The sequence below is a fragment of the Akebia trifoliata genome, chromosome 8, assembly GCF_017979445.1.
Source record: "Akebia trifoliata isolate Shusen 1 chromosome 8, ASM1797944v1, whole genome shotgun sequence".
In the NCBI taxonomy this organism is placed as follows: domain Eukaryota; kingdom Viridiplantae; phylum Streptophyta; class Magnoliopsida; order Ranunculales; family Lardizabalaceae; genus Akebia; species Akebia trifoliata.
Window position 1 is genome coordinate 24243817 of NC_141382.1, and position 72089 is coordinate 24315905.

At 38.2% G+C, this 72089-nt stretch overlaps 1 protein-coding gene across 4 annotated transcripts; it reads right to left on the reverse strand.

The window, feature by feature from the left end:
• Nucleotides 1-1480: 1480 nt before the first annotated feature.
• LOC147396405 (protein BREAST CANCER SUSCEPTIBILITY 2 homolog B-like) lies at nucleotides 1481-23136 on the reverse strand. Of its 4 annotated transcripts, XR_015180526.1 has the most exons (22): nucleotides 22696-23136; nucleotides 22459-22608; nucleotides 21252-22146; nucleotides 21132-21175; nucleotides 20918-21042; nucleotides 20669-20823; nucleotides 20083-20205; nucleotides 19771-20001; nucleotides 19605-19686; nucleotides 19456-19506; nucleotides 19289-19364; nucleotides 19064-19175; nucleotides 18907-18978; nucleotides 8176-8374; nucleotides 7916-8098; nucleotides 7478-7626; nucleotides 7346-7408; nucleotides 7041-7257; nucleotides 4827-4994; nucleotides 4651-4746; nucleotides 3495-3678; nucleotides 1481-3188 (listed from the first exon to the last, which is right to left on the reverse strand). XR_015180526.1 is itself a non-coding variant. In XM_086450512.1 (21 exons), exons 1-20 carry the CDS (start codon nucleotides 22868-22870, stop codon nucleotides 4690-4692), a joined length of 3327 nt encoding a protein of 1108 aa, XP_086306638.1. In that variant the 5' UTR covers nucleotides 22871-23136; the 3' UTR covers nucleotides 1482-3188; nucleotides 4651-4689. The 4 variants fall into 4 exon arrangements, 3 of the variants coding, with proteins under 3 accessions (XP_086306638.1, XP_086306637.1, XP_086306639.1); XM_086450512.1 differs by lacking the exon at nucleotides 3495-3678 and having other exon boundaries at nucleotides 1482-3188; XM_086450511.1 differs by lacking the exon at nucleotides 1481-3188 and having other exon boundaries at nucleotides 3266-3678.
• Nucleotides 23137-72089: the final 48953 nt, after the last annotated feature.

A 72089-nucleotide genomic window follows, 5' to 3' on the forward strand; every position in this document is an offset into this window, starting at 1 on the left:
CTTGCAGATCTGTGTGAGATCTGCTGCGAGAGAGAGAGCTTTGCGAAGATCTGTGCGAGTTGGAGATCCAACAGCTGTGCGCAGCTGTGTTAGACGATTGAAGACCAAGATGAAACAGAGAAAGAGGTGTCCGAGAGCGAGAGAGAGGTTTGAGAAGGCTGCTGTGTGTGCGAGAAAGAGGTTGAACAGAGGTTCAATAGCGCTTCTATCGTCGTGCTGTGAAGGCTGATATTGTGCGAGAAAGAGATTGAAAGAGCTTCAGTCGTCGTGGTTGAACAGAGCTTCAACAGAGCTTCTGTCTTCGTCTATTCGATGGAGAAGCTTCTGTCTTCGTCTATTCGATGGAGAAAATAGGGAGGGGTAGAAACGTCTTTTAGATGAACCGTTTATTCGGTATCTCAAACTCCCGCAAACGCAAAATAAAAAAGCTCCCTCAAACCGCTTCTCTCATTTGCGTTCCAAACCGCAAAAATTTAACGCAATTTCAAAACGCAGCGGCTGGATGCGTTTGATTCAGCTTCGAAACGCGACATTTTGACGCAAACGCCGGTAAATTTGCGTTTAAAAGCGCAATCAATCGCCACCTAAATCTTTAAAAAAAAATTTGAGGGGGAGGGGGACCAACTGCCCCCTCACTCACTCCCCTCTGGCTCCGCCCTTGCCTAAAATAGATCTTTAACACATTTCAAAGAAAAGTGAGTGAGTTTATGGTCGAACCATAGAGATTTGGTTAAGGGGATTCAATTGAGAAGATTAAGGAAGGTGCTAACCACGTTGGTGGGGTTAGCTAGTGAATTTTGATACCTTTTTAAGAATGGAGTATAGTATTGATCATCAAGGCCAATGAATGTCCTAACTCAAGATCATTTCCAACGTTTGATCTATGTCTTAGATTAGTCCCATTAGTATGGGATCGGAACATTTAAAAAAGTATATTTTAGGGTTAATATTAATCATATAAATGATTAAGAATAATTCAACAATAGAAAGCTTCGAAAAAATCGGGAAAACATCAGATAAATTTTAAAAAAAAAAAAAAAATTTAATTATATTTATAGGGAGAGATCAAGAGACATATGTAAAAACAATGGTTTTTCAAAATATGGGTTAAAAGTTTCGGATTTAGCTGATTTTTTGTAAAGATGGTCTCTATGATGAAAAGATCATCATCACAAAAAATCATCTCAATCTAAAACTTCTAAATCCATCAAAATTAGTTTATTAGTAAAAACTCAACAATCCACATTCTAAATCACTTTTAATGGGGTAAAAAATTTCAAATTTGACTGATTTTTTTTAAGATGATCTTCTCGTCATAAAGATCATCCTCACAAAAAATCAACTCAATCTGAAACTTCCAACCCATATTTTAAAATTTATTGTTATTATTATTATTATTATATGGGGAGTGTTCAAGGTATATAAGTAAAAAACATATGTAAAAACAATCATTTTTCAAAATATGGGTTACACGTTTCGGATTAAACTGATTTTTTGTAAAGATGATCTCTATGATGAAAAGATCATCCTCCCAAAAAATCAGCCCAATCTGAACCTTCTAACCCCATCAAAAGTGATTTAGAATGTAGATCATCATTTTTTTACCAATAATTTGTAAACCACTTTTAATATATTTAGAAATTTTAGATTATATTGATTTTCTGTAAAGATAATCTTCTCCGCATTAAGATCATTCTCACAAAAAAATCAGCTCAATCTAAAACTTTTAACTCATATTTTGAAAATTGATTGTTTTTACTTATTAGAATCCAAATCTTCAATCCGTACCATAAGTAATCAGAACCAATTTCGTACATGATCCAATTCATTGATAGCCCACCCTTTGTTGCATTTCCTTATTGTATACATTAAGTAATGTTTGGTATTGAACAGAACCTACTATGAGCTGATAATTTGAAAAGGCAATACTCATAACAGATGGTTTTGGTATTTAGCAATCCATGCGCCCCTTGTACTATGTGATGTGAACAGTATTTCAATCCCATTTTTTTCAAACTTCTCGCCAATGAGATACTATCTAAAGTACATTGATGCAATTTAACAGTTTTGCATTCATTAAGAGTTTTTATGAATCAACTATTATTATTTTATTTTATTTTATTTTACATACTCTCTTGTTTGGGGAACCTTCAAATTTTCCTTAAGATCAGGGAGCATTTAGAAATAAAAATTGGAATCCCTACATCTGTATCCATTGGGTTATTAAGTTAAAAACTGATTTTCCCAAAAGAAAATTATATCACCAAAGAAACCAGAGATTAGAAATAATTGGGAACACTACTACCAACTACAAGACAATTTTATGAATGTATAGCTGCTAAGAAAAGAAAATGATCCATTGACAAGAATCACCATCAAAGCTGTATCACAGATTTTAGTCAATTAAGCAAATCTTAATCCGCAATTCAATCTATTTAAAGTCAGTACGATCATATCCAATTTCATGATCTCAATCCACATTCTTCTAGGTCTTCCCTTTGCTCTTGTATAATCCTTCAAACTTAGACTAGTTTTTTCTTGTCATGCTTAAGTGCTTCTTACCACCCAACATTCAACTCCATAAAGCATAATTAGTTCATTAATAAAAATGTTCAAGGTCATAATTGCTGGCAAAAATATGGTCACAATGTCGAAGGCAAGCCCCCATACCATGTGTCTTTCCCTTTAATTTCAAAAAGGAATTATTAGATGATATGTAAAACTCTAGCTCAACGGTAGAAGATCTATGATACATTCAAAGGAGTCAGCTAGATCCACAAGAAGAAGATTACAACTCCGATTTCATGAACAAAATCAAACAATCGGATAGAAATGCCATATGCAACATTATATTACACTTTCACAAAAAACAAGACTAACTTGAACAACTAAACCAAGAATTGGTATCAAAGACTATCGCCAATAATTCATTTTCAGCAGTCCTAAAGGAAAAAAAAATTAACAAATATTATCTCCACCCATCCTGTATCATCCGCAATGCTATTAACAATAAAAAAGCATTACCAGTGTTTGATGGTTCAAAATCATTCATTCAGTTTGGTAATAATGGCTCAAATCAATGCTTTACGTTGAATAATAATAATAATCATTGAATGTCATGTGAAATAAGTTTCCTTAGTGGACAACATCTCATGAACTAACACTTTCACACCAGTTTTTCACTTCACCTGAAAATATAAAAAGTAAATCGGTGGGGTATCTTACAACTACTATTTATTAAGGCTATTATGCTCATGGGTTACTGATTGTTAAAAGGGCCGCATACATAATTCTGCAACATAACCACTTTAAAAAAAAAAAAAAAAAAGAGCAGGTGCTATTGATCAATGAAATGTAAATTGAGGATTATATACAACTGACTCCTATCAAAAAACGCAAAACAAAATATTTCCTGCCAAGCAATTTTTTCGTTTCTTACATGTGATCATCTACACATGAATATTTGAATAAGAATGCTTAAGTAAGAACAATACCTGCTTAGAGGAGATTGGGAGGCAAACTATTGTTAGAAACTAGTCTTTTATCAGCAAGTGTATGAGATAATCTGTATGTAGGGCCATTGAGAATGATAATGATCCTAAGTCCTGATAACCCATAATGTTGCCTCGGCCCACAAAGAAAATGAGTTTGGATCATGGCACTCTATGTACAGCAATTCTGGCAACAAGAATGGTGAAAGACTATAGTAATTTTGTGTAAAGAGAATGGTGAAAAAGTTAAACATTTCTACTTCATTGCCCCAAAGCAAGCTTTATTTGATCTCATTTTATATTCATGTTTAACATGCGTTGGACCATGCCATCTTCAATGTCGGACCTTTTTCCTTGTTGATTCATAAAATCTTATAGACCATGCTTCTTTGCTATTGTTGGTGTATATGGAAAGAAAGGAATGCCAATCTTCAAAAGTAAAGAAAAATACTTGATGGTGATCGGATGTTAAAGCAACATGGTTAGTAAAAAATTTACAAGGAATTTAAGACGGTATTTTACTTTTTTTCTTTTTTCGATAAATTCATGTTTAGATGGAGCACTGCCCTAATAGTATGAGGTTGTGGGGTCGAGCATCCCCTTCTTTGTGTATCTTCATTTTGGTTTTCGATTATGCTATGTTTGGATTGAGAGAAATGGAGAGAAGAGAAGAGAAAACAAATGAGTTTCTCCCATTTCTCTTGTTTGGATTATTAAGTGGGGAGAGAAGGGAAAAGAATTGGAGAAGAGGAGAGAAATGGAGAGAAACCCTTATAAAATATTTTACAATTCCAACTCTGCTCCTAGATCTCTTTTGTGATATTTTAAAATTCCAAAGCTGTCCCAAGTTCTCTTCTGTCAATCCAAACATGGTGGAGAGAAATTGAGCTTCCCTTCTCTTCTTCTCTTAATGAGTTTCTCTTCTCTTAATGAAATCTTTTATTTATCCCAAGACAGGCATATTTCTTAAAACACAAGTTTTCCTAGTTTTCTGTTCATTTTGTTCTTAAACTAAAAATCTTTGGCTCTGACTATTTCACCTGCTCAAGAACTGAAAGAGTAAGTCGCTTGGTTCTATAAAACTAGACTCTACAAGAAGCACTTGTATAGAAAAAAGAAAAAAAAAATTACAAAACAAGAAACAATTTTAGAGGCTTACATTTCGATTTGCATATATGAGTTCCTGCTATGCAACTCCCTATCTTTCATGATCACCAACAATAAATAAAACCCTCTCTCTAAGCTTTTGAATGGCCTGCATATATAAGAAATATAAAAGTCAAGGTAGGTATAGAGAATTAGAAATAACCATATCACAATCATCTCAAATTTTACCAAGGAAGAGATCTTTGTCCATTTCTGAGCACAATCAGCAGCTTCTTTGAGATGAAAACACCAGGGAAGGTCATAACAAAAAGAATAAGTAGAATTATCTGTTGCCTCTGCTACCCAAATATGATTAATTTGGTCCCTTGCTCGCTTGACCAGATTGAAGAAGCCAACCTACAGATGAGGCATTTAAAAATTGTTGTTAATGCAACAAATTACTGTGCATGTGAATAAAAGGGAGGCTTTTGCATTATTTTCACTATTTTTCCTATGACATCACACAAAAGATGATCTACTTTCGAGATGATCATGAAGTTCAATATTATCACGAAGACCCAACTTCTAGTAGATGTAAACACAACACGTTTAAAAGCAATCCGCACTTTGATTGACATGCTACATGAGGAGAGAACAGCATGAGGCAAGGACTTCATTTGTTTTTTCTCTCCTCATTTTTTCAGTTCTAACTAGTGGAAAAAGGTTCTCTTAATTCACTCCCTTGAGATATAATGATTGCATCAGTAATCACTATTACATTGAAAACCTCTTTTTTTTTATAAGTATGAATTTTATTAAGAAGGGAAAGGCAAATACAACAGCCAGTCAAGATGACCAATGAGTGGAAAACAATCCTCTTATACCCCTTGCCAAAAATCCTCCTCGAAGTCAGGTCTTGAAAATACAATGAGTGGAAAAAAAATAACTGAGCAATTACGAGATTTCGTTATACTACTTAGACAAAATATTAAGAGAAATAACATTATCCTATTTCTAAAATGCTAGCTTGAACCTTATTTCAAGACCACTACTAGCTACTTCTTAACAGAAATAACATTTGGGATGTATATGTACCAAGGAGATATGCCAAATTTTGTGTGACTCCAAGTAGATGGTACACTTATCAAAAGGGGATAACACATCTCAAACTTGGAAGAACTATATTTTGAGGTAAGCTAGTACATATTCCTAGGTAAGTGTTGCGCATACCAACGCTAAATTACATACCTTCAAAGATGAATTTTCAAAGAGCTATAATATGTATAAAAAAAATTTAAGAACACATTAATTGTCCAAAAACTATCATGAGTACATGAACGTACTATGATGAGGATCCTAAACAACCTTTGAAGACCTATTCTAGGAGGAATAAGGCTAATCAACAAGTCATAATGTGGCGTGAAGATGGATCTTGTGATGTTTTGAGTTTTAATGATTTTTTTTTAGTCTACAGTAGTCGAGGTATTTTGGTCTTATTACATTTTAGTTGTGGGGAACGACAATTATATTATGTTCTTAAAGGTATTTTATGTTCCTTTAAAGTTTCAAAGTGTTTGGTCAAGTCGTTAGGGAGTTAAGAATCTTTTTTGATCATTTTTAATCACTTTAGGAGTCGAGGGGAAATCTGCAATTTTTCCATTAGGTTTGGACGCCCCACCTATAGAAGCATATAAGTGTTCTCTTTTGCTTTCCTTTTGAAGGCTAATGAATAAAATCCCAATAGTGGCTGCCACAGCAACCTTGGAAAGTGGTTCTCAAAACATAGAAATGGTTTCTAGGGACCCTAGAGAAATTCTACGATTTTTCTCTCTTTTCCCTTTATGTACAAGTTTTACACTACTATTTTGAGCTACCATTACTGCGTTATTTACCTTGTGATGCTTAAAGATTGATTGGAGACTTGTTTGGATTGATTTGAAACATAAATCTAGTACTATTAGAATTTTGTTTCTCCCCAGTTTTCTTTTCTTTCACCATAAGGTTACCAATATAATAAACCCTAATTCCCATTCTAGTCTATAAACTTTGAACTAGTCCCATAAACCCTAATTTCCTATTCCAAACTCATTAGTTTCATTTTCTAATTGAACCCAACCATTTTCCCTTGCATCCTTAAACCTGAGTTACCAAAATATTTTAGGTTAACCAATTTCCCTAATCGGTCCTACATCACACTAAATGGGTACCAAATGTCCAACCTTGGTCTTGTGCTTCACATGGTCCTTTTACTTGTTTAAATAGGAAACAAGTTAAGTCATAATGATTCAAAAATTGAAATCTATCTAACATGCTTGAAATGTAATAGCAGGCTCTGGAGTGAAATTCAATAAAATCAATTCACTTTGAGAATATTAAGTTTTGTTCACTGTTGCTCTCTTTATATAAAGAGAAAATGCGGTAATGCTGTATTTGATATGTAATACATAACCATCATATACTCACAATGGATCCTGCAAGGGTATTATTGATTGGTGCAAATGAATCGTTATCTATGACAGGTGAGCAGAAGCTAATAGCAAGCAAACAATCGGAAAATCCTTCCAACTGTAACTCAGATGCTGATATAGAACCATCTGTTACAAACACCCACTGTTTCTTTTGGTGACCAGATATATAAACCTTTCCGACATGCACAACTACAGCAGCAATATCAAATTCACTGCATCAACCCAGACAACAAATATAAGCAAAGGAAGGATTCAAGCCCACTCAAAAAACAGAAGCAAAAGGAGAGTTGCAAGGATCACCTGGCCAGAGGAACTTCGCCCAAATTCGACAATAAGACTGATTTACGAGGAGAGAAAAATGGTCTGCAGAAAAGAAGTATTACGTAGGATTCAAACTTACAAGCTTAAAACATTAAAGAAATGAAGACTTACTCAAAATTCGCAATTGTCAATGGAGATAAGGATTGCCAAGTTGTAGTAGATCCTCTTGCTTGTAAGTAAATGGTATCTGAATCATAATAGTTCAATGGTGTGAGCCCCGAAACAGTATATGCTTGACCCTCCACCAGCTCAAGTTTCTGCTGCACCAAAAGGTAAACCATTTATAAATACTCTTCCATAGGATTGAAAGGGATCACCACAACATGATTTTGTTTATTTAGGATTGTTGGTTTTTTGGCATAAGGTGGATAATGCTTTCAAAGGAGTCTTCTTGAGGATTTTTTAAATAAATAGGAGACCCTTTGTGCCTTGTAAGTTTTTTTTTTATTTGCTAGCTTGGATTTGTAATTGTGGTCGGTCATCTCAACCACCTTCTTTAATATATTTCTGGTTTACTTATTAAAAACAAGGAAAAAGAGTTTGCATCACCTGTTTCTCGGTAGGATTCCAGATTGTTATCAAGCCTTCTTTGGGGCAACCCTTTTTTTTAGAGTATTTACTAGTTAAGCCAACAACCCTCAACCTCATAAATGGGGTGACTTCCCTCTCACCAAGACCAGCATCCTCCAGGGCTTTCTCAATCTTCTTCTGAATATCCAATTGCCTCATTGCCTAAGATTACACAGCACAATTAAATAATGTCTTTCTAGCTCTAAGTCAACCTGCCAACCAAGTTTCTCATAACCCACCTCTTGTTTTGCTCGGTAAGTAGCAAAAGAAGTTAGTTGCTCGGTACTCATGTCTGCCATTAAAACTTCTGGCTCGGCAGATGTCTCAAGGATTGCAAAGATTTTTTCCCCTTCTTCACTGTCCATCACATTCTTACTATGGGAACTTGAGACATCTTTTTGAAACTCGGACACAATACCCTCAGCTACAGTTGAACGCCTGCAATCAGATGGAAAATCGATCATTACACGTAAAAAGGTATATATAGCAAAGAACTTATGGAAATATATATATATAGGGTCAGGTTCAAACGACAACCATTTCAACACACATATAGACAACGCGTTTTGTCTTATATGGGCAAAAATGTTTGGAATGGGCTGATTTTTTGTGAGGATGATCTCTGTGGTGAGGAGATCATCCTTGCCAAAAATCAGCTCATTATGAAACTTCTAGACCGTCCAATTTTTGTTGAAAAATTTTAGACCGTCCAATTTTTGTAAATCAATTTTGATGGGGTTAGAAGTTTTGGAATGGGATGATTTTTTGCCAGGATGATCCCCTCATCACAGAGATCATCCTCACAAAAAATCAGCCAATTCCAAACATTTTTGCCCATATAAGACAAACACGTTGTCTATATGTGTGTCGCAATGTGTGTTGCAGGAACCCGACCCATATATATATATATATATATATATATATATATATATATATATGGGAGCGGTTCAGCGGCCCTAAACTTAAACAAGTTTTGTGCCAAGTTTTTATGGTCGTGCGATCATAACAGATCCAACGGTTCGGCGGCTGTTTTACGGTTTTAAAAGAAAAATCCGTTTAATTAAAACCGGCTCCCTCAAATTTCAGTTTTTTTTGTTTTAAATCCCTAAACATTAAACAAACCCCTCTTCTCTTCTTCTCTTCAAAGGCTGCTGCTCTCTCTCTTTCTCTCTCTCTCTCTCTACAGCTCGAAAGACCTCTCTCTCTCTCTCTCTCTCAAGATCTGGTTTGAACGAGTTCCTTGTGGAGAGCCAAGTCGTCGTCGCCGTCGCCAATCAATCTCTCTCAACCCTCTCTCGCCATCGCCGTCGCAAATCTTTCTCAAGTTCGATTGAAGATAGTTCCTTGTGGCGTGATGACTCTTATATGGCGTGATGAGTTTTTGAGTCAAATTTGTAAATCCAAAAGAAAAAATAAGACCCATTGAAGCTCTCTCTCTCTCTCAAACTGTTAGATATAATACATGTAAATTAATTAAGAATCAAATAAGGCGTGATGAGTTTCAGAGTCACAATTGTTTGATCCAAAAGAAAAAATAAGATTAACATTAAAGTTCCCTCACTGATCCAAAGGAAAAAATATATATATGAAACATAATAAACTTAACACATTGACAGAAACAGAAAGTTAGAAACTAAATAAAAATTAAAAACATACACTTTTAATACTAAATTAAAAATTAAAAACATACACTTTTCAATGAAGAAACAGACACCCCTCATCTCTTAATGTCTCTAAATCCAACCTCTCTAAAGCTTTTTAGAACAATAAAAAAAAAAATTCCATTTTTTGGTGAAGAAACAGAGACCCTTTGCCCCTCTCACAACTTAAATCAGATCTCATCTACTGTCTTCAATCGAACTTGAGAAAGATTTGCGACGGCGACGGTGACTTGGCTCTCCACAAGGAACTCGTTCAAACCAGATCTTAAGAGAGAGAGAGGAGAGAGGTCTTTCGAGCTGTAGAGAGAGAGAGAGCAGCAGCAGCCTTCGAAGAGAAGAAGAGAAGAGGGGTTTGTTTAATGTTTAGGGATTTAAAACAAAAAAAACTGAAATTTGAGGGAGCCGGTTTTAATTAAACGGATTTTTCTTTTAAAACCGTAAAACAGCCGCCGAACCGTTGAATCTGTTATGATCACACGACCATAAAAACTTGGCCCAAAACTTGTTTAAGTTTAGGGCCGCTGAACCGCTCCCTATATATATATATATAGATATATATACAGAAATAGTGAGTACTATGGAAGTTCGAAGTTGAACCAATGAAAACCAGCATCATGCAATTAGTGAGTCACTAGGATGATATGAAGTCAGCATGAAATTTTCAGACAGAGAGCAAGTAGAAGCTCTAGAGATCTGCGTTTGAGTGCCAATAGAAGCTGTGCAACATGAAAAGGTTAAGAGTGTCAGATTGAAATTGCTGCAGGGAAGTTGCATTAAATAGCCTAGGAAAAATTGCCAGAATGAGAAGATTCCAACTTTGGGTAAGATTGTAAGAATCTGTGGTGTTAAAATTTTCCTCTCTAGGATACAACACAGCTTGAAGGAAAATACTTAAAAGGCCAATGCAAAGAAATTTGCTGGTTTCAAGAAACACAGCACAAATAAACACAACAAAGAACAGACATAGTAGGTATAGATACACGAAAGCCTTTATTATGGTGCCACAATGGAGAGAATGGACAACCCATGCCTGATCCCAAGACTTCAAACCATGGAATGACCTCCAAGGTCATTAGCATAAAACACCTCCCAATCAAGATACTAGTTGTAAAAGGTGATATCGGTGTTTTTCCAGCTAATACTGGACAAATCATCACAAATGCTGACATTGGCATCGGCGGCTGGCCCTAGTCGAACTATCTAGGAAGGCACCTTGCACAACCTAACGCTTGGGGACTCACTACACGAGGCCCTTACCTTATTGGGGGTGATGACAAGGGTATCAATGAGGAGTTAAGTCATGCTAAAGGTTTGGCAGTCAAAAGAGAACAGCTTACCAAGCCCAAGGCACTCCCCTTCACCCCTAAGGGAACCCTTCAATTTACGAAGGAGGGGCCTAGTGAGGATTCTTGAAACAAGTGAATACCTATGAGGTAGGTAAGATATCTGACACAAGAACAGGTGGTCTTGTGAAGCACAATGTTTTCCCTGCCACGAACAAGTGTTAACATTGTAACAGCACTCATGGTATTAAAGATCTTAAGCCTCAGGGTGTGAAGTATACGCCTCAAGGCAAGGTGCAACCACGATGCCTCGAGGGTTAAGCATGGTATTGAAGTTAATGGGCCAAATACCAGTTCGGGGAAGTTGTACATTTTTGTAAAATGTGTGTATTGTTCTAAGAAAGTAAAGAGAGAGGTAAAGGTTAAAAAAGCAAATTGCTGCTACTAGAAAAAATGTTGTTTCATGTCCACATGTACCCAAGATGTTAAAAGGAAATGAAAGAGTATACGTTGAAGGAACAAAAAAACAGAGTATTAGTTAAAAACATTTTGGAAAGTTTAGCAAATGAAAAGGCGTGGTATGGTGGCACTATGGAAAATGTAGGCCCCACGCTAGGTATGGTAGCTAGTGGTGGGAGGAATCATTCAGAATTTGGAATTGTTTCTTCAAAGAGAGTAAAAGGACCCATGGATAGGTATGCTGTAGACGTAGATGGAGATGGGAGAAATTCATTGCCCCAACAAAATGCACCTCATCCTACAATTAAAAATCAAACAGAATTAAGAAACCAAAATATGCTTGGACATTGGAAGATTTTTTAATAAAAATGCTCTCTTTCAATCCATGTAATAGTCTTTTATTTATTAACATAATACGTTCGATTGGTTCTAACTTCTTATGGGAGGGACCCGACTGGTCTGACTTCACCAACTCCACATATGAAATACGTATATGGATTTTGAAGAAGAGGTGAAAATTATAGATAAAATGATGGAGGAATACAAGAAGACATGGGCACAATCTGGAGTTAATATTATGACAAATGGTTAGAAGGACATCCGTGTAGACAATTGATTAACTTTCTTGTTAATAATCCAGAAGGGAATGTATTTTTGAGATATATAGATACATCTTATGCAATTAAAGATGCTAATTTGATGTTTCAAATGTCAAACAATGTATCCTACATGAGGATTGTTGGGTCTATGTCAATGGAAAGTAGAATTTATATTGGATTCGTTGTGCAACGAATTGCATTGACTTGAAGTCTGAGCAAATGGGTCAACTAGAAATCCTATTGCAACGAAGAATGCAAAAAAAGGTGGTAAATTTTATATATGCTATTGATGCAGGATCACTATGAAAATTGGTTAATCTGATTTATTTAGCAACAAATCAGCCAATAATAAGTCTCATCAATAATAGAGAAAGGGAAAATAGAGAAAAAGGCCCTAGAAGAACTCTAGGTTTCCTAGAAATCACTTCCATGATTTGGGAATCACTCACCCAGGTAGCTTAAGCAACCACAAATCAGATTTTATTCATTAACCTCCAAAAAGAAATAAAAGAGATTATTTATAAGGACTTATAATTAGGGCAACTATACTTTAAAGGCAAAATTAGAGATTTACCATTAACTCCTAAAATGACCAAAAAAATACCTATAAGGCCATAACTCCCAAACAACTTGATCAAATGCCTTGAAACTTTAAAAGAACATAAAATAAGATTCAAAAAACATAAAATAATTGTTGGACCCTCACAATTAAAATGTAAAAAGACCAAAATACCCTTGACTACTATAGAAGACCAAACTCATAAAACTATATATCGCAAACTCCATTTTCATGCCACATTAATGTTTGTTTACCAGCCTTCTTCCTTTTATAATAGGTCTTCTAAGGTTCTTGAGGATTCTCATCATCTCTCCTTGACTTAAAAGAACTCGGCCCTATAGAGTTAAAGGCATGATATTATTCATACATATCCGGATTTAGTCGCTGAAATTCTTTAGTTGTAATCCAAGTACATTCTGACAATAGACAACCTTTGCACTTCACTAGGAACTTCTGATATCCACCACTTGTAGTAAAAATCACCTTCTCATCCAAAGCATCTTTTACAACATCAGAAGTTATAAGAATAGGAGACAAATTAGGAGCAGACATTAAAGTACTATCATGAGAGCCATGGTAAGTAATAAGGTCCTCCACATCAAAGATAGGGTTGATACTCATGTCTTCTGGAAACTCTAAAACATAGCATTAGAATTAATCTTCTTAAGAATTTTGAAAGGGCCAACACTCTTGGAATGGAGTTTTTTGTGGGTTTCCTTGGGAAATCCTTCAGGCCTAATACGCACCACAACCATGTCACCCTCCTGAAAATCAACCAAATGGCAATGCAAATCTGCCTTAGCCTCGTATGCATTGTTGCTAAGGGCGATCGTCCTACAAACATCATGTGCCTAGTAAACCTTTTTGCCTCAATGTTAACTCGAGCATCTGACGATAAAGGAATGAGATCAATAAGTCGTCTAGGTTGCATACTTGTAACCACTTCAAATGGGCTTCTAACCAAGATTAAATCCCACCTAGAAACATGATTACTAACCAAGCATCTTAGTAGATCACCCAAGCTCTTGTTAACCACCTCAATTTGTTCGTCTGTCTAAAGATGGAATGAAGAAGAGTATGTCAACTTGGCATTTAATAATTTTCATAAAGTCTTCCAAAAGTATCTCATGAACTTCGCATCTCTGTCAGAAACTATAGTCAATGGAAGTCCATGTAATCGTACTATCTCGCTGAAGAAAAAAGTGGCCACATGTGAAGAATCAAAAGTCTTACTGCATGGAATAAAGTGCGCCATCTTAGAAAATCGATCCACTACTACATAAATAGAATCATGGCCTCAAACAATCTTACACAAACCAAGTAACAAGTCCATGGAGAGTTCTTGCCAAGGTTCATGCAGGATGGGTAGTGGAGTGTAGAGTCAGGCATTTTACGTTCGCCCCTTTACAAGTTGATATATACAGCATTGTTTGATAATCCTGGTGACATTTTCCTTAAGGCTAGACCAATAAAATCTATCTACCACCATAACAATAGATTTGTCACGTCCAAAATGACCTATTGCACCACCTGCATGTAACTCCCAAACTACATGATATCTCAAAGAAGTATCTGGAAGACAAAGATATGTATCTCTGAAAAGATAGTCCTCGTGTAATGAAAATGAAAGATAATCAACTAGTTGCCCAGCCACTAAAATAACATAAATAACTCAAAAATCCTTGCACGAAGAATAATTTTGCTTCAACTTATTGAACTCAATCACCTGTATTCTCATAGAATGCAAATATAAACAACTCAACTAAACACATATGTTGTCTTGTTCTCAACACCAACCTTATGCTTGAGAACAAATATTTATTCTTGAAGGAATGTTACTCACTTCCCATGACAATGGCTTAGTTTCTTCTGTGAATTCAGATATCGAAGTGTTTAATGATCTGAATACAAAACAAACTCCCTAGACACCAAATAATGTCTTCAATGACAGACCTAAACAACTGCATAAAGTTCTTTACCATAAGTAGAAAAAAATTGCTTTGCCATATTCAACTTTTCACTGTGATAAGCAATAGGATGACCATCTTGCATAAGTACACGTCCAATCCCGACATTAGAAGCATCGCAAGCCACTTAAAAAACCTTGGAGAAGTCTGGTAATTGCAAAATCAGCATTTCTGTCATCTTCTTTTTAATAAGTTCGAAAGCTCTAGTCGTTGCCCCTGACCAATTAAAATGTCATTTCCTCATTGAATCAGTGATAGAAGCCATGACACTGCTGAAATTTCTTATAAACCTCCTGTAGAAAGTAACTACAACATGGAAACTGTGTACTTCATAGAGGTTAGTAGGAATTAACCATTTTTAATAGCTTTTACCTTTTCAGGATCAGCTTTTACGCCCTTGGATGATACAACAAACCCAAGAAATATAACACTGGGTGTCATGAAAGCACACTTCTTTAAGTTTATGAAGAGTTTTTCATCGCGTAGAACTCTCATAACTTGGAGAAGTTGAGTGATGTGCTCATCATGGGACTGGCTATATATAAGTATATCATCAAAATAAACAAGGAATTGCCCAAATGAAAGGTCGAAATACCTGAGTCATCACTCTCATGAAAGTACCAAGGACATTAGTGAGGCCAAAAGGCATGACAAGCCACTCATATAGACCATCCTTCGTCTTGAAAGAGGTCTTCCATTCTTTTCCTGGTTTGACACGAGTCTAATGGTAAGTGCTTTTGAGATCAATTTTGGAGAAAATAGAAGAACCTACCATCATATAAAGCATGTCATCCAATCTTGGAATGGAAAAAACGATACTTGATCGGGATCTTGTTGATGGACCTACTGTCAACATACATTCCCTAGGTTCCATCATTCTTTGGGGTTAGTAAAACAAGTATTGAACAAGAACTCCTGCTTTCCCTGAATCCCTCTTTTAAGTAGTTCATCAATCTAACACTTCAACTCGGTATGCTCTATTGGGTTCATACGATAAGCTAGTAAATTTGGCAACTGAGAACCCAGAATAAGATCAACAGCATGTTGAACATCCTACATAAGGTCAAAACCCACCAGGCTTGGATGTGTTTGCATTAGGCAATACTGGCCTAAATGGATTTTCCCCATCAAAAGTCTTCCGAGTTAATGGTTCTCCGTTTTGATTTCCAAACCGCCTTGTCACAGACTGTCTTAGGTTCTTCTCAACCCCGTAACACCATTTGGAATACATCTTCCAAGTCATAAACCCTTAAAGTAGCCAATTTTTTTCTAATTTCAACACTCAACCCATTTTCAAAACGAGAAAGTTTTATCCTTCATCTTCGGTAGTCTTGCAACGAATAGCTAACTCATCAAAGCGCCGCATGTACTCCACTACAAATAAGTTGTCTTGGTAAAGTGAGATCATTTCCTCATAGAGATCATCTTGAAAATCAGCTAATAAATATTTCTCTTTTAGACAGGCTTTCATCTCTTCCCAATTAATAATAAGAAAACATCCCTTATTATGGTGCCTCTTCTCAAAATTTCTTCACCACTTTAGCATGACCTACCAACTTCATATTTACAAATCAAACTCTTTTATCATCTGCCATATCATACCAATCAAAATATTTTTATAGGGTTGCAAGCCAATGTAAAAAGGCTTGAGGATCAATGTCACCTTTGAAATCGGATATTTTAACTTTAATTTTCTTCGGTATGTCATCTTGTTGATCATAATGTCCAAATTTGGACTGTTCAAGAATATCTTGCAACACATCATTTAAAGTGCCCTGCAGAGTAACATTCATCGCATGGGTGGCCTCATAGGTGCTCTAGTTGCCATGTTAACTCGTTGTCCAGCAACATTTTTGACTGATATGTCAATCTCGACTCTTTATGTGAGCCTCCAACACCACTTTCTCCATCATTAGTTTTTTCTTTAGGGATAGGACCATTGGATGGCTTCACATCTCTCTAACCTAGAATTCAAGTTCATTTACCCTCTCAACTAGCTTGAAGAGAAACTCTTCTCATTGAGCATCAGTCAAACTCCCTCTAAAAATCCTCCCATTATGTGTTGTCATAGTGCCAACCTTAGCTCTGATACTAATTGATGCAAAACCAACTATGAAAATTGGTTAATCTGATTTATTTAGCAACAAATCAATCAACCATAAGTCTCTTACCAATAGTAGAGAAAAGGAAAATAGAGAGAAAAAAAGCCCTAGAATCACTCTAGGGTTTCAAGAAATCACTTCTAGGATTTGAGAATCACTTACCAAGGTTGCTTAGGCAGCCACAAATCAGATTTTACTCATTAGCCTACAAAAAGAGAACAAAAGAGATTATTTATAAGGACTTATAGTTAAGGCGTCCATACTTAAGAGGCAAAATTACATATTTACCCTTGACTCCTATAATGACCAAAAACGACAAAAAAAAGACCCATAAGCCCCTAACAACTTGACCAAATGCCTTGAAACTATAAAAGAACATAAAATAAGACTCAAAAAACATAAATAATTATTTGACCCTCACAACTAAAATGTAAAAGGACCAAAATACCTTTGGATGCTATAAAAGATCAAACTCATAAAAACTCAATAAACATTTCAAGACCCATCTTCATGCCACATTAATGATTGCTTACATGTCTTCTTCCTTCTATAATAGGTCTTCCAAGGCTCTTTAGGATGCTCATCAGCTATTGTTATTACAGAGTACGATGCAATGTTAGGAACCTCTTGAATCCATGTTTGTATGAGAAAAGTAGGCAAATAGTTATTGAGCAAAGAAAAAAGAAGCAAAAAATGTGAAAAAAACTATTTTGAAAGACAAGAATTTTTTATGTCTTGTATGACTTTTGAAATAAAAGACCACAAAGCCCTTGGTAAGTGTTTTGAAGAGTGGATTCCATGAGAGAGCCAACAATGGGATTTATAAATGGGTCATGCATGCTACAATGGATTTTGTCTCCTTCAGTCCTTGGGATTCTTTGAGGTTTGAAGTATTTTCAGGATTTTTGGGGCAATTTTTGGGTGTTTAAACCAACATTTGCATAAATGAGGTGTTCATAAAAAATTTGCAATATGCACCTATCATCCAGATGCTTCATGTCATCTTCAAAAAAATCAAGATTGTGGTACAATCCACCTAGAAGTATCATGCCTATAGGAAGGAGACATTGCTTTTGACTAGCAAAAGGAATAAGAATTCTAATACCTTCTATGTTAGGTGACACTCAACCATGGGATGCGATAACCAAAACTTTATCAATGCAACAAAGTTACAAGAGTGGCCAACCCTTGCCTTCCTAGAAGCCAACCTTCGATGCATAACCATAGAAATAACCGCGCCACCCAACAAAGTTGGCACGCTTGAGGACTCGTTCTTTGGTTTCTTGTTCAATTTATTTGTTAATATGCTTTGAGGCCACTTGTCCCATTTCCGCCCCTCAACCAACTTCTTTTCTTCAAGATCCACTATCCTCAAGTTCACTTTACTAAAGTTCTTGTGCGCTAGGAATCCAAAGAGAAGGTGCACAACTTCGATGGAAACACACATGTCAACCCATGCAGAAAGACGTGGGTTCAACGATGCGAATGAGACATACATAAGTCTAAGCATATCAAGCATATTGCACTCCACTTTCAACTTCCTACAGTTGCAAGAGCACAAACAAGGCCCAAGTCACTCTGTACACACGTTTTATCCATGTTCTCCAATGTGGCAATGATTTTGTTATGTTCTCTCTCCAGAGATGTAAGCCACCACTAATGATTTGGATAGAACATTATGGTTGAGGACTATCACCTCCACACAAAAAAGGTCATCTCAATGTGGTTACACTTGGATGCCTTCTCAACTGCCTTCTTGGCCAAACTCACGATGGCATCCTCTGATTCAACGATGGCTTATACACACTTCCTATTCTCTCATTGAGTTAGTTGGAAGGCTTACCTTGTTCTTGTGATTTTTTATTGGTCAACTGGACTTGAACTCAAAACCTCATATTGCATCGCAATTTGTCAACCAACTGAGCTTTGGGTTGAAGCCCTTTGGAAGGTTTACCTTGGTCGACCATAAAAACGAAAGACAAACGAAATATATGAATCCGAAAAACTAACAAATAATTCAACTTACAAAACCAACTTTCTTATTGGATGGCATTACTTAATCCACATTAGATGTGGAACATTGCTATCTATTAAGTGGTGTCAACATAATTTTTTCTCACCAGTAGGTCAATAAATTTAAAGAGAAATTTAAGTGCAATAGGAATGCTAAGAATTATAAATGTTGTGAAGCATGAGACATCAGAAGGGAAATTGTTGGGTTTTTTTTTTTCGCAAAAGCACTCAAGGCCGCCTTGCAGTGAAAAAGGATTACCAAAACAAATATCCTTCAAAACATATATAATTGATTTATGTTGCCCTGTAACTGTAGAGACAACCTACCTCTGGTTGTGCAGCTGAAGCCTTTTTTCCTCCATTCTTTCTGATCTCACAACAGATCCCCCGTCAGTTAGCCTAAGTGACAAAATTGGATATAATATTAGGACCATACATGACGCAAGTATAAATTATGATTACAATGGGATCATTACTAAATAACCTCTCTTTATAAAGAATAGGATAAATTCGTGTGACTCCAACTAATGTACTTGGTACCGGACCACCAGCGCCCTTGATGCAACGAAAAGCCAATGGAGAACCATGGCCTTTACCTAGAGAAATGGATGGAGTGAAACCAAATCAGGAAACAGCGGGAAAATGTTTATATGGTATTTCCTTAAGAACAAGGACCAGATGGTTAATCTAGCAATTTAAGGGTGCTTACAAAATCCCAATCGATCAGCCCAATGTGCTCTATATGTCCCATTTATGTGCAACAGTAAACTAACTGTCTTGGATGCCTGACAATTGAAGCAAAAGCAACTAAGATAAACTCCAAGGATATAGTTCAAGCCATAAAGTTAAATAAGAGAACCTAAAGCCACCAAGAACCTCGAGGGGTGCAACAGGTCCAACCCAGCCGATTAAACCTGCTCTCCAAATCTTCAAAAGACATTGATTAACTGTAAGTGAGAAACAAACTCTGTTTGAAGTGCTTTAATCCAATAGAATAATCGTAAGCACTTAAATCAGTGAAGTACCCGAAGTTTCTGGCCCACAAACAGTTTTCCATCAATAAGCTGCTTTGATAGTGATGCATCCAACAGTGCATCCACTGAATACCTGTGTGGTAAATACATTAAAATCTTTAAGTACCATCAATTCCAAAGGTTAAGCATAAGAATAGAACCATAAAAACATGCTTACCATCCATCAGTAAGCTCTATCTTTGCAGAATTACTAATTTCAACCAAATTTGAACCATTAAACTTGTTAGAATCTTCATATGGAGCCATAACATGTTCCAGCTCAAGCCTTTCGTCAAGGTTAGAATGAATAGCTGAAATGCATAGCACCATCATTGAGATTGGTGAAGCATCCCCTTCAAGAATTCTTTTAAGTGCAGATCTATGACCATTATTTACTTCTCTCTCATACCTGTTGTTCAAAGGCATCATAAACAAATCTCATGAAATGCCCTAGAACCTCATGTAACAAATAATTGCCTAAGATAAATACCTGTATTTGAATTCCTCAAGCACATTAGACACTGTCAAATATTTCCCAGCAGCTTTAGCTGGATAGCTTCTTTCATAACATGCAAGTTTCCAAACTATCCACTTATAGTGATTTGCAACCCACCTAAAGAAACATATAATACTTAATTCAATGGATCCACCTACACTAAAAGATGATTACAAAATCATCAAAAAAAGTTTTAGCATGCCAATCAATAGAACAATGATTACATACAATGAAATTTCCCTCTGATTCTTCACCTAGGATAGTAGAAAAAGCTCCACATTTCAACAAATTTGCATATTTGGTCCAATATAGTAGTAATCCGTAGAGAATCATATGATATTTCTCACAATATGTTTTGAACCTTCATACGTGTTCTAATTTTTTTTTATTTTATTGAAGCATAAATCCACAACCCAAAGACCTCAAAATTAAAAGTTGGTGTAACGTCCAAGCACCACTTCGGAAATAGTTCTACAAGCAAAGTACTTATAAGTAACAGAAGCCCATTAATGTGTGAATTTGTGCTGAGGTAATGGGACAAATCACGGAACGTAGGGAACGAGGATTAGCAAGATATTACTCTCTAGAAGCATATTGCATGGAAGCACCAGATTGAATCAACATGTTGTGAAAAGTTTCTGCTCCAATCCTGTCCAAGCCAGATGCATCAGGAAACATGAAGGTTTCTGCGCTATCTGCATTCATACATCTCACCTTGTCTGGTATATGCTCCAACTAGATTTGTGCAGATATGATAAAATAGAATCAGAACTTTAAAATAGCATAGATTTACAGATTATAAATTATAACAATATATATGTCTATATACCAGGTTTTGGTGACAAGGAGGTCCTCCAAAAAATTCTTTGGCAGTCATTCTGTCAACCTGAAATGGATAACGGGCGAAAACCTTTGTTGTGAAAATGGAATCTTCAGATGCTAATGTGGATGAACCTAAAAGAATAAATACCTTAATGAGAAGCACAACACATTTAATTGATATCAAAACTGATGCTATGTGAAGGACATTTTCTCATATTTACCATGAGGCAGGAAAGAAATGTTGCTGTTCTGAGGGGTGGAAAACCTGAAGGACAGCCATAATCAGAACATGTTATTCAGATAATCTTAGAAGTAAAAAAAAGGTGAGACATGAAACAAACCGGGACATGCGTGGACTTTTGAATGGAGAGATAGAGCTTCTCTTCCCAAGTCTCCTCTTTTCATTTGTTATTTGTTTCTGATTCATGCAAGCTGTGCCAATCTTATTTGAAACATCAACGAGTGGCCGACCTGATGACCTGCCCGGTGGAGTTATTCTTGAACCAATATTCTTAGCTAAAGAATGTTCAACTGCTATATGGGCTGCTAAAAGTTCACTGCTTGAAGAATTTTGCATACAAGATACAGTACTATTTGGACTACGAAATCCTTCGTACGCAAAACCATTTTGCCTGGAAAGGGGTTGCTTAGGGGGTAAGAAACTTCCAGAACTATATTTGATTGGTGCCTGAGGGTCATTTTCTTTGTTCAATGAAGCCTCGTCAAACCTGTTATCTTTAAGAAATGAAAACAGTGGACCATCTGCAGCTCTGTCATTCGGTAAAGCACAAAACTCCGAATCACCAAGAAGGCTTCTTGCACGTTGCAATGCGTCATTAGAAACTGATATAGATTTTCCACCTGCCGTTTGAAACTTTATTGGAGGTGGTTTACACAAATCAGGAACCACGAGGTTCGGAAGTATCTTCTTTTTTGATTCATATTCTGATGTATACATATCAGTTTGACCATCAACAAGACGTTGTGGAATTGGTCTAGAATCTAAATCCCCATTATTATTATTATTGTGTGCACCAATTCTCTTATTCAAATGTGGTGAATTCCCATAACAAAAGGACTCGTCAGCAATAAATTGATTTGAATTGTCCTCTAACCCCAACAACATCTTTGCTCTGATAAGCCCAACAGAAGATATACCAACCATTTTCCCACAGCCTGTCTGGAAAAGAGAATTAGAGAAATTGTGTACACTATCTGCAGCAGCGCATACTTGGCCTGCACAACATGTCAAGGTTAAAGCTGCTTCTTCAAAATAGTTGAATTCAAGTGTAATTGTCATTGTCATCATCATTTAAACTTTATACCAAGTATTGGGGCCAGTAAAAAAGAATCCTATTTTGACATTCAACTATGTCTTGAGCCATGTTTTTAGTCAAAGTGTGTGTCTTCACTTAGGTCGAGTTTAACAACTATATAGGTTTCTGATATACATGTAAGTTAGACTTATTTAGGTTTCCAGAAATCTTTCAAGAACTGAAAACTGATAGATTTAAGCTACAGACAACAAATCGAATAGGTTCACTTCACCTCTATTGGTGACATCGTCTTCTTCGCCAAGAACAGATAACGCCTTCATAATTGAAGACTGTTTCACTTTGACTGATTTCCCTAATCCAGTTTGAAACATCGGAGAGCTTTCATTTGTGCCGCCATTGTTCCCCAAAAGCTTCGAAGATCCTGCAACACCATCAAATTTGAGCTTCAATCAGTCGATGGAGAGTGATTTAGAGAGAGAGAGGGAGAGAGTGACAAATGAGATCTTACCTTGAAACAAGAGATCAGACATGGAAGGTAGATGAGTAGTAGGGTTTTCTGGCTGAATTAGGGTTCTACGTGATTCTTCTGGTTCATTTGCTGGATCTTGGCAGGAGATGACCCAGCGAAAATTATTTCCAGAGTCTGCAAATATTTGCCAGGTCGACATTTTCGTCGTCTTCATCTGCACTTTTGGTGCTTTATTACGGAAATCAAATGAAGCCTCTCGTTCTCGTCTTGTTTAGCTAATAGCATTTATTTAATTTTTGGTGGGAAGCGCAGGAAATTTTGAAAATTAACATAAACGAAGGTCGTACGACGGTTCGCGGTTCACGGCCTCTGTGCGTAATGCGCATAGTGCGTATCCTAGACGAACTTTACTAAGGTACACGTCGCACATCAAATGGTCCAAACTCCAAAGCTCAGCTCTGCCTAGACTTGACGGAAATAATAAGAACAAAGACGGTATGTGAAAATTGAAAAATTACCAAATCAGTGCAATAATCAACTTATTTATTAAAACGATAATTAACAATTTGGGTAAATAATTTTATTTTATCAAAACGATAAAATTTGAAATTAATAATATACAAATACACTGAACTAACATCATCGTGGCCGGCTCAACCATAAGGCCACACATGGTACGGTGTATACGTGACTCTTTTTTTTCCGGACTAAAAATATTAATTATATTGCGTGTCATATAAAAATGGCTTGAGTAGAAGTCCAATGCCTTTTGAACTCCTTTCAACCCCTATTCTTTAGGGGACCAGTTGCCATTTTGGATCTTAATTCTTAGTATTTTCATGTTGGAAAATCAAAAAATAACTTAATTTATTTTTTTAATAAACCCTTGTATCTTGTTAAAATTTGTACTTTTCAAAAATCAAACTCTTTTGAAAAAATTACCTAAAAGACCCTCGCAGAAGGGCTTCTTTTTAAATAACTCCCAAGTTTTGTTCAATGTTTAGTATAAATAAAAAAATTCTTTCTAAATGGTCTCTTGTACCATCGAGTTCACAAATTTTACTATCGAACTCAACGTTTTTTTATTTAGTGTCGAGTTCAAAAATTTTACTATTGAACTCACCACTATTTACTACAACACTTTTTAATTACTGTCGAGTTCAGCACCTTTTATTGTTGAATTCACCACTTATTAAATAAAAGTGATAAACTAGACATTGGTAAAACCCACCCATTTTCAATTTTTAAGTTTTTTCGACTAACATACATGGAAAGATTGACTAAATACTTGAGATAATGACTTGTTTAGATGATTTCAACCCAAAAGAATCATTCTTGATCGATTTTCATCCAAAAACTAAGAAAGAAAATGTGAAAAAATTCTAATTTTTTACATACATCTCTAAAATATTTGAAAAAAACCCTTGAAAATGACTTCTTCTTACTTAAATCCTTTTTAACTGGATGGAGTCTTCGAAACTCGATTGAGATGTCAAAAATCCAATTATTGGATGAAAACGATGAGTTTGAACGGTTAGGGCATTCAATCGTGAGAAATGTGAAAAATGAGGTTGAGGGACCATTTAGAAAGAAAAAATATGTTAAATGCCCTATTAAGCAATGACTGAAAATTTAGGGACTATTTAAAAAAATGCCCTTTAGCGATGGTCCTTTAAGTAATTTTCCCAACTCTTTTAAATCCCATTCACATTAGCGTTGATATTTAAAAGTATTTCTTATAAAAAAGAGTTATTTAAGACCCCTTATCCTTGTACATTAAAAGAGCAAAAATAATAATAATAAGGGAAAATTACTTAAAGGACTCTAGCAAATGGATTTATATCTAAATAATCCCTAAGTTTTGTGCACTAGCTTGATTAGGACATTTAGTAAACTTTTTATTTCTTAATGGTCCCTCATCATTGGTGAACTCACCACTTTTTTATTTACTATCGAGTTCACTACTTTATGTTTATTGTCAAACTCGAAGCTTTTTATTTAGTGTTGATTTCACAATTTTAACTGTCGAACTCACCATTATTTACCATTGAGTTCACCATTTTTTTATTTATTGTCGAACTCGATGTTTTTTATTTACTGTTGAGTTTGTGGAGACGGGATTTCGATTTTCGAATATCTCAACCACTTTAGGGGGTTTTGGAGTCATCACCATTCATATTTGTAAAAAGGTGTTAATGGTTACCCAATGTTGCATTTTTCGAAAACATGTTATTTTTGACGTTTAGTGACTCTCGTACAGATAGGACTTATGGTCCAACTTTTGATTATAGGTAAGAAAGTCCATATTAGGGAGTAAGAAAGGTGTTAGGCACCCTACTCCCTCCATCGTTGGTGGTAACCTTAAATTTGATTAATTTTTGAAAATAAAATAAAATAAAAATAATCGAAAAAATCTGACATGTGCCCTCAAGTATGAAGGACTTTTGATATCGATTTAAATCATTGAGGACACCCTTATTGTAAAAGGAGCCTTTTGATGATTCAAACCATTGGTGATATGTGCATAGGTGTAGAGAAGAGGGGTAAGTAGAAGAGGGGAAGTTGGAGAGGTGAAAGGAGGAGTATTTTGTCCAAAGCCCACCTTATTCTTCTTGACCTTCTTTGACTTTCTTCAAAGGATGAGTCTTCTTTGACTTTTTTTAACTTGTTTAGGAAAGTTGAGAGTTGAATATGAATAGTGTAGAGAGAATGATTTTAGTCTTTTGGGGGTTTAAGCATTAGATGAGAATTGTGTTGAGGATGTGGGGATTTTATAGAATTTTGGGAGTTATTTTAAGGGTAAAATAGGATGAATTGATGGAAAAGGATAAAATTGTTTGGGGTTTGTGAGAAAAGGTATATAAATTGAGGGTGGTGGAAGGACATTTGTGTAAAGGGGGTTAAATGGGCTATTTGTAACCCAAATAGGTTGGATCTTTCAACCCATTTAGGTTGAGTGTTAGGTGGAATGAAATAAATGGTGTTTGATTGAGAAAATAGGAATGTAAAATGGTGGTTGAGTGTTTGGTGAGTTGAGGAGAATGGATTTTAATTAAAAAAATAGATTGTGTAAGAGGGTAATTGATTAAGTTTTAAGAAGGTAAAGAAGATGGTGACATATGTCAAGATGTGTGGAGATTAGAGTTTTATATGAGTTAATGGGAAAGAAGAAGTGTTTGATTTGAAAATAGGGGTGTGGGTTTAGAGTGTGAGATAGGTTTGTAGGGAATGATGATGGTAGGTTAAGGGAGGGTGGTGGATTGATGTAATTTTTTAGAGAAAAGGTGATGAGAATAGGTTGTTGGATGAGGGAGGTGAGTTGAAGTGGTGACATGTGTCCCACCTTGATGATTATATGTGATTGGTTATGATCTTTAAGCTTGGGTAATGGATTTGGTAGGTATAGCTTAGGTATAATAATGGATAGGGTGAATAGTTATGGTGAAAGGTTGAGAGGAATGGATTTGGGTCGAGTTGAGTAAGCTTAGGTAATGGGTTGAATAGGGATGGATTTAGATTGAGTTGAATGGGATTGGTGGAGATGGATTGGGTTTAGGAGTGTAGAAGGGTGAGTTCGTGAGCACGTGAGTAGCCTCAGACCATTTATTGAAAGAGAATAACGAAATACATTGGACTTTTGAAGTTTTGGGCCTATTTTAATTTTTCCGTTTTTTGGGGCATTTTATGTCTAGGGCCTGGTCAAATTTAGGTGTCTACAGAATTCAACACTTTCTAAATAAAAAGTGGTGAACTTCAAACGAGTAAAACCAACCCATTTTCAATTTTCAAGTTTTTTCAACTAAAATACATGGAAAAATTAACTAAAAAGATAACGACTTATTTAGATGATTCAACCCAAAAGAACCATTCTTGATCGATTTTCATCTAAAAACTAAGGAAAAAGTTGAAAAAATCCTAGTTTTTTTTACATACATATTCAAAATGTTTTTAAAAAATCCTAGTTATTATTTTCATCTAGTTTCTTCTTTATCAAGTTTTCAACTCACACTTTTCACCCTATGATTTCCCTCTTCTCTCTCACACATACACACAATTTTTCTTTATTAACATATTAAAGATCTAACTAACTAATTATTATTTTGTTAGCTTATTTATTAATCGTCAAAATAAGATTTTTTAAAACTTATTTTAGATTTAATTTGGTTTTTTCAAGTTTTTAAATGGATTAGTCTTATTATATATTGAAAATGATTTGCATCTAAAAATATGAGAAAAATAAATTTTTATTATATAGATAATATTAAAAAGGCCTCCTTTTGAATTTTAGTATTAGTTCATCAGCTCCTCTGCTTTGTTTCAACCACATTCATTCCCTTAGGATGAGGAGCCCCCATCTTTTTTGGTGCCTCCCCTTGGCATTCTTGGCTAGGATTTCAACATCGAGACTTGTTTGTTCTGTCTTGAGCGCTAACAATAAGCCCTTAGCGAGCAACAACATCGAATTTTCTAGTCACAAAGAGCGTTTAGAACAATCTACTGTCCATATTGAGTCGTGTATGAAAAAGATTCGGCAATACCTCATTCCTCTCGTTTAGTCTTATGGCCCTATGGCCCTTCTCATGAAGCTAGCCCTACTACCTCAAGTGACTGGTGATGTTTAGGTCTCGCATATATCCCTTAGTTGTTGGATTGTTGTTATTTATGTGTTGTATATTTGTTTGCATCATGTACGTCTATTATTGACTCTCATTTTGTAATCTAGACAGTTATGTATATCCCTAATAGTAAAATATTTTGTTTTTATCTAGTGTGCTTATGATCTATTATTTGTGTATCTTCTATATTGTTTGCACTTGTATGCATATTATGACATTGATTCATTGAGTTATATATTTGCAATACCCCAAGTATTTAACTCGTAAATCAAAAAAATCTGTACATACGTGGTTTTCGTCATTACGACGGCCACATCTACTATGTTTTGGAGTCGCCAGCTGTAGATACGTGATTTTTGTCATTACGACGGCCACATCTAGTATGTTTTGGAGTCGCCACCATTCATATTGTAAGTGGGTGTAAATGGTCACCCGATGTACATTTTCCAAAAAAATATCATTTTTGACATGTAGTGACTCGCGATGGATAGGGACTAATCAAACCTAGAGATTTAGGGTTGTAGACACCCCATTTTTGCACTCGCCTGATTAATCAACTTGTCAACCCGATTGCAACGGTTCCCAATGATGGATGATTATTCCAATGCTTTATTTTGTTACCAGATATGTTTCATAAATCTGGATGAGGTATCTCAAATTACCAAAACTGTAGAAACCACGCTACGCTAGGAAAATATAACCCCAAAAGCTTAGAAATCATCATTTTTCAAACAAAAATAAACTTCACGATAAAAATCACTAAAAAATGATCAAATTACCAAAATACCCCTAACCTTAAAATATCCCTAGAGCCTACATTACGCTTAGGAAAACCCTTTCGAACACATAAAACCACAAATCGAAACCAAATAAATCATTTCGTCAAATTTCACAGAATTTGACAACATTACGAAAATACCCCTCATAAAGTTCACAACCATTCCACACAAATTTTTTTATAAATGATAAAAACCAACATTTTCATTAAATTCTTTATGAAAAATCGATTTTAAAACATCCTAGAACATAAAAAACCGACTTATAACGCGAAAGGTCCTCTACAAAGGCAAAACGGTAATTTCACAATTTTTATAATTAAAAATTTCGAAATTAATAAATAAAATATTAAATAATTAAATTGAAACATTAATAAAATTAATTTAAAATTTTAAACTAAAAAAATCGATCAATCAGGCTCTCAAGTAAAATTGTTGAGGGTTGCCAAGATATTTCTTTAAGGACCCCTCCATTTGGGGGTCCAATGAATTAAAGATATAATAGAGGGGGGTTCTCCAAAAAATTATATTCAATCAAGTAAGACTAAAGTCAAAATTAAAGTCAATTAAGTAAGACTAAAGTCAAGATATTAAAAGTCAACCAAGTAAGACTAAATTCAAAATCTTAAAGTCAATCAAATAAGACCAAAAGTCAAAACCCTAATAGAGTTCTAATTAAATAATAACTCTATTTAATAGAATTCTAATTAAAATATAACTCTACCTAAAACAATTCTAATTAAAATATAACTCTACCTAAAACAATTCTAACTAAAATATAACTCTAACTAAAATAATTATAATTAAACACTAATTCTATCTAAACCAACCCCTAAAAAAATCTATAAATAGGAGTCCTCACACCCTATTTTCGTATCCAAGAATAAACCATAAGAAAAGTAGGTCAAAAACCTTCCCTAGCCTCCCATAAACCCTAATTTTGAAGTCCCAACTCCTTACTTAACATCCATACCCCAACTTTAGCTCAAAAAACACCAAAAAACTCTTCAAAAACACCTAGAAATCCATAAACAAATCCAAAGAATCCAGATCTATGAAAGAGATACCTCATCTCGGAGATCAGAAATCAAATTCGGACACAGAATGAAACAAGGAGTACTGTACAAGATTAGATCTGAGGGAACAAAATCGTTGCGTTCGAAAAAGGTGAGTTTTTTTTTATTTTTTATTATTATTTAGGTATTGTTAGCAATGTAGTTTTATTTGAGAATTAGTAGAGACCGGCGTTTACCGGGCAGGGTTGGTGCCTAACACCTTCCAATCCCGTAACGTGATCCCCGGACCTGTATTTTTCTTTTATAGATTAGTTTTATTTTCCTTTTAGAGTCAAAGTTCAGTTCTTAGACCGTAATAACTAGGTGGCGACTCCCAAACCTTAAAGGTCAAAAGCAGATCCGCGCACCCCGCGGATCAAGGGCGCTTTCAGTGGCGACTCCCCTGGGAACTTTGAGGATCAAACTTGAAAAATCCCAAATATGGGAAGCATTACTAATAGGATCTAGTTTTTTTATTTTATTTATTTGTTTTTTTTTTTATCATTCTATTGGCTCTATTGTTGATTATTGATTGGATGTTGGACACATCTTTGTTATGGTTCAATTTGGTGTCATTCATAATGACCCTAAATAATGCAGGATATCGAAGATTAATGACATGAGGAATGACCCATTCTTATTATTTGGATTATTGTTGGGTCTGTATTATCTTCTATTCAATTCGATTTTGAGTGCCTTGATTTGACGTATGATTCGCTATGGCTCAATCAAAATCATTTGGAATAACCCGAAATAATTCGATATTTCAAGAAGATGGCTTTATTGAGATAGGATAACGATTTTTGGACCAAGGTTTTTTGTTATTTATTTCCATCTGTCGTTCAAAAAAAAAATTTAGGAGTTTGCCGATCTGTCCATTGACAATGTACATAAAAACAATTTTTTTTTTAATTAAGTGTGCGTCAGTCTGCCTTTTGGCAGTATATGTGTACATCGACAGAAAGAAAGTAAAACAAAAAAAAAAGATGTGGGTGTGCTGTTAGCAGCAGCAACCTATTGGTTTGAGGGGTGTGTCGTTAAAAAAAAAAAATTTAGGCTCACACCTTCATTTTCATGACCTATCTTCTTCCCATCGATTCAACAAAAACTTGAGAGATTCCGATCGGTTTAATACCCTTAACACTCAAAGGGTTTTTTTCGATTCATTCTGAGGAAACGATACAGAGGTGGGGATCTTCGATTTCTCTTAAAACCGATTTAATCTAAATAAAACCATTAGAGATCGATCGTTCAATCTAAGCAAAACTGAAAACTTGTTGAAAACCCTTAATTCTTAGGTTATTAAGTTGTTAAGGTGGGATTTTGAGGATCAAAATCGGAGAAGATCCAAGTTCAAATTTGTCGATTCAAAACCCCTGACGAGACTCACCTGAATTTTACGTTAAGGAGCTTCGATTGCAAAGGGTTTCGAGTGAGGTAATATTGGTTGGTTCTGTTTTGTCTTTCGATCCTTTCTAATCTAGTTGTTCTTCGACAAGAGCCCTTTGAAATCCATGTTCGTAGGGAAGATAGTGATCGGTCTCATCTCTGAGATCTCAAAGACCCTTTAATTTTGAATATAAGCTAAGAAAGAAGGGGAAGAGGGCGAAAGAGGAGATGAATTGAGTGATCCATTCTCTTACTCATGAATGTAGAGATCATGGCACTACATCAGCGTTTCGAAGATCTATTTCTTGCGACAGTATTGGTGTTGAGAAATCTTCCATGTTCTTTTAGAGTTTACTTTGTTCGAAGCGATCAGGGTTTGCATCTCGATTATGATTCAGCAACGTCAAGGGTTGTGGTCGATCTAGATATAGACTCATCTTTAGTCCTTGACGATGAACATTTTTTTCTCTCTTTAACATAGGAATCCTTAGATCTAGAACACTGGTTTCAAGATCGAATCGGTTTACCTCCCGAGTTCAGTTTGAATAGTCCGATCTGAATAGGATGAATTCCTTCTTGGTTTTGATGCTGACTCAATGAGATTTACTAATTTGATTTAGAACGTTGGTCTTGATGTTGATTGGCAATTTGTTTTGGTGTGAATATTTTGCTCATATGGGTCGAACAGATTTTCGATTTGATTTTTTGATTTACCAAAAAATGGGTATTTAATTGACAGATTTAGTTTTGATTTATCGAAAAAATGGGTATTTAATTGACAGACGTTTGAAAAAATGATAAGAAATTTTGCTTTATCAAGTCTGTTCATTAACAAAGTTTTGGAATGGACCCGCATCTTTTGAAATAAATTACGTACGATACCATTTGTTCTTTGGCCATTGTAGAAAAGGAACATTGTGCATAATAATTAATTTATTATATAATGTGGGCCCATTTCATGACTTGATGTGTGGGGAAATTTTTTTTACGAGAGAAAGTCTCCAAACTTCAGCAGCAGAGGACATTTAAAGTAAGGCTAGCCTTACTAATTTAGTAGGATTTCCTTTTTATTAAGGGGTATTGAGAAAATCACGTGGCACCTGAAAAAGGAAAATTTTAGATTCAATATCATGAGCTTGTGGATGAAGAAATAGTAAGAGTTTTCCTTAAAGATTTTGAAATTTTTTTAAAATTTTAATTTTAAACTTCAAATTGTGGTAGTCGTACATTTTCAAAAGCTTGGGTTTAAGCTTGAAAAAAGAGGAATTTATTTTTTCGAATTTTTATTTTTCAATCCAAAGTTTTTTACGGGAAACATAGAAGGTTGTGGTATTGATGTGCCGATGTGATGGTCCACGTAAACTCAATAACCCTTAGTAAGGTTTCCAATCTTACTTAGTGAAGATAGCCTATCTTCTTATTCACAAATCTGTTGTGTAACAAATTTCATAAAGAAAGAGATTTTTCTTATGCCTTAATGATTGATTGATGATTGATATTATTTTGCGTTATTGATCATTTTGCTCCTGTTTGCACTATCCTGATTGATTGCTTGTATGATATGCTTGTGATATCCATGCCTTAAACTTGATTTTGATACTTTGGATATTTATGATGTATGATCATATTTTTCTAATGTTCATATTTTAATGATGTGATCGGGCCCATGGGACCATTTGTTTGGAAAAGGCCCCGGTGTAACGGCCATGTACTCTGACACCTAGAGTTTAGGTGTAGCTCTCCCCGGAGTCACCCGAGAGCACCCATGTAATATTATGTAAGGCTCGTTATGAAGCCATGTCAGCCTCCGTACCAGGGCATATCTATTAGCTTAGGGTACATGTCAGCCCCGTGCCAGGGCACTCTTGTTAGCTTAGTGGCATTTTCGTAATAAGGGAGTATGACTGGCCTCCACTTTTGATGTTTCCTTCTGGAAACCTGGGAAAGACTTAGCATACACTTTGTAGGAAGGGTGTCAATGCTATCCCAATCCCTGGCCTACACCCACGTTGTTGAAGCCCTTGAAACCTAGCTCCGTGGAAGTCCCGCGTGTCATAGGATCATCATTTGCTTGTAACGCATATATTACTTTTGTAACGCGTTGCACCGTGTAATTCAATATTATATCAACAAAGTTGCCTTCGGGCTTTGCCTCGTGTTGCCTAGTTTACTTGTTTGCTAGCTACGTGTGTGTGGTGTACGATCATTTTACAGGCTTGCAAGTAGATTTGACCCCTTGCACCGCACGACCTCGCTTCGAAAGAATAGGGCCGTGACAGTTGGTATCAGAGCTACAGTTGTTTGAGCATAGTTGGTTTCCCCTCTAGCTCTTCCCCCGGGATTCCATTAGTTCATGCAAACAATGGCACGAGGAGCTACTAGTACAGCGGATCAACCCGCTCCCAACACACCAGCACCACGTACAAACAAGGAACGCATTGAGGTATTGGAGGAGAAGATAGCCATGCTCTCCGGTATAGTTGATGGTATTGCGCGAATAAATGATCGCCAGAACACGCTGGAGGAAAGAACCGAGACATTCAGAGCCAGAATGACTGACCTCGAGGAAGATACCCGAGGATCCATAGCCATGTTACAGGAACAGATTACGGAGCTCACTACTAAGGTAGGCCTCCTGGTAACGAGCGGCCTATTGGTAGTGATGCTTCTCCCTCGCGCTTGCGAGTCCCCAAGCCATGCGCCTTCAGTGGTGCCCGCGATGCGAAAGAGCTCAAGAATTTCCTGTTTGATATGGAACAGTACTTCCGTGCAGCTCGTCCAGATTCAGAAGAGGTAAAAGTAACAACTGCTTCTATGTATCTTGCAGGTGACACTAAGCTATGGTGGAGAATCAAGTACACCGAGATGGAGAGTGGTCAATGCTCCATCGATACATGGGAAGACCTCAAGAAGGAGTTGAAGAATCAGTTCCTACCCGAGAATGTGGAGTTCATTGCCCGCAGAAAGTTGAGGCAACTCCAACAGACAGGTACCGTGCACGACTATGTCAAGTAGTTTTCCGCCTTGATGCTTGATATCCGTGATATGTTAAAGAAAGACAAGTTATTCTCATTTACAGAAGGGCTTAAGCCTTGGGTTCAGACAGAACTACAAAGGCAACGTGTGCAAGATCTCACGACTACAATTACCGCAGCTGAGCGATTGACAGACTATTCTCCCGTGGATGGGAATAGAAAGAAGGTATCCAATCAGTCGAAAGGGTACTCTTCACAGAGTGAACGCACCAATGGGTCTTCCAAAGGTAAAAATGGAGGATCTAAACACAGTCCAAGCAGGAGATCCCAACGGGATTCTTTCCCTTCGAAGAACACCGGTACCCAGTCCAACAATCACCGTAGCAAGGTTTAGTGTTATTTGTGTGGTGGTCCTCATAAGACATTCAATTGCCCGCAAAGAAGCAAGTTGAACGCATTGTTAGCTTCCTAGAGTGACTCTAGTCACGAGAGTTCAAGTGAGAAAGATGAGGATGAATCTTCTCACATGGGAGCTATGCATCTGTTGAATGCAATGAAACAGACCTCTGAGACTCAGAAGATCCATCAGCATAAGGGTCTCATGTATGTTGATATGGAGATTGGTGGTAAGACCACCCAGGCAATGGTTGATACGGGAGCTACACATAGCTTCATTGCCCCTGCAGAGGCGAAGCGCCTCAATATCCGGCTCGAAAAGGATTCAAGCCGTATGAAAGCTGTTAACTCCGAGGCCACTCCTATATAAGGGTCGGCCAAGTTCGTGGCCGTCAAGATAGGTCCATGGAAGGGTAAGCTAGATCTTCTAGTAGTTCCACTCGATGAGTTCCGAGTTATCATTGGGATGGACTTTCTGCGACAAAACATGGCCATTCCGATGCCATTTGCCAACACTTTGGGCTTGCTAGGTGAAAGTCCAAGCTTCATTCCTCTCTCTACAAGTAAAGAAGAGGGAAAGATGATCTCAACCCTTCAGTTGAAGAAAGGGTTGAAGAAAGGTGAGCAAACGTTTCTTGCTACCTTACAAGTTGAACCTGATGATCAGGACCATAGTTCAACTCCCCCATTGGTAAAACAGGTTTTGACTGAATTTGATGATGTTATGCCGGAAGAGCTTCCGAAGACCCTACCGTTACGTAGGCCAATTGATCATCAAATCGAACTAATACCTGGTACCAAGCCTCCTGCAAAGGGGCCATACAGGATGAGTCCTCCGGAACTAGCTGAGCTACGCAAGCAACTTGATGGACTTCTGGAGTCTAAATTTATCAGACCTTCGAAGGCACCTTATGGGGTGCCTGTTTTATTCCAGAAGAAGTATGATGGGTCATTGCGACTTTGTGTAGACTACAGAGCGCTGAACAAGGTTACCGTTAAGAATAAGTATCCGATTCCACTGATTGCCGATTTGTTTGATCAACTTGGGGCAGCCAAGTATTTTTCCAAGTTGGATTTGATATCAGGGTACTATCAAGTACGGGTTGCAGATGGAGATGAGCCGAAAACTACCTGTTTTACCAGGTATGGTGCTTAGGAGTTCTTAGTCATGCCCTTCGGCCTTACAAACGCACTTGCGACATTCTGCACCTTGATGAACGACCTCTTCAGACCGTACCTCGACAAGTTTGTTGTGGTATATCTTGATGATATCGTAGTATACAGTTCTACCCTCGAAGAACACGTTCAACATTTACGCAAGGTATTCCAAGTGCTTCGCGACAATCAGTTGTATGTTAAGCTAGAGAAGTGTTCATTCGCTCAAGAGCAGATTATGTTTCTTGGCCACGTAGTGGGTAATGGACAGATCTGGATGGACATGGAGAAAGTGCGAGCTATTGATGAATGGAAAACCCCTTCTACTGTCACAGAACTCAGGTCATTCCTCGGTCTTGTGAACTATTATCGACGTTTCATCCAAGGTTATTCTAAAAGGGCCGCACCTCTCACAGACCTGTTGAAGAAATATCACACTTGGTCCTGATCGGACAAATGTCATGAGGCGTTTGAAGACCTCAAGCTTGCTGTTATGCAAGACCCAGTCTTAGCTCTACCTGACATCACAAAGCCATTTGAAGTTCAGACAGATGCATCTGACTTTGCTATTGGAGGAGTGTTGTTACAGGATGGGCATCCGCTTGCTTATGAAAGTCGGAAGCTCAATAATGCTGAGAGACGCTATACCGCACAGGAGAAAGAGTTGTTAGCCGTCGTCCACTGTTTGAGAGTTTGGAGACATTATTTGTTAGGATCACAAGTTCATGTGAAGACCGATAATGTGGCCGTGAGCCATTTCCTAACTCAGAAAAAGTTGACACCGAAACAGGCTCGTTGGTAAGAATTCCTCGCAGAGTTTGACTTGGCCTTGGACTACAAGCCAGGAAAGAACAACAGCGTGGTCGATGCCTTGAGTCGCAAAGCAGAGCTAGCAGCACTTCAGCGACAAGTTTCTCAAGTCACCAGCACCTTACAACAGAGAATTCATGATGGTTTGAATAGTGATCCCCAAGCAAAGGCCATATTGGATATGGTACAGAAGGGGAAAGCACGTCGTTTCTGGATTCGTGATGGGTTGTTATATACCACCAAGAGCTGCATGTTTGTTCCACGTGCGGACGGGCTAAGACGAGAACTAATGAGAGAGTGTCACGACACTCCATGGGCTGGCCATCTCGGCTGGCACCGCACATTAGCTCTCTTGGAGCGAGGATACTACTGGCCGAACATCCGTGATGATGTGTTAGACTATGTGAGGACCTGTTTCATTTGCCAGCAAGACAAGATCGAGCGCGACAAACCAATCGGGCTGCTGGAACCGCTTTCAGTCCCCCAAAGGCCTTAGGAAAGTGTTTCTATGGACTTTGTCTCAGGTTTGCCGAAGGTTGCAGAGTATGGGTCCATCCTTGTGGTTGTGGACCGTTTTTCCAAATATGCTACATTTATACCGACCTCTACATATTGCTCAGCAGAAGAAACAACACACTTGTTCCTCAAGCATGTCATCAAGTATTGGGGTGTGCCCAAGAGCATTGTCAACGACAGAGATTCAAGATTTACAGGGAAGTTCTGGACCGAATTGTTCAGATTACTTGGGTCTCAGCTTGACTTTTCGACCAGCGGACATCCTCAAACAGATGGGCAGACTGAAAGATTTAATGCCATGTTGGAGGAGTATCTCAGGCATTTTGTTACTGCCAACCAAAAGGATTGGACGAATCTACTTGATGTCGCACAGTTCTGTTTCAACCTTCAGAAGAGCTCTTCTTCCAACAAGAGTCATTTTGAACTTATTACTGGCCAACAACCTTTAACTCCTCATACTATTATTTCAGGATATCAGGGACACTGTCCAAGGGCGTACAAGTTCGCTAAGTTTTGGCAGGACAACAATGAAATTGCCAGATCTTACCTAGAAAAAGCGTCGAAGCAGATGAAGAAATGGGCTGATGAACATCGTCGACCAGATCGTTTCAAAGTTGGTGACTTAGTTCTACTCAAGACAGATCAGTTGAGAAGGTTCAACCGAGTACAGCGAGCACACAGGGGACTACTACAGCGTTATGAAGGTCCAATGCTCATCCTCTCTCGAGTCGGCAAGGTCTCCTACAAGCTGAAGTTACCGCACTAGTTACGCAACATCCACCCCGTCTTCCATGCCAGCTGTCTCAAGACATTCCATGCAGATCCAGCACGCAGCATTCCAACACGTTCACTTTCTTGTTCAACAATCCAGCCGAAATGTGTTGTCGACAAAGTTCTCACCAAGTGTCAAGTCAGCAGCAGTTCAAGCAAGCAGCAACACATGGAGTACTTCGTCACATGGAGGAACTTGCTAGAATGCGAAGCCGCCTGGGAAAGAGTAGAGAACCTACAACCATTCAAGCAGAAGATTGAAGAGTTTGTCAGGGACAATGCGATGAGGACGTCTGCAGAATAGGTGGGGGAGACTGTAACGGCCATGTACTCTGACACCTAGAGTTTAGGTGTAACTCGCCCCGGAGTCACCCGGGAGCACCCATGTAATATGTAAGGCTTGTTATGAAGCCATGTTAGCCCCCGTACCAGGGCATATCTGTTATCTTAGGGTACATGTCAGCCCCGTGCCAGGGCACCATTGTTAGCTTAGTGGCATTTTCGTAATAAGGGAGTATGACCAGCCTTCACTTTTGATGTTTCCTTTTGGAAACCTGGGAAAGACTTAGCATACACTTTGTAGGAAGGGTGTCAGTGCCATCCCAATCCCCGGCCTACACCCACGTTGTTGAAGCCCTTGAAGCCCAGCTTCGTGGAAGTCCCGTGTGTAATAGGATCATTATTTGCTTATAACGCATCATTGCTTTTGTAACGCGTTGCACCGTGTAATTCAATATTATATCAACAAAGTTTCCTCTGGGCTTTGCCTCGTGTTGCCTAGTTTACTTGTTTGCTAGCTACTTGTGTGTGGTGTACGATCATTTTATAGGCTTGCAACTAGATTTGACCCCCTTGCACCGCACGACCTCGCTTCGAAAGAATAGGGCCATGACACCCGGGCACACCCTACCCTGTTTTGCACACACCACATGCACGTTTACTGTTTTGCACACTTACACGTCCTATATAGCCAACGTGGCACTAGTGCGTGGCCTAGTCATTCATGAAAACCACAACTCTAGTCACGTACCTTTGGGTATATCAAACTGGGGCATTAATACCGTCTGATCAGGTGATTCTAAGAGGTATATTGATGCACCCAAGCTGGAACGACCTGAGCCTTTGACCTATTGTGAGCCATACAGTCACATGTCCCGATTGCCAACGTAGTACTAGTACGTGGTCGGTCCCCTCGTGGGATGCCAAACCATTTATGAAAGCTACAACTCTTGACCCATACCCATAGGTATGTAAAAGATAATCTAAGTATATCAATTGCACTTCTTGGTCAAAATCGGTGCCTAAGCGAGATCTTGCCCTGTTGTACCCTACTGTACGAGGGGGATAGACTACGTCTATTCTAGACGAGAGGTATTTAAGTGGGCCCTTGATCAGCATCGTGCGCCACCTCTCAACTGGAGATCAAACTGGTTGTTTTTGACTTCAGAAAAGTGAGTTAAGGTTTTAGATTATCACCTATACGGTATATCAAACCAAGTCACCACGTACCGAGAGGTATATAGGTGTATTTGGGTAAGGATGGCCAGATAAAATGCATTGCACGTAGTAAGCTTAGAGTCTAGAAGCCTTCCTATAGGTCACGACCCGAACTGACTATGAGTGTTCCCGAGTTGCTTTATTCAATCCAACCAACATGTAAGTGGGCGGACCGATCCAGAATAATCAAACAAAACCCGCAATATTGGTCCGACCCAATCGGTGAAATGTACCGATTAATTTGAACCACTTAAACCAGTTGGCCCAATTGACAAATGGATCAAACTGATCAATACCAAATCAGTTGGACTAATTGGTTTTCACTTTTAAAGATCCAGACTACTTTGTGTAGAAAGATTCGATCTTAGGATCAAATTAATTTGTTTGATCAAAGGTTCAATCCCAATCAGGGGTAGACCCGCGTCTAATCTTTCTCACTTTCTTAGTCACTATAGACTTATAATACATTTGGATTTGACATTTTCTACCGGACTTGGGCTATTTTATATCGAAACTTTAATCATGTGGTTAAGAGTCAAACCTTTAGAGTTAATGGTTAACCCTGATTTACTTCCAATTAGGTGATAATTGGTCCCAAGCGTTCCAAACCTCCATCTGTACCACTTTGGGTCCATGGGAAAAGTTGTCTTTCTAGAGTACCATTACCAAGTAGTCAATCTTTGCCACGAGAAGAAACGAATACCATGGATGAAGCTGTGCTCCGTCAGATTTTAGAATCTTTTCAAGCACAGATTATTACTTCTGTTCAAATACAAATCGAATCCCTGAAAATTGAAAAGAAAAAAGATAAAGTTATAGAACCTCAAGCCGTGTTTGACTTGGTTGAAGATGATCAAGTGCCCGTTGGCCCTGTATTAACTCATCGAATAACTCAGGTAGAAACTGCATTGAAGAATATCAAAGACCCTGACGATCTCGTCCTTGGATTAGGGGCAATGACATTATTTCCTACAGTCCGTCTACCAGAAAAGTTCACAATGCCAGATATGGATAAATTTGATGGGACTGGATGCCCTAGGACTCACTTAAAAATATATGTCGGTATCATGCAGTCTCGGGTCTGAGTGAAGAACAGATGGCTCAACTTTTTCAGAGAACCCTTACAGGTCCTGCCTTACGCTGGTTAATGTCACTGGACTCGTCTCGGGTAAGAACATGGTACGAATTGATGAAAGAGTTCATTAGTCGATATTCCTTTAACATGGACATTGAACTCACAAGGAAAGATCTAGAAACAACTAAGCAGAAGCCCGGGGAAACCTTTACAGAATTCATTGCTCGATGGAGAGCCAAGGCCGCTCAGTTATTGGACCAACTTTAAGAAAAAGAGCAAGTTAAGATTATCCTCAGGAATCTTACTCCCAATTACGCCAAGTACTTAATGCCTCAATACTTGCCTACATTTCAATCCCTTCTTGAAGCTGGAAACCAAGTCGAGGACGCATATTCTTCAGGACTCTTTGGCAACTCGTTTGAGTCAAAACCCAAACACTTCAAACCCAGTACAAATTCCTTGCAAGTGGCCCACACCTCTTTTGCCCTAACTCATCAAGCCACTCAATCCTCACAAGCCAACCCTAGGAGACAATTCTCCAATCTCGGGATGTCCCTTAATGTTGCTTATCAAAAACTAATGAAAATGGAACTGTTGACACCGTTACAACCCAAGCCGTTGCTTAACCCTCTCCCTCCAAACTTGGCCAATAGGCAATTCTATGAATTCCATCAAATGCCCGGCCATATTTTGGATAGGTGCATTACCCTCTGCCATGTTATCCAAGACCTTATCGAACAAAGAAAAGTTACCATACCTGCTCCTACCACGCCTAATGTCAAAACTAACCCTTTGCCTACCTTTCAAAATCAACCCCCTCCTACTCTGAACCTAATATCCATCTCCAAATCCGAATCAATTGACTCAATTTCCTTCATTCACCCAATTGGTCTTAACAGTGTATTCGCTCCATGCCAGAATGAGCTTAATTACCCTAAGGCAGTGACAGAACTGAAGAACAGAGAAATCATTGAAGCAACGGGTTGTCCCGCATATGACAGGCTTGAATCGAAATATGAAGAGATAGTAAAAGCAGGCAAGTTCAAGTCATCCATCGAAGATAACTGAAGTGGCATACACTCTAGAATTGTGTCCCTCCATTCAGAATGGTGTCGTCCTTTAAGTCTTCTTAGTTTTTTTTAGCTTCAGTTGTTTCAGTCTTTGAATTCAGTTAGTCATCTTTATTTTTAGGTTTTAGTAAGGTTTGTTAGTCTATGTTCTTTTCAATTCCAATAAAATAAAGAAGCTTTTGATTATCATGCGTGCAATAATGATGTGAACATAAAATCTAACATGAGAAATGACTTAAAGCTCACTAATCAAATTTGATAAATATTGGAATTAAAGAATACACTTAAGAAGTGCAAATTGGTGATACATTATCTTTAGGAGAACATGAGAGAATTGTAAACTTACTTGAGAAATTCAACAATATTTCTTGCATGGTCTCATAAGGATATATGGATGAATCGCATAAAAATATAGATCAAGACATAAAGTCAAGAGTGATTTCAAAGTCAAAGATTATTGGTCAAAAATGATATAACTGAATGCATCGACAAAGATGCTAAGACTTACAAGTGGATCTACCATGTTTCTCACTCAAAAGAGGAGAGTTTTCATTCATAAGAGAATAAAATATTTTCTCGAAGTTTTAAAAGAGTTGAAAGTCAGAAAATTCAATCATACTTGATTTCACAAAAGAAGACTGAAGAATATCATTCTCAAAAGAAGACCTTACTCGACAGAGCAATTCAGATATCGAATTCCTGAAACTTTGACCAAGTTGAGCAACATTCATCAAAGGAGGCCTCTTTTGGTTGAACCATTTTCCTGTCTTACCAAGAAAAAATAACTTTTTTTAGCCCCTTGCAGTTTCTAAAAAAAATCAAATAGCATGTTTCTTTCTAAACCACACCAATCAACCTCGGGAGGGAAGTCTAAGTATGAACTACGTTTTGACCCGATCCCAAAAGAAAAAAAAATATTTGGGGTGCATAGGCAACTTGAGAAGTTACTTCAGGCTCGGTCATGCAAAAAAATGTATTCTCTTAAGGAAAGTGTCATCCAAAAGGAAAATCCCATATTAAAAGGTTCAAAAGAACAGAATGCCAAATTAGGGGCATTAGAAAAAAAAAGAAAATAATACCAAAATAGGGGCATTAGAAAAAAAAGAGTCAAAAGAATTTACAGAAAATAATGACAAAAAAAGAGGATATTAGACTATGGGCATTTTGGGTAGTCGAGCCTTTTACCCTTTCTTTCTAAACCATGTCCTAAGCCTACCTATTAAGTCTTCCTGAATGTTAATTGACTCGGTTAAGGTGTAGGGAATTAAGAAGCTGTCGAGTTAAATATTCAAGATCATCAAGAAAAAAAGAAGCCCGCTAAGTCAAAAACCCGAAAAGGCGACTTAGGCAAAAGTTATGGTATAACTATAAAAAAGAAAGTCTGCTAGGTTGAAAACCTGAAAAAGCGACCTAGGCAAAAATCAAGGCATCATCAGAAAAAGAAAAATAAAGTCCGTTAGATTGAAAATCTGAAGAGGCGATCTAGGTAAAAATTAGGGCATCATCAACTGGGAGAAAATGTCCTATCAAGAAGAAAAATTCAGAAGGAAGTTTGTGCAGAAACTAGAAAATGCAGAACCATTCAAGCCACAATATTCATTTTTCAGCCAAGAGCTCACATCCGACGAAGATAATGTTGAAGTCAAAAAAATTAGAAGTCATCTTGAACATTGTAGGATCTTCAAAAGTATGTTACTTGTTCAAGTGTTCGCTAATGGAAGATGTAGAATTATTAACCACTTTGAAGAGAAAAATCTTCTATTCTAATCTTTATCAAGATTTTCAAGTCCAGCTCAAGCATTTATAAAAAGTAATGGTCAATCCCTTATTGCACATATGATAACCTTAAGAGTCTTGAAGGAATGTCAGTTCTTGTATCTGTCATACATCAGAGTCCATATTTTTCAAGTGTAGTCAAGTTCTAGTTAAAGCCAACCTTGAAACTAGGGGCATTTTTGAAAGTCATTTAATTCCAAAGTTTTGTTCTTAATCACATGATAAAAAGAAAAATCTTATTTAGAAGTCCGATGAAGTCCAATGATAATCCAGATGCATGATAAGCCAATAAATGCCCGATCTTTCAAACTCTGAGCTCAATTTTCTGAATCATAGAATGAATTAATAGGATTGTTTAAGTTTCTATAAATCTAAGCCTGAGAAACGTGACTTAGTAAGTTCGAGTCCGAGAAACGAGACTCAAACTTTTTGAATCATAGAATGAATATGACTTTTTGAAGTGCCTATAAACCTAAGTTCGAGTCTGAGAAACGAGACTCCAACTTTTTGAATCATAGAATGAATAGGCTATTTGAAGTGCCTATAAACCTAAGTTCGAGTCCGAGAAACGAGATTCCAACTTTTTAAATCATAGAATGAGTGGGCTTTTTAAAGTGTCTATAAACCTAAGTTCGAGTCTGAGAAACGAGACTCCAACTTTTTGAATCATAGATTGAATAGGCTTTTTGAAGTGCCTACAAACCTAAGTTCGAGTCTGAGAAACGAGACTCCAACTTTTTGAATCATAGAATGAATAGGCTTTTTGAAGTGCCTACAAACTTAAGTTCGAGTTCGAGAAACGAGACTCCAACTTTTTAAATCATATAATGAATAGGTTTTTTGAAATGCCTATAAACCTAAGTTTGAATCCGAGAAACGAGACTCCAACTTTTTAAATCATAGAATGAGTAGGTTTTTTGAAGTGCCTACAAACCTAAGTTCAAGTCCGAGAAACGAGACTCCAACTTTTTGAATCATAGAATGAATAGGCTTTTTGAAGTGCCTACAAACTTAAGTTTGAGTCTGAGAAATGAGACTCCAACTTTTTTGAATCATAGAATGAGTAAGCTTTTTGAAGTGCCTACAAACCTAGGTTCGAGTCCGAGAAGCGAGACTCCAACTTTTTGAATCATAGAATGAATAGGTTTTTTTAAGTGCCCATAAACCTTAGTTCGAGTCCGAGAAAAGAGACTCCAATTTTAATAGGATTGTTTAAGTTCTTGTAAACCTTAGCCATAGTCCAAGAAATGAGACTCCAGCTTTGTTTGAATCATATTGAATTAATAGGATTGTTTAAGTTCTTTAGCTTGAGAAGCGTGGCTACAATAGGTTCGAGTCTAGTAAACGAGACTCATATTTTTTCGAACTCTAAAAAAAGAATTCAAATAGAATTTAACGAAGTTCCTATATTGTTATGACTCCAATTACCTCATTGTTCAACTTTGCCATGATTGCTTTCGTTGCATAAGCACATTTCAATTTTGAATCATTATTGTTAGTGAGAGAAGATCTCTAGGACCTGACACATTTTTACTCAGTTTCACACAGCACACACACTCACACTTGCACTTTTAGTCAAAGAAAATTCTTTAAAATTCAAGGATCTGACACTGTCAATGAGAGTTCTCGCTCAATGACTTGACAACCTTTTAGTTCGGAGAAAGTTTTACGTTCAAGGATCCAAACGCCCCGATGAATTGCTAAATCAGGCTGCAAAATGAACTGTCACTAGCTTTGGCATTTGGATATCGCACTATCTACCAAAATAGATTTGCTATCTAGTTTGCTTCAACCCTCTGCCAAAGAGGGGCATTTGTAGACACCCCATTTTTGTACTCGCCTGATTAATCAACTCGTCAACCCGATTGCAACGGTTCCTAATGATGGATGATTATTTCAATGCTTTATTTTGTTACCAGATATGTTTCAGAAATCCGGACGAGATATCGCAAATTAACAAATCTATAGAAATCACGTTACGCTAGAAAAATATAACCCCAAAAGCTTAGAAATCATCATTTTTCAAATAAAAATAAGCTTCACGATAAAAATAACTAAAAAATAACCAAATTACCAAAATACCCCTAACCTTAAAATATCCCTAGAGCCTACATTACGCTTAGGAAAACCCTTTCGAACACATAAAACAATAAATCGAAATCAAATAAATCATTTCGTCAAATTTCATAGAATTTGACAACATTACGAAAATACCCCTCATAAAGTTCACGACCATTCCACACAAATTTTTTTATAAATGATAAAAATCAACATTTCCATTAAATTCCTTATGAAAAACCGAATCTAAAACATCCTAAAACATAAAAAACTGACTTATAACGCGAAAGGTCCTCTCCAAGGGCAAAACGATAATTTCACAATTTTTATAATCAAAATTTTTGAAATTAATAAATAAAATATTAAATAATTAATTTGAAATATTAATAAAATTAATTTAAAATTTTAAACTAAAAAAATCGATCAATTAAGCTCTCAAGCAAAATTCTTGATGGTTGCCAAGATATTTCTTTAAGGACCCCTCCATTTGGGGGTCCAAAGAATTAAAGATATAATAGAGGGGGGTTCTCCAAAAAATTAAATTCAATCAAGTAAGATTAAAGTCAAAATTAAAGTCAATTAAGTAAGACTAAAGTCAAGATATTAAAAGTCAACCAAGTAAGACTAAATTCAAAATCTTAAAGTCAATCAAATAAGACCAAAAGTCAAAATCCTAATAGAGTTCTAATTAAATAATAATTCTATTTAATAGAATTCTTATTAAAATATAATTCTACCTAAAATAATTTTAACTAAAATATAACTCTAACTAAAATAATTATAATTAAACATTAATTCTATCTAGACCAACCCCTAAAAAAAATCTATAAATAGGAGTCCTCACATCCTATTTTCGTATCCAAGAATAAACCATAAGAAAAGTAGGTCAAAAACCTTTCCTAACCTCCCATAAACCCTAATTTTGAAGTCCCAACTCCTTACCTAACATCCATACCCCAACTTTAGCTCAAAAAACACCCAAAAACCCTTTAAAAACACTCAAAAATCCATAAACAAATCCAAAGAATCTAGATCTATGAAAGAGATACCTTGTCTCGGAGATCAAAAATTAGATCCGGAGACAGAACGAAGCGAGGAGTACTGTATAAGGTTAGATCTGAGGGAACAAAATCGTTGCGTTCAGAAAAAGTGAGTTTTTTTTATTTTTTTATTATTATTTAGGTATTGTTAGCAATGTAGTTTTATTTGGGAATTAGTAGAGACCGACGTTTGCCGGGCGGGGTTGGTGCCTAACACCTTCCAACCTTGTAACGTGATCTCCAGACCTGTATTTTTCTTTCGTAGATTAGTTTTATTTGTCTTTTAGAGTCAAAGTTCGGTTCCTAGACCGTAATAACTAGGTGGCGACTCCTAAACTTTAAAGGTCAAAAGTGGATTCGCGCACCTCGCGGATCGAGGGCGCTTTCAAGGGTAAGCTGCTCGATTGGAGAAAGGGAAGGTGTTAGGCACCCTTTTTTCCCTACCAAGTGGCGGTAACCTCAAAGAACTCGATTATTTTGATTTTTAAAAAAGTGAAAAAAATAAAGTGCCACGTGTGTGCATTTGTACACTAAGTAGGGATTTACTTTCGGCTCGATCATAGGATCATCTCATTGAAGGAGATGATCCAAATGAATCATTTGCCTTGAAATCCATTTATCCTAAGTCCATTTGAAACAAAATGAAAAGAAGGGGGGATAATAGAAGAGGGAGGAGGAGAGGGTAGAGAATGAGGGAGGATGGGGGTCTTCTTCAAACCCACCTTGATGCTTTACCCTTTTCTTTCATTGCTTTTCTTCTTCTTCTTCTTCAATGTCTTCTTGAGTGGAGTCCTTGATGAGTCATGAGAATGTAATTCCTTTTAAATTAGTGTGAGAGAGTAATAAAGAGGTGAGTAGAGAGAGTAGATTGATATTTGTGAAACTTAGTAAGAGATTTTTTTGTGAGAGTTGGAAATCATTTTTGGGAAGAGGAGGGGGGCTTTTATAAATGTTGATGATGGTTTGAGGGATATAATGGGGTGAGAGGTTGGGAGAATAGAGAATGGCATAGGTTTTAAAGGTGGGGGTATGAAATTATGAGTTGGAAGAGGGGTAAATATGTAATGAGGGTAAATGGGTTGTGTTTTGATCCAAATGATTTGGATCTTACTCAAACCATTTGGGTGGAGTGTTTGGCGAGGTGAGATGATGGGTATTTAAGAGGGTGGTTGATTGATTGAGTGGTGTTTGATTTAAGAGAATGGAGGGTGTAAGAGGGTGAGGGAGATGGTGACATGTGGCAAGATGTGTGGATGTTAGGAGTTTAAATTTAATTGATGGGAGAAGATGAGTGTTTGATTTGAGAGAATGGGCGTAGGTTTAGGTTATAGAGATGGGTTTATAGGAAATGATGATGGTAGATTAGGGAGAGGTATAATGATGATAAGTTAGGGGGAGGTGTGGGTTGGAGGTGTTTGATTTGAGAGAATAGGGATTAGGGAATTATGATGGTCGGTTAGGGGAGAGTGTGGGTTGATGTGTTTGATTTGAGATAATGGAGATTTATAGGGAGTAATGAGGGTAGGTTAGGGGAGGGTGGGGGTTGATGTGATTTTTTTAGAGAAAAGGTGATGTGGGTAGTTAATGTTTTAAAGAAAAGTGATGGGGTGGGTGGTTTGATGAGAGAGGTGAGAGGGAGTGATGACATGTGTCATCTTTTGATGATAAAAGAGTGATTGGTTGATGTGGGTTGTGGTTTATGGGTTAGGGTTGTGGGTTAGATATGAATTGGATATGGGTTTGGGCTTGGGGGTATTGGGCTTGGGTTTTAGGAAAGGTTAGGGGTTTTTTGGATTGGGTTGGGGTCATTTTGGATTGGATTTTTGAGGGTGGGTATGTTTTAGGGTTTTAGGTGACATGAGATTGAATTTTAGGTTAGGGGGGGTGAGAGATTGTTTTTGGAGAGTTGAGGGCTTATGGATTTTAGGTGGGCTTAAGGTCTTTTCGGATTTTGAAGTGGAGAGGTGGAGGGTATAGGAGGTGGTAGGCGTCCCAAGTCTTGTTTTTTAATTTTATTTATTTATTTTTTATGTTTTTGAAATCATTGGTTTGCTCAAAATGCCACGTGTTGGTAAATCGGGCTTTTTAGGGCCCGTTAGTAAATTTTATTGAGAATTCGTCATTTTCGATTTTGGAAATGGCGCGGCGAATATTGGGAAAGCGTTGGGTAGGCCGAGTCCTTTTGGTGGGCCTCCTAGACCATTAAGAGGTCTTAGGGGCCTTAATTCGATCAAACTGCCATATTTCGATTGATTTGGGCCTTAGAGGTCCGTTGGCCACTTTTATTGAAAAATCAGTATTTTTGGGCCCTTTCGAGTGTGGGTTCGTCCAAATTGAGGTGTCTACAGCTGCCCTTTTTGTAGGAATTACGTGCAAAGAATTGCAAAGAATAGACTAAACCCCTATTTGGATGGGCCAGAGAACTTTATAAAACACGACTTCGAATTTCTGATTAAATTGATGACTTTTGTAGAAAATGGCTACTCAAGCACGGGGTTTGACAGAGTTTTGCATTATTAATTCCTTGATCTCGATGATGCGGAGCTCGTGTGAGATCTTGGATTTGACAAAAATTTGGTGGGTTTAGAAATTCAGATTTTCTTCAGTCGTGTGGTAACAAATCAGTGTTGAATGCAACTCGAAAGGATTTTTGAGATTTTTGTTTTGTTTTGTTTTTTTTTTGTTTTATTTTATTTTATTTTATTTGTTTATTTTATTTTTTTTTATTTTTACTCTATTTCTAGCATAAGTTAACCCTCTCAATTCATGCATTGTCCCTTGTAGTGGTGTCTTTGATCCTTTCAATGGTGCAAGCAATATGGTTGTTAACAGTTGTCGCAGATCCAAGAGAGAATTTTGTTGTTGGAGTCGAATCCACCAAGATCTGAAGGCAGGAGGGCTACATAGTCTGAGTCGCCCCCATTTGGAGCCACATTCATTGCAACGATATCAACATGAGCATAGACTACGAAAGAGCCTGTTGCATCGGTGCTACTCTTTTGCAATATCGAAATACTTTTTCGCCCTTCTAGATCATTATCACACCAATATCTCTAGCTGGCATGTCACTAGCCATAACACTTGCAAGGCGTTCGCACTGTCGATTTAAGGTAGCAACCCATCGCTTTGCTCCAAATCCAAGGTCGGAGTTAACCAGTGTTCTATATATACTGTGAACTGCTTTGTCATCCATTTCTACATGTTCGACCCATATGACCTTGGAGTGACCATTTGGCCTTTCTTGGATTAAATAGCCTGATGGCCTTCTTCAACATCTCAATTTCGGGCTAGGACGCAAATGATGCAAGAAAACATCGACCACCACCCAAATTCCCTCGGCATGTTGTTTACAATACTTTACAAAGAAACTCTTTCAAGTCGGAACCAGAGGTAAAAGGACTTGAAATTCTGCTGTCATCACTTGAAGGGCTCCATCTACTATGCCTAGTGAGTCGTGATGCTTTGGATGCTGAGGTGGTGATGAGTCAGGCTACCCGGATTCGTGCTTTGGAGGAACGCCTTGACTCATTTTTCATTTCTTACAATAATGCTTGATCGACTGCGTTGTATTCCCACTTTTTGTATTTTCTTGTCATTATCTGAATGCACGCAAAATGTTGAAAGATTAATGCAAAGAAAATAGGTTTTCTACTTACTTGGCCTTAGGTGTATCTAATGATTTGAAAACTTGAAGTTTTAATAAGTCCTAGATTTTTCATCATCAGCCAAAATAGTAGTTTTTTTTTTTTTGAAATTTTATGAAATGTCTTTATCAAATGAGTACGATAAATTCAGGATTTGTAAAATCTTTGGTTGTGACGATCTTGGTGTTTTTGCCAACCACAGAGGATATAAACATCAATTGCTCTTTTGGTTCCTTTAGAGTCATTCCCAGTGCCCTAGTATTGGAAGACTATTATCTGTTTGGGTCTCGAAATTCTTGGAAAGATTTTGTCGTTCACAGTTTATACTCTTGCGGGCCAAGAGTTTTTTTTTTTAAACTTTTTTTTTTACCCTTATTGCCCCTGGTGCCAGTTACGATTTTCACCAGACTCGATTTTCACATTTTTGCGCATTGACGTCCTTTTTGGGATTTTCATCGTGCCGGTGGCTTTGATCTTGCCAAAGTCTGATTTTTTTACTCATAGCGCTCTTTCGGATTTTCACTATGCCCTTTTAGACTATGCTTGTATTTTTAGATTTTTATATTACGGTTCTGCTCGGAGTCTCTATGTCTTTGTGACTTGGTGACTCAAGTTGAGCTGCAAGATCGGCAACTCTACTCTTGTAGTGGCACTTTTTCTTGAGTAATAGATCTGGATTCCCCTATCGAGTTTGCTGACGACTATTCGTGGTTCGGCAACTCAAGTTGAGCCGCCATATCGGTTACTCTACACTTCGAGTACTCTTTTTTTTAATATCATACCTGGATTCCCCTCTCGAGTCTTCCAACGACTAATAAGACTTTGAGGTCCGGATCAAGTCGCAAGATCAATGGTGCTGCCATTGTCATTGTGTTGTCCTAGAACTTTCCCAGATCAAAAAAGACTTTTGTGGGGACAAAACGTTGGCTTAGGCTTATGGTAGTGGAAGGTTACAAAAAGGTTAAGGTCTGGATGTATTTAGAGTGGTTTAGACATGGGGCTTATCTATTTTTGTTTCGAAAATGTGATCTATGTCTCCTCCCAACGTCTCTCGAACTTGTTTAGGCTGAAGATTTGGGTCGAGCTCAGATCAAGTGTTTGAGTTTTTGACTTTTTTGATTTTTTTGTATTTTTAGCCGTTCATAGTTTATCCTTATGTGGGCCAGGAGTATTTGATGTTTTCTTCTTGATTTTCTGGTTTTCTCTTTTATTTTTTGTAATTATTTTGTAGTTGTTGACTTGCCCCAGTCTTAGGTTAATAAATGAACGTGATGGCTCAAAAGGGTTGACTAAGGTAGATAGTTTATTCAGGATATCAAGGATGGCCTTTCATCTTCTCAGGATCAGTTCTTAGGCGTGGTATTTCTTGATAGTATCAGCATTGATCGGTTGCATGAAGACTTGTCCGTCCATCTCCGTGAGTATCAACGCTCCTCCTGTCATCACCTTCTGTACGATGAATGGTCCCTCAAAATTTCGGTTTGAATTTTCCTCTAACATCTTCTTAGATTGGCAAAATTTTCTTTAGAACAAGGTCTCCTGGCGAGAAATCTCTAGGTTTAACTTTCTTGTTATAGGCACGAGCTATTCGTCGTTGATAAATCTGTCCATGGCAAATAGCTGCAAGTCGTTTCTCTTCGATTAGATTAACTGGTTGAACCGAGCTTGAATCCATTCAGTTTCATCTAACTCTGCTTTCTTTAAGATTTAGAGGGAGGGGATCTCCACCTCTACAGGTAAAACTGCTTCCATTCCATATACCAATAAAGATGGAGTTGCCCCAGTCGAAGTTCTGAACGAGGTTCGATAAGCGTGAAGTGCAAAAGGCAACTTGTCGTGCCAATCTTTGTACGTAATTATCATTTTCTCAATAATTTTCTTGATATTCTTGTTGACTGCCTCAACTGCTCCATTCATCTTAGGTCTGTAAGGTACAGAGTTGTGATGAGTGATCTGGAAGTCTTCGTACATCTTGATCATATCCTTGTTCTTAAAATTCTTAGCATTATTAGTTACTAGTCTGCTGGGAAGTCCATATGTGCAGATAATGTTGTTCTTGACGAACTTCAAGACGTTGTTTTTCGTGATGTTGGCGTATGAAGCAGCTTCTACCCACTTGGTGAAGTAGTCAATAGCAACAAGGATGAATCAGTGCCCATTAGCGGCTTTTGGTGAGATTGGCCCGATGACGTTCATTCCCAGAGTGAGAAGGGCCAAGGAGTGGTCATATTATGTAGTTTCGAAGGCGGAGCATTGATCTTGTTGGCGTAGATTTGGCACAGATGGCATTTGCAAACGTGCTGATAGCAGTCACTTTCCATTGTTGTCTAGTAATATCCCATCCGCATAATCTTCTTTGCTAGCATATGACCATTCATGTGAGGTCCACAGACTCCACCATGTACAGTCTCGATTAATCATTTTGCTTCTACTTCTGCTACGCATCGGAGCAGGACCTCGTGGTATGATTTTTTTTACATAATACCATTACTAAGAAAGAATTGTCTTGCTAATTTCTGAATGGTTCTACGATCATTTGACGTTGCATTTGAGGGAAGGGTTCGATCCTCGAGATATGCCTTGATGTCTGAGTACCATGGCTTTTCTTCAGATTCTTCTACTTCGACGAGAAGACAATAAGCCAACTCATCTTGAATTTCAATCTCAATTGGGTCTGTAGATACGTGGTTTCGTCATTACGATGGTCACATCTACTAAGGATTAGAGTCGCCACCATTCATATTGTAAGTGGGTATGAATGGTCACCCGATGTGCATTTTTTGAAAAAGTGACATTTTGGCATTTAGTGATTCTCGATGGATAAGGTACGGATCAAATCTTTGAGGTTCGGGGTAAGTAGCTCGGTGAGAGAAAAGGGAAGGTGTTGGGTACCCTTTTCTCCCCACTAAATAGTGGTAACCTCAACTCAACTCGGTTATTTTGATTGAAAATGCAAGAATAAAAACAAAGTGCCACGTGTGTGTATTTGTACCCTAAGTAGGGATTTACTTTCGACTTGATCATAGGATCATCTCATTGAAGGAGATGATCCTAATGAATCATTTGCCTTGAGGTCCATTCATTCTAAATCCATTTGAACAGAGTGAAGGAGAGGGGATAATAGAAGAGAGAGGAAGAGAGGGTGTAGAAGAGAAGGGGATTATTTTATTGCACCCATCTTGAAGCTTCAATCTTTCTTTTCTTCTTCTTCTTCAATGTCTTCTAAGGTCCTTCGTAGTTTAGGAAAATATTTTTTTTTTGTGTAATTGAAGGAGTAGAGAAGAGATGATGAGAGAGATGAGTGGAGTATAGTAATTTTTTGTGAGACTTGGGGTGGAGAATTGGTAGTATTTTTGTAGTGAGAATTGGGAATAGTGGTTGGTAGTAAGAGTTGGGGGGAGAATTTTTGTAGTGAAAGTTGGGCCTTTTTTTGGGAAGAGGATGAGGGTATTTATAGATGTTGAGGAGTTATTTTAGGGATATAATGGGGTAAAATGAAGAGAAGTGGTAGAATTGTGTGAGGTTTAAGAGAAAGGTGGGGGTAAATTAGAGATGATTGAAGGGCATTTCTGTAAGAGGGTAAATGGGTTGTTTTATAATCCAAATGGGTTAAATCTTTCAACCCATTTGGATTGAGTATTAAATGGAATAAAATAAATGAGAATGGTTAAGAGGATGAGATTGTGTAAGAGAGTAATTAATTGGTGAAGTGAGTTGAGGGGATGAGATTTTAATTAAAAGAAGGATTGTGTAAGAAGGTGGTTGATGATATTTTGGGAGGATGTGGGAGATGATGTCATGTGTTAAAATGGGTGGAAATGAAGGGTTGAGATGGGTTGATGGGAGAGGTTGAGTGTTTGACTTGAGAGGATGGCTGTAGGTTTAGGTTATAGATGTGGGTTTTGTAGGGAATGATGATGATATATTAGGGGGAGGTATAGGTTAGGAGTGTGGGTAGATTAGATTTTTTTAGAGAAAAGGTGATGGGTTGATGTGGGTAGATTAGGGGAGGTACAGGTTAGGGGTGTAGGTAGATGTGTTTGATTTGAGAGAAAAGGTGATGGGTTGATGTGTGGGTAGATGAGGTTTAAAGAAAATTAATGGGGGTAGGTAGTTGGATGAGGGAGGTGAGATGGGGTGATGACATGTGTCATATTTGATTATCAAGATGGTGATTGGTTGATGTGGGTTGTGATTGGTGGGTTAGGATTATGGGTTGGATGTGAATTGGATATGAATAAAGACTTGTGGGCGTTTTAGTGTATTGGACTTGGGTTATGATTTGGTTTTGATTTATTGGATTGGGTAGGATTTGTTTTGGATTGGATTTTTGAGGGTGTGGGTTAGTTTTAGATCTTAGGTGATGTGGGATTGAGTTTAGGTTGGGGGGAGGTGAGAATGTAATTTGTGAGTGTTGAGGGTTTGCGGGCTTTAGGTGGGTGTAGACATGAAATGTTCGCCATGAACCTCAATGCTACATTGTTTAGAGTCGCCACCATTCTTTTTTGGAAATGGGTGTGAATGGGCAACAGAATCAATTTTTTGAAAATCATTTTTTCCATGGCATTGTAGTGACTCTCATTTGTTGGAAAGGGCAAGGTCTACCTAAGATCTAGGTAAGGAGGTCCGGTTAGAGGATGGGGAAGGTGTTAGGCACCCCATCTTCTCCACCAAAGGTGGTTACCTTGCTTGGCTATTTTATTTGGTAAAAACTCAAGAAAACAAATATTAAAATACATGTGAATGTATGATAAGAGTGGTGTGTGCATTAAGTGGAATGTTCCCTAAAAAGGGATACTGATTTCAATGTGACATTAAGGACATTTTATAAAAAAAATGACATATGTAGCCACATTACTTTTATGAATGTGAATGTTGGTTTGAACTTTTAGAGAGACTCTATGATGGAGTTCCTTTGAGGCCACAACCTTGATGCATGGATGCATAGTTAGAAACTTAGTGTTTCACCCCATCAAGAGGATGACACATTTCTTCATCATTGCCATGCATAAGTGAGTGTGTGCATTGTGTACAATATGATGCATGAGATTGAGGTGAAAATGGCTTCAACCCCCATCATTTCGATCGAACCTTAGTCCAATCTACCGGGGATGAGAGAGGGTATGCATTACATCCTAAGGCTTTCTAAAAAAGAAAATAAATTAGAGGGTTAAAAGAAGAAGATGCAAGCTTTGAAATAGATAAACTGCATGTTAAACCCCACCTTGTCCCTTGATGAACTTGAACCTTGAAAAGTAAACTTGAGAGTTGAGTGAGATGGTTGAGGGTTGAGTTGAATTTTTGGAAGGTAAGAGAATGAGTAGGAATTTTGGTAGAGTTTTAGGTTGAGAGATGGGGGCTTGAGAGCATGAGTTGATCATAGAAAATGAGGGTATTTATAGAGTTTTTGGAGAACTTTTGGGGATAAAGTGGTCCAACCCTAAAAAAAAAAAAATGGACATGGGGTTTAGGTTATTTCTTTTTGAATTTTTCATTTGTATGAGGGTAAAGATGACATTTGTGAAAAAACTCTAAAAACATTATTTGATATTTGGTTTTTTGGTAAATAGAGGTGAGAACAAAAGTACTTTTGGGAGGATGAACAAGAGAATGACAAGTGTAAAGGTGGAGTGATAGGTAAAAAGTAGATCTTGGTTCATTTGTAAATAACAAATAAAGTAAGGGTGGAAGTATATTTTTGAAATGGACCAATGGGAGAACAAAAGTACTTTTGAGAGGGTGAGTAGGAGAATGACACGTGTAAATGTGAAATGGTAGGTGAAAAGTAGACTTTGGTTCATTTGTAAATAACACATAAAGCAATGGTGGAAGTGTATTTTTGAAATGGACTAATGGGAGAACTCCATGTATGTACTTGAAGATTCTCACCTTTTGAGGGCAGAATGGGAAGTTCTCTCACCTTTATGGATTATTACCAAAAACCAAATAACCTTTTTGGTTTGACTAAACTTTTTGAGAAAGGCATTCTTGAGTTTTCACAAAAGGGAACTTGACCCTCCAATTAGATGATGCATTGGGTATTGGGTGCTTATGAGGTATCAACATGTGTCATCTTGTGAAGGGGTGAGAGAATGGACTTGGAGTGGGCTTGGTGTTGGGCTTGGGTTTGGGTTAGGATATGGATTTGGGTTTGGGTTAGGATATAGATTTGGCTTTGGATTTATGATGGACTTGGTTTTGGGTTTGGGATATGGACATTATTTATGGACTTGGGTTATGATATGGGTGATGGATATAGGTTTAAAGTGGATTAGGGACAAGGTATTGGCATGCAATGATATGAGATGCAATAAGTATGCATGTGTGCATGAATAATGATGCCAAGTGGCAAGGCGGACCCGTTGAGAGGCTTAAGTCCTAAATTGAAATCAATTTGAAGAAATTTGGATTTTCCTAACGGGTTCGTGCAAATTGGGGTGTCTACAGCTGTCCCTCTTTGCAGGAGTTGCTTGCTTGCAAAGAATAAATTAGACCCTTTATTTGCACGAATCTGAAATAATTTATGGCATGATGATTAAAAACGTCGGATGGATTAAGAAATTTTTTGTAAAATGTGGCTACCCGAGCACAGGGTTAGCCTTTTGAAACCCTTGATTTCGTGGCACGGAGTTCATTTGAAATCTTAGATACCATTTTTTTATGATTTTTGAAAGTGATTGACGTTTTAAACCATGCAATGCAATTTTGAAATATATTTTTTCTTTGTTGATTCCGAACTTCAAACTTCCTTCTTCTCTTTCATGGCAATTACATGATCGTCTAGAGAGGTTAGGTGTGACATTACCATTCTTAAGAGACGCTTGCTTTGAGGATGCATGGCAGCATTACAGTTGAGTACTTGGTAAGTAGTTCTACTTCAAATGTGAAGAGAATCGTCATTGATCGAACTTCTCAGATCAAAGCCTTAGAGGATAGACTTGATGCCTACTATACTCCTCAAGAGAATATATGAGTGGTTCATTGCCCGTTGTTCCTTTTTGTACCCTGTTTTTGAGAATAATGATGGAGCACTATTTGAAATGAATGAATTAGGTTTTTTTTATATAGTGGCCTTAGATATATCTATTGCTTTTGAAAACTCTGGGTTTGAAGAAAAGTCATAGATTCTTCGTCATAAACCAAAAATAGTAATTTTTTATGCTGCATTTTTTTTGTTTTTTTGTTTTTTAGGTTTTAAAAGATCGCCTTTGTCGAATAATCTGTGACAGACTAGTGTTTGATGACTCTAAATGTCAACGATCATGGTGCCTTTGCCAAATGTCGGGGATACAAGTGTCAGCTAATCCTTAGCCTCTTTAGAGTCATTCCCGAGACTGAGAATTTTGACTGAGTTATCTTCGCTGTATCCGTTGGAATATTGAGTATTTCAAGATTTTTACCGTTCACAGTTTATACTCTTGCGGGCCAGGAGTTGTTTTATTTTTTTTCTTATTATTTATTATTATTATTTTTTATTTTTTCCCCTGGCACCAATTATGATTTTCACCAGACCCGATTTCCACATTTTTGCGCATCGACGTCCTTTTTTGGTTTTCATCGTGTCGGTGGTTCACAGTGCCTTGCGGGTTTTCACCATGCCCTTTCAGTCTATGCTTTCTTTATAGATTTTCACTTTGAATACCTCCTTGATTTCTCAATGCCCCTTGTGGCTTGGTGACTCAAGTTGAGCTGCGAGATCAAACACTCTACTCTTCTAGTGGTGCTCTTTCTTGTCCCGTACCGACATATGATGTTGTTCTTCACAAACTTCAAGACATTACCCCTTGTAACATTGGGGTAAGATGCTGATTCTACCCATTTTGTAAAGTAGTTGATGGCGACTAAGATGAAGCGATGCCCATTGGAAGCTTGAGGATTGATCTGCCCGATGACATCCATGCCCCATAGTGAGAAAGGCCAGGGGAAAGTCATATAATGCAATTCTGAAGGTGGCGCATTGATCTTGTTGGCATAGATTTGACACAAATGACACTTTCGAACATGTTGGTACCCGTCGCTCTCCATAGTCATCCAGTAGTAACCCATTCTCATAATCTTCTTTGCGAGCATATGCCCATTCATATGAGGTCCACAGATTCCTCCATGCACAATTTCGATTAAGCGTTGAGCTTCTATTTGTGTTACACACCTGAGGAGGACCTCGTGATGCGACTTTTTGTATAAGACTCCACTACTTAAGAAGAATTGTCTTGCCAATCTCTGAATAGTTTTTCGATCAGTTGTTGTAGCATCGGGTGGAAAAGTTTGATCCTCTAAGAATGCCTTGATGTCTGCGTACCATGGTTTTTCTTCAGGTTCTTCGATTTCCACAGATAAGTAATATGCGGGCTCGTCTTGAATACCAATCTCAAGAGGGTCAACTATGGTATCTTTAGAGATGCTGATCGTTGAGGCCAGAGTAGCTAATGCGTCTGCAAACTGATTCTTAGCCCTTGGCGTATAAGTGAATGAGATTCAGACGAAGTTTGAGTTTAGATCCTCGAGATACTCATGATACAGAACCAACCTCTGCTATTGGGTCTTCCATTCTCCCGTTATCTGGTAGATTACTAGACTTGAGTCTTCGAATACATCTATTTCATCCACTTCGAGATCGATTGCTGCTTTCAACCCCATAATGCATGTTTCGTATTCAGCTTCGTTGTTGGAACATTGAAACCTTAATCTGACTGCAATGGGGATATGAGTTCCGTATGGCTTGATCAGGACTGCCCCAATTCCGTTTTCCTTTTGATTTACTGCTCCGTCGAAGTACATTTTCCAGTTAGACTCTTCATTGTCACTTTCGGCTTCAGCAAACAAGATGGCTTCAGTAGGAAAACTTGTCTTTAGTGGCTCATAGTCGGGTAGAGGGTGTTCCGCTAAGTGGTCAGCAATGGCTTGTCCTTTGATGGCTTTTTGAGTGACATAGGTGATGTCGAACTCAGATAATAGTAGTTGCCATTTTGCGGTGCATCCCGTTAGTGCCGACTTCTCGAAGAGATATTTCAAGGGGTCAATCCGAGCAATGAGCATAGTCGAGTAACTGAGCAAGTAATGGCATAACCGTTGTGATGCCCAGACAATGGCACAACACGTCTTTTCGAGAGTCGAATAGTTTGTCTCGTAATTTGTAAACTTCTGGCTAAGGTAATAGATGGCTTGCTCTTTTCGACTAATTTCATCATGTTGCCCCAGTACACAACCCATGGAGTTTTCTTGCACGGAAAGATACATCAGCAGAGGTCGACCTGGTGTAGGTGGAACTAAGACTGGTGGATTAAGTAAGTATCTCTTAATCTTGTCGAAAGCTTCTTGACAGTCTTCATTCCATTCTTTCGGCTCATTCTTCTTCAGTAATTTGAATACTGGCTCGCAGATCGGAGTTAATTATGCGATGAACCGACTAATGTACTGAATTCTCCCTAGGAATCCCCTGATCTCTTTCTCTGACATGGGTGGTTCCATATTTATGATGTACTTCGTTTTAGCTGGATCGATTTCGATGCCTCTTCTACTAACAATGAACCCCAATAACTTTCTTGACGTGACTCCAAATACACACTTTGCTGGATTAAGTCTTAAACTGTACTTCCTTAATCGATCAAATAATTTCTTCAAATTTACCAGATGATCCTCATCGAGATTGAATTTAGCTATCATGTCGTCCACGTATACTTCTATCTCCTTGTGAATCATGTTATGAAATAAGACAGTCATGGCTCGTTGGTAAGTTGCCCCAGCATTCTTGAGATCGAATGGCATAACCTTATAGTGAAAGGTACCCCAAGGTGTACTGAATGCAGTCTTCTCTTGATCTTCTTCTACCATTTTTATTTGATTGTAACCCGAGAAGCCGTCTATGAAGGAGAACATACCGTGCCCTGCTGTATTATCGACCAAAGTGTCGATGTGTGGTAACGGAAAGTCATCTTTAGGACTGGCTCTATTTAGATCCTAGTAGTCTACACACATGCGTACCTTTCCATCCTTTATTGGCACAGGAACGACGTTAGCAAGCTACTCAGGGTAGGTGGATACTGCAAGAAACCCTGTTTGGAACTGCTTCATTACTTTGTCCTTGACTTTAAGTGTCCACTCTGGCTTCAACCTTCGTAATTTCTGCTTGACTGGCTTGCTCCCTGATCTGATAGGTAACTTGTGGACGACTAGATCTGTGTCCAACCTGGGCATGTCCTGATAGGACCATGCAAAGACATCTTGGTATTGTTGTAAAAAAATTTTCATCTCTTCTTTTTGTTCAATCGTCAATAGGGCCCCGATCTTAACGATGCGTAGGTCATCTTCGGTGCCTAGGTTCACTGAGTTTGTATCATCTATATTTGGCTGAACACCTTTCTCGTGTCATTCTATGAGTTCTTTGATTTCTTTTGGGGGATACTCAACCTCTTCCTCTAACTCTTCTTCGATCCCAATGAGATCAAAGTCGAGCTCGAGGTCAAAGTCGTATTCATCTCTTTCATACTCTGTTCTATCACAAGGCTTATTCAACTGAGAAAATTCTTTGAAAACCTTTCGTATTTTGAAGATTTCTGATTTTTTTGAGTTTTTGAAGATATTTAATTTTTTTGAATTTTGCAGAGTTTTTGATTTTTTTGGATTTTGAAAACTTTTTGATTTTTTTGGATTTTGTGGACTATCTGTATTCCTAAAACAAGATAAAGAAAAATCATGCAAATTCATTAGCAACGAAGGTGAGCCCCCAAAACAGTCTTGCTCCGAGGATGAGGACTTATTATGGTCCTCGGGCAGATGAGATTTTGCTAATGACGTTTTATTTTGGAGACCGTAGGGATTCTGGACCCCATGGCAGCCTCGTAAGTAATTGGGTATTCCTCCCAATTCTTGAAAACTTGTCATTCCTCTACAGGATAGATAGGTTGGGAGAGTGGCTCCCTTGACGGTTCAGATATGACCATCACTTTTGGATGACTGTCGTCAAGTCCAGGTACTTGTAAGGTGGGTGGAATTACGACAGATCCCCAATCGATTTGAAAGGGGAACAGTGATATTTCTTCTTCGCATATTGCGACTTCCGCCTTAGCGGGCTCTTTTTCTTCTTCTTTTTGACCCCATTCGGAATCCCCCCGAACAAGATGTCCATGCCATCTGTAAAAGAATGTGGGGACTCAACGAATGAGTCTTCTTGTGATTGAACAGGCTCGATACTTACAATATTTGGTTTTCTTGTGCGGTTTATTGACAATGGCTCTGATAGATTATCCGGTCCTTTTTGTGATTGTGGAAAGCTGATGCTGATGTGTAGTACTTTGCCCATGTTCCACACATTAGGCTCGCTGTTCTGTCTTCGTGCAAGTCGAAGCTCTCTCTTCTTATCATTCATGTCAAGGATGTCCTTCTTTGTAGGCCTGAACCCGAGGCCGAAGTAGGGAGTATGTTTTCGGGTACTGATCAGAGTGGCCCTCCCTTTTCCTTTAGGTCCTAAACCTTGTTTCAGACGATATCCCGCCTTCTTCATTACTCGTCCGATCATTAGGTTCATTTTTGACAATTCTGCCCTTGTTTTCTCCTTCTCCCTTGGGATATGATTGATATATGTGAACTGAAAAGCGTGAAATCCCTCTTTATCCTCGGCCATTTCTACATCGATATAAGGCACATCTGACGATCGATTGACTGGTATGAGATTTTTTGCGAGGACCGATATTACCCTTTGTCCCATGATGAATTTGACTCGCTGGTGCAATGAAGAAGGGACTGCCCCTACAGTATGGATCCAAGGTCTTCCTAGAAGGAGATTGAATGCTGAGGGTATGTCTAGGATTTCATACGTCACTTCAAACGTGCATGATCCAATAGTGACTGGGAGATCCAGTTCTCCTAACGACTCAGTTTTTCTACTATCAAAAGCCCTTACGGTCCTTCTAGTTGTCCTGAGGTAAGATAAATCTGCGTTTAACTTGTGTAAAGTTTGTAGAGGACAGACATTAAGAGTCGAACCATTGTTGATCAGTACCCTTGCTACTATCATACCTTTGCACATTACCATAATGTGCAATGGTTCAATGTGTCCACACCCCCCGCTGATAAATTCATCATCGGTGAAGATGATCGGATTGGGGGTCATGATCTGACCTACTGTCTTTTCCAACTCTTCTGGCGAGGTGGTTTCAGGTACATGTGCACTACTAAGGACCTTGAGTAATGTTTTCCGATGATGCTCTGAGTTTAAAAGCAAGTTAAAGATACTGATTTGAGCTGGCATTCTGTTCAACTGCTCTACTATGTTGTACTCACTCTTTCGAATAAGTTTGAGGAGGTCAGCTGTCACGCCCCGAAATCCCAACACGAATCCCTATGATTCATCGATTAGAATCTCGAGGTGTGAGGTAATCAATCACACAATCTGACAGAACATTCATAAATAATAATACTTATGAAAAGAAAATATACGCAGCGGAATAAACATTTAACTAACATCTATACGAGAGTCTAGAGTAAGCAGAAGAAATCGACAAACACTGATATAAGTCAAGATCTTTAATCTCATAATTCATCAGGTTACAAAAATTTCTAAACTAACATGTTTCTTATCTACAACCAAAAACCGTTAGGATCTTCTACTAGTCCTCAAAAACATGGCGGCGGCAAAACATCAATTTGATCCTCTTCGAGGACCTCCTCAAAAGACTCCTCAAAGAACGGTTCTTCGAAAGTTGAATAATCTGAAAGGGGAAGGATAGGGTGAGTAACAGGGGAATGTTACTCAGCAGGATGAACGCCGTTCTAACAACGAGTCATACATGCATGAGTAATCAGTTGAACAGTTAAATAATGTAAGTTTTTCATAATGTAACATACGATAAATGTCTAAGCATATTAAATAAACAGTTAAATAATTTCAACCTATCATTTAAAGTAACCTATGCATCTTTCAAATAAAAACATCTATCAAACATCACAAAATAAGAAAAGATACATAATAAGAACACGGCGGTGTAATCGATAAGAGAGCAGAGGAACACGCCGATATAACCGCCTCGGCTATGGCAATACGAGATTCCAAACTTAACCTCCGATGTGGAATCCCATCGTTATAATATGATTTTGTGGTCGGTCTAGCATACCACGGTTGGATGACCATTTATCCGGCTCAGACTGATCGTTGACCAAGAACCCAATACTGAGTTCAACTAACGGTGAGGTCGACCGTTTGACGACTACAGACTAATAGTGATCACTAACTAACCCAGGAGACCCATCGCGTCGAAGCCTATCAAGAGGCAATGCATGTGAACCCCGCCTAGCTCTAAACTATACAGAGACCGCCTTTACACACAACGTTCCCCAGGAAATAAGTAGGAGAAATTCTTGGATTTCATAAGCTGTAATATGCTCTAAGGTATCTCATACTACCGAAGAGCATATGACATCTAGTGTTATCCTAGATTGACTCGCCGCTTCCGGACACACAGCAACGCGTCACTCTTTATGGGTTTTCTACAAACCTTTACTGGTAAACAAAATAATTTATTTTGTATATAATATATCATTTCTTTTTAATTAAAAATACAAACAAACTCTGGTAGTGCCCTCCAGTGACAGTTATCTGTCATTTCCATCCATCAACCATCTCATCCATCTATCTATCTATCACGTTTTACGTGGCATGGCCACTACGTAGAACTGGAGGCACTGTCCCATCAATCAGTGGAGAACATACGTTCTCTCTATCCATCCATCAATTAAATCGATCAATCAATCATCTAATTTCCTACATATCTATTAAAGTAATTTTACCTTTAAAGTAATTCGAAATCCATAAAGCATCAACCAATTCCATTCGATGGTTTTGGTTGAGTCGAGAGACTCGAAAACAAAGAAAAAACTATAAGACATAAAAGCTGGAAATCTATGAAAATTTAACTAAGTGTTGAAAAAATGATTTTTCAAAGTCGAAAATGAAAACGAACTATTTATTTATTTATTAAAGAACTTAAAGTAATACTTAATTGTTTTTAATGAAATAAAGGTAGGAAATGGGTATACATACTATATGGAAGCAACAAAAAAAAATTAGAACCAAATTCAACATTCGGATACTTTTCCGAATTGCTGATTTTTGTTTAAACTCGATCAAAATCGATCCAAATATCATATTAACTATAAAATGATTATATTACATCAAATGAACTAAAACCAATCATAAATAAGCATGCAAACATGATTCAAATTGTTCAAATATGTATAAACTTAATGAAACAATCGATTTATCAACAATCATATGGATTTTCTATGAAATTATCGCATAACTAGAAGGTAGAAGGGAAGGCAACCTACTTCAAGCTATTTTCAACGGTTGAACGGAGTTTAAAATCGCCTCCGGCCAATCTTCAAATTTTTCTTCCGGCGAAAATCGGATTTCTTTGCGTCCACGCGTAACCTTCGGCGAGAGGAACAACTTTTCTTCTTGCGCCTAAGCTCGGATCGTTCTCGTTTAGTGTAGATCTGAGTTTCAAATATTGAAGGAAAAGGGTTGAGATTTGTTTGAAGAGAAGAATAAGAAAAATCTAATTTTTCTAATAGAATTTAGATATTTATATCACTTAAGTTGGGACATACTTGTCATTTTTGGAATTATTTTTCCCGAATGCCGAATTGGACAAACTTATACTCTATTTCGGGTGATTTTTCGACACGAATCTAATGGTATGATCGGTTTCCTCAAATTACGTCTCTAAGGTGTTGTTTACCATATTGAAAAAATATCTAATGCGAAACTTGAGGATTTGATAACTTTTTCAATCGATGTCAAATTTAGGCGTGCTTACAGGCTAAAGTATGTTTCTCGATCCTTCTAAATCTATTGGTGAGGTTAACTTTCCTCAAATATTAAAAATTAAGAATCTATACTTTTAATCAATGCACGGATCTAAAATTCTTTCCTTGAGATACATTTTAGGATTTTCAAGTCATTACATCAGCTGCCTCCTTGTTAGTTACTCTCCTCTTCTTCCTCTCTGGTTCCCTTTGTAGTACTTGTTCCTCCTCTACAAGTTTTCCTTTTTCCTTTTCTTTCCTTCTTTCTTCCTCCTCGTTCTGCTTCTTCTGTTCCTTTTCTGGTATTTTGTAGCATCTTCTTGATCTGGTCATATGACCAATATTCGTTACCATGGCCTCTTTTGGCTTCTCAACTCCTGCGGATGTCACAATCATCGCCTCATAACTCCATGAGACGGTTTGACTTGAGCGGTATGGAAATGGTTTAGGGGATATAATGGTTATGGGTTGAGGGTCTGGTTTTAGATGAAGGATGAGAGGTGGTAGATTAGGCTTGACGGTTGATGTAGTGGTGTTTGGAGTTTGTGAGTTGGTGTAAGATAGGATGAGAGATGGTTGGAAGGAAAAGTTTGAAGTTTGAGGGGTCGGTGCAGTGTAAGGTATGACTAGAGGTGGTCGAGAAGAAGGGCCTGAAGTCGGTATGGTGCAAGGTATAATGAGAGGTGGCCGAGAGGTAGAGCTTGAAGTTGGTAATGTGTAGGGTATAATGAGAGGTGGTCGTGAAGGATTTGAAGTTTGGGAGTTGGAGTAAATGGTGAGATTGGCCAGTCTGATGGGAAGTTGGGATGGTGGTTGGTTGGTTGTATCTTGTGGTAGTGCATTGATGCTTGATGACGTTGGATTTTTTACTCAAATTGACTCTAACCTTAGAGAGCCAATAGGTGCTATCAAAATTGAAGGGTTGAAGCTCAGTTCATCCCTCTCTATGGCTTTGACTGTCGGCCCACTGCCTCCCCCATTATGTGTCGGTAACGGGTTCTGATTGATATTCTGTTGAGGTACTTGAGTTGCCAACATTGGTCGGTGGTATGCCCCGGTGCACCCATATGAAATTCGCAGAATTGAGTGGGATTGTACCCTGGTCCCTTTATCGCCTCTGGGTTTGGCTGCCTCTTAGTGAGATATTCTCCCCTGAGTAGTGCTCAGAGTAGTTTGGATAGAGTCATAGGCAGACGAGTAAAGACTCGAGGGATTCTGTTGGGTCTACGCTGCTCGATTTGATGATTCTGGACAAATTGTGGGTTCTGACCAAATACTGGATTTTGCCCGAATTGGAATGCTTGTAGAACTGGTGCAATTTGAGGTGGGTTAACTTTTAAGGGGACCTGAGGTGCTGGCGGTCTCTGGTTTGGTGTTGAGATGAAGAAAGGTTGAATAGGTTGTACATTGTTAACTTGTGCTTCTTCTTTCTTCTTGTTCAAGACTACTGGTTTCCGTTGAGTAGACCCCCATGTTGGTGCCCCTAGACTGGACAAGTCGTAGATCAGACTTGACCGAATACCGTCCTCAACTCGATCCGCCACTTGGACTAATGACGAAAAGCTTGCAGTTGTATGACCCACTATATGCGTATAGAATGAGTGGCCCAAAGTTGAGATGAATATAGTATTCATCTCTTGTTCAGTCATCGGTGGTTTTACTTTGGAGGCTGATTCCCGCCACCTTTGCGCATACTCTTTCACACTTTCTTTTGGGTTCCGTGTCATTTTTGCCATGTCATTCCGGTCTAACCCATATCTGTGTTGAACCTATATTCTTCTAAGAACATTGTAGCCAGATCCTGCCAGCTCTTAATCAGCGAATGATCTAACTGAGAGAACCATGAGAGGACCGTCCCTGTTAAACTCCTTTGAAAGAGCTGAACCAACAACCCGTCATCGTCACCAAACTGGCACATAGACCCACAATAGAGCTTCAAGTGGGACAAAGGATACCCAATGCCATTTTTCGAAGTCGGGACACTTGAACTTTGGCGGTAATGATGCATTAGGGTACAGGCACAAATTTCTGAACCTTATTCCATTTGTGTCTTTCATCCTTCTGATCTCTTCCTCGACTGCCTCGAGCTTGCTTGCAAGTCTCTCCTCTGTGGTACTCCTTACCTCAGCTGTCCTGAATTCATATTCTTCCTCTTGAACGACCTCATGTTGTGGTGGATTGCAGGGAATGTGAATTGGAGGTCCTTGGTTGGTAGGAGCGGTGGGTGGTGAGGTATTCTGTGCTTGCGGAAGTTGTTGTTGTGGTTGCTCTGGCATGGCCTGATTTGAGCCAGAAACTTGATGTTGGACAGCCTGGATGATATTTGGATTAGCCATCAGCAAATCAAGAATCTTATCGTGTTTTTCTATTGCCTTCACTACCAAATCAAGCTTTGAGGCGATATCCGTTACTACTTCTGTCGCTGTCTGCTGAGGTTGCTCTGAAGTGCTTATGGTTGGTTGTGAGCGTAGAAAATACGGGGGATTGTTGGGTGGTAAGTACTTTTTTCTGGGTCATTTGGCCATCTGTGGATAAGAGGTTAGGCGTTAATATATCATTTACATAATGAAGATGCATGATGATTTATTAGGTCAGATTGGATTAATTGATAAAGTTGTATTAAGAAAATCTTGAATTTCGTTGAGGTTGGATTTTTTGTTAGCACGGAGCTGGGGTTCGTCGGCACGGAACCAAATATTGATTAGCATGGAACTGGGATTTGTCAGCACGGAGCTGAAGGTTTATTGGCTCGGAGCCGGAAGGTTATCGGCATGAAGCCAAAGGTTTATCAGCACGGAGTTGGAGGTTTGTCAGCACGGAGTTGGAAGTTTGTCAGCACGGAGCTGGAGGTTCATCGGCGCGGAGCCAGAGATTTGTCAGCACGGAGCATGAGGTTTATCGGCACGGGGCCGAAGGTTCATCAGTACGGAGCCGGAGGTTTGTCAGCACGGAGCTGGATGTTTATCGGTACGGAGCCGAAGGTTCATCAGCATGGAGCCGGAGGTTTATCGGCATGGAGCAGAAGGTTCATCAGCACGGAGCCGGAGGTTTGTCAGCACGGAGCTGGAGGTTTATCGGCACAGAGCCGGAGGTTCATCAGCACGGAGTAGGAGGTTTATTGGCACGGAACCGAAGGTTCATCAGCACGGAGCCGGAGGTTTGTCAGCACGAAGCTGGAGATTCATCAGCACGGAGCAGAAGGTTTATCGGCAAGGAGTCGAAGGTTCATCAGCATGGAACCGGAGGTTTATTAGCACGGATCTGGAGGTTTATCAGTTAAAAAAAATATTTTGTAAAGACGGATTATTGTAAAAAGATTGAGTCGAAAAACCATTTTGTTAGCCCCTCAATTCAATTATCTGAAATCAAGATTGGCTAGTCAAATCCCTAAGGAAAAGGTGGCACACCATGGCACTCTTAAATCACCTTATTTCCTTAAATAGACGTAGTCTATCCCCCTCGTATCAACAGGGTAAGATCGTTCTTAGGCACCGACTTTGATCAAGAATTGCAATTGGTGCTTTAAAATTTTCTTATTGTTTTTTTTTTTTTCAAATCTAGTTTGTTAGAAAATGATTGGATTTATTTGAATTGATCGATCAATTGTTGATCTTGATGGTTCACACATAGATTATGAACATGGTTGAGATTAAATGATAGATATTGTTCGGGTTGGGTACGGGTTGTGGATCCGACTTGAAATGGATATGGGTCATAGACCCATTTGGAAACGGATATGGGAAGTGGACCCATTTGAAGTGGATATGGGTCGTAGACCCATTTGGAAGTGGGTATGGGTCGTGGACCAATTTGAAGCGGATATGGGTTGTTGACCCATTTGGAAGTGGGTATGGGTCGTGGACCCATTTGAAGCGGATATAGGTTGTAAACCCATTTGGAAGTGGATATGGGTCGTGGACCCATTTGAAGCGGATATGGGTCGTAAACCCATTTTGAAATGGAAATGGGTCGTGGATTCATTTTGGTGTGGATACGGGTCACGGACCCGATTCGGAGTGGTTATGGGTTGTGGACCCGATTGAAGTTAATCCTAGATGATGTATGATGGTAAGGTTGATAGTACGCCACATTGGGTCGGGATCAATTTTGATGGGTAGAGTGTAGACGACCTCCGTTTGGATCAAACACAAAGTAGCGAGTGGTAGGTCCTAAGTTTAACGATAGAAATGATGTATTTAATCATTTTCAAGCCTTAAAACTCAAAAGAAAAATAAAGTCCAAGAGAAAAGTTGTCAGGACTGATGTAAATAACAAAATGAGTAAATTTTTTTTTTTTTTTTTTTAGGGTCCGTTTTTTATGAATGGACCGAAGAGCTTTTGTACTGGTCTGCTCTTTAAAAACGGACCAGAACCTTAATTTTCGTAAATTTTTTTTTTTTGAGATTTTGAGGCACATAGCCTCTGTTTTTTGGCTTGGGGTACAAATTTTATGTATTTATTTATTTATTTATGATGCAAAGCATAAAAAAAAAGAAGATTTCCCCCTTTAGCTAGGGGGACATGTAAGGAAACCAAGGAGAAAAAAATAAAAAAAGCCTAAAATCTATACAACTTTGCCTTCAAGGACTAAAAAAAAAAGATTACATGATACCCAAGGGTTGATACATCTTGACATTTGTGTCCTATGCCTCTAATCGTATTTTGATGCATGCGGCTATAGGTGGTTTGAGGTTACTCAATCTTCAAACCTCCATGCACATTGGAATGTACACTTCTTAGGTTGGTGATTGAGGTAAATGTTCTCCTCCCCGCCTCCCCAAATGAACGATCTAGGGGGCTTGAGAGTACCGGCATCCGGGGTTAGATTTTAAAATAGGAGAAGGTGATTTGTGTAATGAGCTATGAATCGAATGTGCACAAGTGCATTACAAATATGTATCAACCCTTACAACTTTGAATCACAACAAGATAATAAAATAAATATTACATGCATTCCCACAAAGAAGAGAAAATCATAAACACAACAAAGTGAATCAATCAACAAATATGTTAGTAACAAAAATATAACTAAGAAATAAAGTTGAATATTTTTTTTTGAAATAAAAATGAAAGAAAAGTAAATGGCCAAGTCAAATCGGTTTGGACCCACTTGTCTCCCCAGTGGAGTCGCCAAGTTGTAGACATGAAATGTTCACCATGAACCTTAATGCTACATTGTTTGAAGTCGCTACCATTCTTTTTTGGAAATGGGTGTGAATAGGCACCCAAATCAATTTTTTGAAAACCATTTTTTCCATGGCATTGTAGTGATTCTCATTTGTTGGAAAGGGCAAGGTCTACCTAAGATCTAGGTAAGGAGGTCCGGTTAGAGGATGGGGTGCCTAACACCTTCCCCATCCTCTAACCGGACCTCCTTATCTAGATCTTAGGTAGACCTTGCCCTTTCCAACAAATGAGAGTCACTACAATGCCATGGGAAAAATGGTTTTCAAAAAATTGATTCGGATGCCCATTCACACCCATTTCCAAAAAAGAATGGTGGCGACTCCAAACAATGTAGCATTGAGGTTCATGGCGAATATTTCATGTCTACAGTGGGCTTAGGGTAATTGGATTCAGGAGCGGAGCGGTGAAGGTAGAGGAAGTGATAGATGTCCCAAGTCTCACATTTTTAGTTTTATCCATTTTTTTTTTAGATTTTGAAATTATTGAATTAATCAAAATGCCACATGTTGGCAAATCGGGCTTTTTAGGCTCGTTGGTGAACTTTATCGAAAATTTGATGTTTTTGATTTTGGAAGCGGAGCGGTGAATATTGGGAAAGCGAAGGGTTGGCCGAGTCCTCTTGGCGGGCCTCCCAAACCATTAGGAGGTCTTAGGGCCCTTAGTTCGATCAAAATGTCACTTTTCCATGACTTGGGCCCTTGAGGCTCGTTGGCCCATTTATTTGAAAAATCTGTATTTTCGGGCCCTTTCGAGTGGTGGCCAGTTCAAATTGAGGTGTCTACAGGGTCGATGATCAGATCTTTCAAGATGCTAATCATGGAAGCAAGCGTAGCTAGAGCATCTACGGACTGATTCTTAGCTCTTAGCATGTATGTGAATAAGATCCTGTCAAAGCGTGAGCTTAGTTCCTCTAGATACTCGTGGTAAGGGACCAGTCTCTGTTCCCGGGTCTTCCATTCTCTAGTCGTCTGATAGACTACTAAGCTTGAATCTCTGAAAACATTGATCTCATCTACCTTAAGATCCAACGTTGTTTTCAACCCTGCTATGCATGCTTCATATTCAGTCTCGTTGTTAGAGCATTGGAACTTCAGTCTGATTGCAATTGGCACGTGAGATCCATCCGATTTGACCAAGACTACCCCTATTCCGTTACCTTTCTGATTGGTTGCTCCGTCGAAGACATTTTCCAGTCTGGTTCCTCATCATCGTCCTTAATCTCAGTAAATAGTATGGTTTCATCCGGAAAGTTCATTTTTAGTGGCTCGTAGTCAGGCAACGGGTGCTCGGCTAGGTCGTCAACGATGGCTTGCCCTTTTATGACTTTTTGAGTAACATAGGTGATGTCAAACTTAGATAATAATAACTGCCATTTTGTTGCGCGGCCCGTTAGCGCTGATTTTTCGAATAGGTGTTTCAGGGGGTCCATCCTAGCGATAAGCATAGTCAAGTAGCTGAGCAAATAATGACGCAGTCGTTGAGATGCCCAGACTAGTGCACAACAAGTCTTCTCAAGCGTTGAATATTTTGTCTCGTACTCGGTGAATTTTTTGTTGAGATATTAGATAACCTGTTCCTTCCGTCCCGACTCATCATATTGCCCTAGGACACACCCCATTGACATTTCTTGCATTGAGATGTACATCAGCAGAGGTCACCCTGGAGTAGGAGGGACCAAGACTGGTGGATTGAGCAAATATTGCTTAATCTTGTTGAATGTTTCTTGACAGTCTTTGTTTCACTTCTTCGGCATATCCTTCTTGAGTAGCTTGAAGACTGGCTCACAGATAGGCGTCAGTTGAACTATAAACCGACTGATATACTATATTCTCCCCAAAAAGTCCTGAACGTCTTTTTTCGAAACAAGTGCCTTCATTTCGAGGATATACTTAGTTTTCGCAGGATCTATCTCGATGCCTCTTCTGCTGACGATGAACCCTAGTAGCTTAACTGATGTTGCCCCGAACACGCACTTTGCCTGATTTAGCCTCAGACTGTATTTCCTCAGCCTGTCGAACAACTTCTTGATATTCACCAGATGGTTTTTTTCAATGTCAGATTTAGCAATCATGTCATCTACGTAAACCTCCATTTCTTTGTGGATCATATCGTGGAATAATGCGGTCATTGCCCGTTGGTAAGTCGTCCCTGCGTTTTTCAGCCCGAATGGCATGACTTTATAGTGGAAAGTACCCCATGGTGTGATAAATGCAGTCTTTTTCTGGTCTTCTTCTGCCATTTTTATCTGATTATAGCCTGAGAAGCCGTCCATGAACGAGAACATGCCGTGCCTTGCTGTACTATCGGCTAGAGTGTCGATGTGTGGAAGTGGGAAATCATCCTTAGAACTGGCCTTGTTCAGGTCTCGATAGTCAACACACATGCGTACCTTCCCATCTTTTTTGGGTATTGGGACGACGTTAGCTAACCATTCGGGATACGTAGAGACTGCAAGAAATCCGGCTTCGAACTGTTTCATGACCTTATCTTTGACCTTGAGGGTCATTCTGGCTTCAGTCTTTTCAGTTTCTGCTTGATCGGCTTGCTTCCGGTAGTAATTGGAAGTTTGTGGATGACCAGATCTGTGTCTAACCCAAGCATATCCCTGTATGACCATGCGAAGACGTCCTGATACTTCCGTAGGAATTCGACCATTTCTTCTTTCTGTTGCAATGTCAATAAGGCTCCAATCTTGATGATTCGTGGGTCCTCTTCGGTACCAAGATTAATTGAATCTATATCCTCAATGTTTGACTGAACACCTTTCTCGTGACGTTCTACCAAGTCTTTGATTTTTTTGGGTGGGTATTCCATTTCGTCCTCAG

Bases quoted from the DNA above. Each gene is read 5' to 3' on its own strand.
- LOC147396405 (XM_086450512.1), bottom strand. From the start codon at position 22,870: ATGAAGACGACGAAAATGTCGACCTGGCAAATATTTGCAGACTCTGGA. The intron at 21,176-21,251 runs GTTTGTTTCATG...GCTGTCCTTCAG, and splicing joins AAAAGTCCACGCATGTCCCG to GTTTTCCACCCCTCAGAACA. The intron at 20,206-20,668 runs GTAATATCTTGC...ATGTTTCTTTAG, and splicing joins ATGCAATATGCTTCTAGAGA to GTGGGTTGCAAATCACTATA.